We start from the raw sequence: 66,589 nt of genomic DNA, 5'->3' as shown, positions 1-66,589 counted from the left end.
GGAACTGTGGCTGTGAGGGGGAAGTAACTTGTCCAGGTCTCACAGCTTGACTTGAGGCTTCGATGCCAGGCCCCGCTAGGCTGGGTTGCCTCTTACCCCAGGGGTTCGAGTATCCCCTGGATGTGTGATGTGTCTTGGAGTATCAAGTTTATGCCAAGATTCTTCTTATTCTCGATAGTGTTGGTGGTGGGAAAGTGATGTCATTTAACCAGTAAGTAAAAATTGAAATCATCGTGTGCATATTAACAAAATGTATTATGAAGTAGAGCACAAAATTTGCATGAATCTTTGAAAGAAAACAAGAAATGCCTCATGATCTGCAATGGTGCTGGATGTTTGCATCTAGGCCTCCAGATCCTCAGGAATGTGTGCTCTGACAAGTATCTTTTAAAATTAATTTTTGTAACATAAACAAGGCATGAGTATACTTCACAATATCTTACATGCTCCCCAGTCCTGATTTCTTCTCTTCCTCCCTTTTCAGAAGTAATGCCTGTTGTTGATTTGGTAAGTAGTTTTCCAGGACTTTCTGGACATATATACGTCCCTTGGAAAGTATATAATATTGTGTTTTCCTTTCACATGAGTATGATATATTCTGTGTGCTGGTTTGAATGTATTCTGTCCCCCAAAATGCCATTATCTTTGATGCAGTCTTGTGTGGGCAGATGTATTAGTGTTGATCAGATTGTAATTCTTTGAGTGTTTCCATGGAGATGTGACCCACCCAACTGTAGGTAATAACTCTGATTAGATAATTTGCATGGAGGCGTGGCCTCGCCCATTCAGCATGGGCCTTGATTAGTTTACTGGAGCACTATATAAGCTCAGACAGAAGGAGCAACCTTGCTACAGCCAAGAGGGACACTTTGAAGAATGCACAGGAGCTGAGTGAGGAGCTGCAGTTTACGGAGACATTTTGGAGACAGCCTTTGAGAGCAGTCTTTTGCTCCTGAGAAGCTAAGAAAGGACAAATGCCCCAAGAGCAACTGAGAGTGACATTTTGAAGAGGAGATTCTGCCTAGAGAGGAACGTCCTGGGAGAAAGCCATTTTGAAACCAGAACTCTGGAGCAGATGCTACCCACATGCCTTCCCAGCTAACAGAGATCTTCTGGATGCCATTGGCCATCCTCCAGTGAAGGTACCCGATTGTTGATGCATTACCTTAGACACTTTATGGCCTTAAGACTGTAACTGTGTAACCAAATAACCCCCCTTTACAAAAGCCAATCCATTTCTGGTATTTTGCAACCCAGCAGCATTAGCAAACTGGAATATTCTGCAACTTGCTTTTTCTCATTCAGCCATACATTCAGGAGATCTGTCTATTTTTGTACAGAGTCTACCTGTTCCTTTTAAACTTGCAGCATAGGTTTCCACTGTATGGATGTGCCATTGCTTATTTAATCATTTCCCAATTAATTAGCATTTGCTTCTGGTTTTTGTTATTACGAACAGTACTACAATGAACACCCCCCATGTGCTTCTGTGTGGGTAGCACTGAGTGTTGGAGTGTGTGTCCTGAGGCATGTGCCTTCAAATTTTTAATGGTGTTACCAGCTCCTTAAAGTGGCTGGATTTGAAAGCTTACATCTTTTATCACTGATTTCAACCAGGCTCTGGAGAATCACATAGCTTTTCATGTCATTTTCAGTTATAAGACCGGTGTCATTTTCAGGTATCAAAAAGTCCAATCCAGCATAATTCAGAATGTCCACGTTTCATCCAATTTAAAGCATCCTGAAGTGCAGAAGGAAGAGCTGGCCTTTCACTCTCCTCTCTTGCTCCACCTTCTACCTGAACCCTCCCCACCCCTGCTCTGCTGGCTCCCTCAGGGTTAAGGTGATTTAGAGGAAAAGGGGCAGAGTGACACGTGTGGCTGTTGTCTGGGCCCCCTGTCATGACAGGCATCTGAATACTGCTACTTTCGGGGAGGCGATGTTGAGTTCTTCAGAGATGACGTAGGCAGACACTCTCAGGTTGCCTTCTTGTCGGCTCCTACCCCACCCTACCCCGGGACACCCCTCCCTCCTTACTACAATGCCTTGAGTCCAGCTCCCTTTGGTGGCATTCACTTGGCCTCGGGGTTCTCATATGTCCTTGCCCAGCCGAAAGGACACACTCTTTTCTCTCTCCTTGCTCGGCATCTTGGGCTGCTCTGGGAAGTCTCTGTCCCTCCTCCAGCATCCTCCCGTTGGGAAGCCACCATGAGCTTCCATGTTCATATGGGTCTCCAAACCCTTGAGAACATGTGTCAAATTCTCTTAAGAACATTCTCTTCAGCCTCCATCCGGGTTTTCCAGTTCCTGCGGTCTAGCAAGTCTCCGGCCAGGCCAGCAGAGGCACCTCCATTCTCCAGGAGGGGTTCTTTTGTTGCAACTCCTCACCTGTCTCGAGGTGGGAGGAGCCCCCTGTGATGGATGGGAAGGGGAAAACCGTAACTCTCTAATCCGTGGAGATGGGTGATGAGGGTGGAAATCTGCAGGACCAGGCCTGCTCCCTCACTAGGAGATACTGCAGGCTGTGTCTGTGCTCTCGTTAGAATGTGGGGCATCGTATCTATCATCTGTTGTCCTCAACTCTGGGGCTTTAAACAAAAATTCTATCACTTTCCACTTCAAGCAGCGGTGGGACAGGACTTCTGACTCCTGAGCACAGGCAGTTTGTATCAACACTCCTACTGCTCCACCTGGCAGGAAAATTCCTAGTCCCTAAAATATTTCTGACTGGAGCTTGAAACTAGAACCCCAGCTTGTTTAGAATATCCGAATTCCTACATCCTATATAGGTAGAGTGTTAGGAGATGACACAGTGCTTTCAAATCCACAACATCTTTTGATCCTTTTGGGAAGGGTCGGAACCATGTCTCCATTTTCCTAAAGAAAGCTAAGGCTCTCACCAGTTCCCCAACAGCAACTGTGTGTTGGTGCCAGGCCTGGAGTCCAGGTCCACAACTCTATCTCATACTATTTGGTTCACAAATAGTCTGTCCCTTTCCAAATCCTGGCCTCTCCTGGTGTGATCTTTCACACAGTCATTATTTAATCCTTATCCTAAAAGAATTCAGAAGAATTTGCTAGGGGGATGTGACAGAAGAAAGGCTTGTGTTAGTAAAATTGAAGGCAAGTTTAGCCAGTCTAAGTTGTTGTTACGTTTTTTTTTTTTTTTCTGGTTTTTGCCCTGGAGTAGAGAGTGAACAGAGAATTTAGCAAGGCTGGGGTGGAGTTGGAAGTTTTAGGAAATCGAGAACCAAGAAACGCCTCCTGTTCTATTGCACAAGGCTGGGCTGAATGCGTAGGAGCAGCTCCTGCCACAGAAATGTCTTTCCTTTTCCTTTAAAATTACAAAACCTGTGAACCAAATAGTATGAGATGTAGTTGTTGACGAATTTGTAATGAAATAGGAAGCGCTAAAGATGAGAGAAACCACAAACAATCGGATCAAACGATATCCCCGCCATGATAGCAAGGATGAGAAAAACATTCTCTGAAAAAAAGACAAAAGAAATGTCAAAACGTGCCACCTGTGGGATTGCTGGCGATTTAACTTTTCTTCTTCATATTTCTCTGCAGTCTCCCCAATTTTTGGTAGTGAGTTGGTAGTGTCTGAATGGCCAGGGGATGGGGGAAAGAGCACTCAGAGGGAGAGTCCCCATGGACTGCACTTTTCAAAGCCCTGTTAAGCAGGGATTATCAGTGATGTTTTATTTTTTCAAAACAAATGAGGATACTGCTGCTCAGAGAGAGTAACACAGCTAGGAAGTGGCAACGCTGATTCTATCTAACTGAAAACTAGATTACAGCTCAGGGCCACGAGGTGAATTCTGTCTCTGGATGAGTTGTTCTACCAGTGATGAGTTGATGGTTTCACTTAGGCTTTCATCAGTGACTCGCACCTGAGGATGTTACTCTCTTTTCAGAGCTCCATTAACCCTTCCGATTCAGTCCATGAGGAAGTCTGTTTGAGACTCTTGAGTCCTTAGCACCACTCTGACACTTACTACTCATTTTAACAGAGAAAGAGCAAATCTCAGGCTCAGAGTCTTTGGCAGGCAAAGGCTTCTAGGAATAATTTAATTGTGTTTGTATTCATTATATTTATTTGCACTATCACCTTCTACTTACAGCAAGTGATCCTGGTATTGCCATAACATTAACTTATAATAATTATTTTATTTGTATTAGAGAAGTTGTAGGTTTACAGAAATATCACACCTAAAATACAGAGTTCCCATATGCCATCCAACTATTCACACCTTGCCTTAGTGTGGTACATTTGCTACAATTGATGAATGAACATTTTTATAATTGTACTATTATCTATAGTCCATGGTTTACTTTAGAGTTCACTGTTTGGGTTGTATAGTCCTATGGATATATTTTAAAAATTTTTTATTCTAGTATTATATACAATCTAAAATTTCCCCTTTTAACCACATTCAAATACATATTCCAGTGCTGTTAATTATGTTCACAATGTTGTGCTACCATCACCACCATCTGTTACCAAACTTTTCCATCACCTCTTGCTCTGTACAATTTAAGCATTAAGTCCCCATTTCCTACCCACTCCCTGGCCACTGGTAACCTGTATTCTCATTTCTGACTCTATGAATTTGCTTATTCTAGTTATTTCTTATCAGTAAGACAATACAATATTTCTCCTTTTGTGTCTGGCTTATTTCATTCAAAATGGTGATTTCTAGGTTCATCCATGTTGTTGTATGTATCAGAATAGTATTCCATTGCATGTGTATACCACATTTTGTCCATTCATTGATTCATGGATACTAGGGTTGCTTCCATCGTTGGCAATTGTGAATATAATGCCATTATGAACATCAGTGTGTAAATATCTGTTTGAGTCTCTGCTTTCAGTTTTTTAGGGTATATACCTAGAAGTGGGATTGCCATGTCATATGGTAGTTCTATGTTTAACTTTCTGAGCAACCACCAAGCTGTCTTCCACAGTGGCTGCACCATTTTACATTGTCACCAATAGTGAATGAGTGTTCCTATTTCTCCACATCCTCTCCAATACTTGTATTTTCCATTAAAAAAACCAGCAGTCATACTAGGTGTGGGTGTGAAATGGTTTTGATTTGCATTTCCCTATTGGCTAATGATGTTGAACATCTTTTCATGTGCTCTTTGGTCATTTGTACATCTTCTTTGGAGAAATGTTTATTCAAGTCTTTTGCCCATTTTGAAATTGGGTTGTTTGTCTTTTTGTTGTTGAGTTATAGGATTTCTTTATATGCTCTGGATATTAAACCCTGATTGGATATGTGGTTTCTAAATATTTTCTCCCATTGTGTAGGCTGTAATTTTATTTTCATGATAAAGTCCTGTGGTGCACAAAAGTTTTCAATTTTTATGAAGACCCTTTTATCTATTTTTTCTTTTGTTGTTTGTGCATTGTGTGCAAAGTCTAAGAAACCATTGCCTAACACAAGTTTCTAAAGATGCTTCCCTACATTTTCTTCTAGGAGTTTTATAGTTCTGGTTCTTATAGTTAGGTGTATGATCCATTTTGAGTTAATTTTGCATATGGTATGAAGTAGGCGTCCACCTTCATTATTTAGCATTTGGATATCCAGTTTTCCTAGAAACATTTGTTGAAGAGAGTATTCTTTCTCAGTTGAGTAGACTTGGCACCCTTGTCAAAAATCAGTTGACCATAAATATGAGGGTTGATTTCTGAACTTTTAGTTCAATTCCATTTGTCTATATGTCTGTCCTTGTGCCATGCTAGTACCATGATGTTTTGATTACTATGGCTTTGTAATAAATTTTAAGATTGGGAAGTGTGAGTTCTCAAACTTCATTCTTCTTCAAGATGGCTTTGGCTATTCAGGGCCCCTTACTCTTCCATATACTTTTTTCTTTAATCTTCAAAGATGGCTTTATTTATAAAGGCTAACCGCTTTGGAATTTATATGAAATTTTAATAAAATAAATTCACAAAATTTCTAGAAAATAGTATCAAATATGTCAAAATTGATAAAATCTATAGATATCTTGTTTTAAATTGCTGATTAGAGCATCTCCATTGGCTTCGATATAAAAGAATCATGAGAAGTCAGCATTGCATATCTCTATTGTCGCAGGTTTGTCTCTTTACATATCAAACCTGTGATCTCTGTTAGAAAAGGCCTGAGCCTTATCAGGTCATGGTTCAGTCGGTTTGGGCTTCATTCAAGCAACTTCCACTCAAATAAGAATATAGGGACAGACAATAGTTTAAAAAGAAAGAGCACTCAAGACAAGAATCCAAATTCAACACATATTTACTAAATGAGCACACAAGGTTCAAAGAACAAGTTTACAAGTTTAAAGGAACAAGTTTACAGTATAAAAATAAATTGATACATTACCAAGCCTGGGGATGCAACTGGATACAAGGCCAGAAGCCCCCTCCTGTCTAAATTACAGGTATTTATAGAACCTTTGATTTAGGATACATTCAATCAAATCATATTCTATTTTTATGTTTGAACCACAAGTGATGAACTACACAGGTGGTGAACCACTGGTGAGTCAAAAACAAAGCATTAGCAGAGGTTCAAACTTAACCTTGAGTGGTTGCAAAACCTTACTGAAAATATTTCTACTAATTAAGCTATGACTTCTGTAAGAGCAATATAACACACCTTTACTTATATAAAAACTAAAAATCAGAAGAGAGATTACTATTGTGTCTAACTTTTTAGTATAGTTTTCTTTTTTCATTCTATAATTAGTCTAGTCATTACATTGTTTTCCCCACTTCCTCCTTTTCTACTCTCCCTCAGTACAATCTTCTAATACAGGACTTAAAGGATATGAATCATCTGTCCCAGTTATTATAGTAAGCCTTTCCACTTTCTATCATTTGGAAATTGTACTTGACTATTTTTGGGTAAAGTTTCTGTTAAATAGGCTTTTATATCAGAAGGAATAACTGGGTCTTCACTATCAGAACAGAAGGCATCAGGTGGTATACGAGAGCAGCAAGGCTCCACAGCTATCTGATCCTTACATAGAGGGAAGGAGTCAGTGTCTTCATTTTCAGATTCCTCAGTAGAGATATTATCCTGCGACACTCCTTCCCAAGTTCACTTGAAATTACCATTAGGTAATTCTAAATGTTTGCAATGTCATTTGAGTCTATCCAGGGAAAGACCGGTATGGGAACCATTACGACCAAGCTAGGATATCTATTTTGGTATGCCTAAGGGAAAAGCAAGAGAGAAGGCCCTGGTGTCTGGGTCAAAAGAAGAGATGCTTCCCTTTTCTGCCTTACACACAAGATGGATTAATTTTATGCTAATCCAAGGAACTACAGAAAACAGGATGTTAGGGAAAAAAATAATAAGGCAAAAATCTTAAGTAAAATTTTTGCTGTTTTATTCTCTAGTAAAATTTATTTTCTAAATATATTGAATCAAATGGAGCTACATGGAAACACCATATATGACAGATTTTTTTTTTCAGTTTTATCTTATTTAACCTTATTTAAAAATTTATCTTTGAAATGTTTAGTTTCTCTGCTGATTTAAAATAAATGAATTTTAAGAACTCTAAAATTCAAGGCAAATATGTTTAGAAATATTGTTAGAAATATTTTCTAATTTAATCATTTTTATTTAGAAATTTCAACTGCATAAGTATCTTTATATGACAAAATAATCTTTTAAAACAATAATTTGCTGCACTAAATTATCCCAGTCAGCTGGAAATTTAACCTTCCTTATAAATTTGATGATTGGCTTTTCCATTTCTGATAAAAAGGCTGTTAGAGAATATATTTCCATTTATTTAGGTCTTCTTTGGTTTCTTTTAACAATGTTTTATAGTTTTCTGTGAACAAGTCCTTTACTTCCTTGGTTAGATTTATTCCTAGATATTTGATTCTTTTAGTTGCTGTTGTAAATGGATTTTTTTTTCTTGATTTCTTCTTCAGATTGTTCATTACTAGTATATAGAAACAACACTGAGTTTGGGGTGTTGATCTTGTACCCCACCACTTTGCTGAGTCATTTATTTCCTCTAGTTGCTTTGTTGTGGATTTTTCAAGATTTTCTGTATATAGGATCACGTCATCTGCAAATTGGGAAAGTTTTACTTCTTCTTTTCCAATTTAGATGCACTTTATTCCCTTTTCTTGCCTAATTGCTCTGGCTAGAACTTCCAGTATGATGTTGAGTAACAATGGTGACAGTGGGGATCCTTGTCTTATTCCTGATCTTAGAGGGAAAACTCAGTCTTTCACCATTAAGTATGATGTTAGCTGTGGGTTTTCATATATTCCCTTTATTATGTTGAGGAAGTTTCCTTCTATTCCTGGTTTTCTAAGTGTTTTTATCAAGAAGAGGTGGATTTTGCCAAATTGATGCCTTTTCTGCATCAATTGAGGTGATCATGTGGGTTTTTTTCCTTCATTCTGTTAATGTTATTATTACAAGAATTGATTTTCTTATGTTGAACTACCCTCACATACCTGGGATAAATCCCACTTGATCATGGTGTATAATTCTTGCAATGTGCTGTTGAATTTGGTTTGCTGGTATTTTGTTTAGGATTTCTGCATCTATGTTCATAAGATATATTGGTCCGTAATTTTCTTTTCTTGTGGTATCTTTACCTGGCTTTGGTAGGAGGGTGATACTGGCCTCATAGGATGAGTTAGGTAACATTCCCTCTTCTTTAATTTTTTGAAAGAGTTTGAGCTGGATTGGTGTGAATTCTTCTTGGAATGTTTGGTAAAATCCCCCCTATGATGCCATCTGGTCTTGGGCTTTTCTTTTTGAAAGGTTTTTGGTTACTGAATTAATTTCTTTACTGGTTATTGGTTTGTTGAAATCTCCTATTTCTTCCTGAGTCAGTGTAGGTAGTTTGTGCATTTCTAGGAATTTGTCCATTCCATCTAGGTTAATTAAGTTGTTGGCTGCAGTTGTTTATAGGTAGCCTCTTACAGTCCTTTTCATTTTAGTGGGATTAGGAGTAATATCCTCACTTTCAATTCTGATTTTAGTTATTTATGTCCTCTCTCTTTTTCTTTGTCACTCTGGCTAAAGTTTTGTCCATTTTATTGATCTTTTCAAAGAACCAACTTTTGGTTTTGTTGATTCTGTTTTTAATTTTTTTATTCTCTTTAATTTATCTCCACTCTAATTTTTGTTATTTCCTTCTGATCACTTTGGGTTTATTTTGCTCTTCTTCTAGATCATCCAGTTTTGAGATTAGGTTTATGATTTGAGATCTTTCTTCTTTTCCAATGTAAGCATTTAGAGCTATAAATTTCCTTCTCAGCACCATTTTGCTGCACCCCATAAGTTTTGGAATGTTGTGTTTTCATTTTCATTCACCTCAATATATTTTCTAATTTTCCTGTGATTTCTTCTTTGACCTACTGATTATTTAAGAGTACATTGTTTAATTTCCACATTGTTCTGGTTTAATGCTAATGCTGCCATTATGCAAAATACCAGAAATGGATTGGCTTTTATAAAGGGGGTTTATTTGGTTACAAAGTTACAGTCTGGCACACATATATTTGTGAATTTTCTATTTCTTCCTCTGCTACTGATTTCTAGTTTCATTCCATTGTGGTAGGAGAAGACACATTGTATGATTTCAACCTTTTTGAATTTATTGAGACTTGTTTTGTGACCTAACTTATGGTCTATCCTGGAGAATGATCCTTGTGCACTAGAGAAGAAATTGTATTCTGCTACCATTGGGTGAAGTGTTCTACATATGTCTGTTAGGTCTAGTTTGTTAATTGTATTATTCAAGTGTTCTATTTCCTTATTGATCGTCTGTCCAAATTGTCTACCCATTATTGAAAGTGGTGTACTAAATCTCCTACTCTTAATATAAAACTGTCTATTTCTCCCTTCAAATTTGTCCATATTTGCTTCATCTATTTTGGGGTTCTGCTCTAAGGTGCATACAGATGTATAATTGTTATTCTTCTTGTTGAATTGACCCCTTTATCAGTATATAATGACCTGCTTTTAAGTTGCTTTTTTCTTGATTTGGCTCTTGCCCTGTTACTACAGTCCTTTACCTGTTTTCTGGTGCTCTGAGAAAGATGTTTATACCAGTTCTTGCTGGTTGCTGAAAGCTTCCATGGGAAGACAGATTCCTAAAATTTCTCACTCTGCTATCTGGATCAGGGTGGGCTCTGGGGAATTCATGTGCCCTAATTTAGACAAGTTCTTAATCTTAATCTGTGTCCTTATAGGTGTGAATACATTGTAAATGGGACCTTATGAAGATGTTCTTTTTAGTTAAAGTGCGGCCAACTGAAGCAGGATGGGCCTTAATCCACTCTCCTGGACACCTTATAAAGAGAAAAGACTGGTAGCCCAGGTTAGAGAAGGCCACAGGGAGAAGCTGGAAGTCAGTGGGGGGGGGGGGTGGTGGAAAGGAGAAGACATCACCATGTGATGGGAAAGCCAAGGAACTCCAATGATTGCTGGCAGCCAGCCCCAGAACACTACAGTCTTTGCAGAGAAAGCAAGCCTTGCAGATATCTAGATTTTGGACTTTACCTAGCTTCAAAATTGCAAGCCAATGAATTCCTGTTGATTAAGCCAGAACCAGTTTGTGATATTTGTGATAGCAGCTCAGGCAAATTAAGACATATGTCATGTGTTTCTTTCTCTTTTTTCTTTTCCTGGAATATTTTAAAGAAATTCTGTCATTTCACTTGTGTGTACTTCAGTACTCAAATCTAATAACTATTGATATTTTCTTACATAACCATAATAGCATTTTTACACCTAACAAAATCAAGAATAATTCTTCAGCACTATCCAATATCAGGAACCTACTAATTTGGCTTAACATTATGTTACTAAGATTCAACCATAGTAAATGTATAATAATCTGTATGTTATACAGGTTATTATACAGATTATTATATAATACATAGATTATTATGAACTGTATAATCACTGGCTGTATAATAATCTCTTTACCCATTGTCTCCGACCACTCTCTTGTCAATGGGCATTTGGGTTGTTTCCAGTTTTCTGCCAATGTGGACAGTGTAGCTTTGTCTCCTGGTGCATATGTGCTGACATTTATTTTGGGCCATGGATTATGCAATGTTCAAATCTCTGGTTTGAAAAGTGGTTCTATCAATTTTTATACTAACCAGTAAGGTATTAGAGATCCCATTGATTCACATCTTTTCTCATACTTGGATGTGTGTACTGGCTTCTAAAGTAAAAAAAAAAAAAATTTCCTGTAGTTACATTCAGGAAAATTTGAAGAAAGTTGGTTTGAAGAGTCACATCATTATACAAGGTTTGCTACAAAACCCAGCAGTCCCTGTGGTCTTCCTCATTCCCCACTTCCCAGAGGCAATCACTGGGCATTAGTGTTAATTTTGTATTAAATTGGCTGTTTATTTTGTATTTTTTGCCATTATTTAAATAGTGCAGTTATAATGCTCCTTAATTTTTTGGTTTTAGACATCGTTTATTATGCCTTCCTGCTGTGGAAGATGGGCATTTTTCTCTTGTTTCACCATTCCCTCTCCCTTTCCTCCAATCTCCCAATATGGTTACATCTTTATTTTTACTAAATTGGTGTTCTGGTTTTACAGGACTATGACTACATAATGCTATTCACAGCTGAACCATGTAATATATTCTGATTCCTTTTTCTTCCCTACGTACATTTTTGTTTTTTCTATAGTTAATAATTGTCTTATCTTGTTTGTTTAGTTATCTTAGTAATTATCATTAATTCAGTTGCAAAACTCTCTCCCAGTTGTCTAAATCTCCTCTCAATATGTCTAGACACATCAGGTCCTCCATGCAGTGGGGTGTCCATCCATTTCATCTGGTCTCCCCGTCTTCCATGGCCCCTGCCCCTAAGGCCATTCATCACCCCTCCTGCTCTCTGAGGCAGAGATCACATCTATTTACTCTTCTAGCCACTGCTGTCTGGTTTCCATGAGCACCACAGCCCTTGAAACTGCCTTTTCCAAGGTCACTTTTGTGTTGCTAAATGTGACGGACACTTTTCTGATCTCATCTTAACATCTCAGCAGCAATTGTCGCAGCTGAGCTCTGGCTTCCTTGAAGCGGTGTCCTCACTCTGGCTTATCATCTGTCCTCTGTCTTGGTTTGGGCTCTCCCAGAGGCAGCTCCTGAGACAAGGATTTGAGTTCAAGCCGTTTATTTGGGAGGTGTAGGGTAGGAGGAGCAAGGAAATGATGCAGGAAGGGAAGGCAGCCAATACCAGGGTGCTGTCGGGGATTGAGTCACGTCCCCTGTAAAGACATGTTCAAGCCCTGATCACTGGTCCTGTGGGTATGAACCCATTTGTAAACAGGACCTTTGAAGACGTTTTCATCAGTTAAAATGTGGTCTCATTTGTGAGTAGGATCTTTGAAGATCCTAGTTAGATGAGGCCAAATTGAATCAGGGTGGGCTTTGGCTTTAATCCCTACGAGTGGAGCCCTTATACGCAGAGGGAATTCAGAAGAAGGCAGTTGGCAGAAGCCAGGAGTCAGGGGAAACCAGAGGAGCAGACCCAAGGAGAAAGAGATCACCCTGTGATGGAGGATTCCCAGAAGGCTACAGACTCCTGGGGAAAGCGTGGTCTGCTGATCCTTTGATGCTGGACTTCTAGTCTCCCAATCCATGAGCCAATAAATTCCTTTTGTTTACTCCAATCAGTTTGTGGTGTTTGTCATAGCAGCCCTGGCAAACTAAGACAGACGCATGATTAAGTTAGCTGCTGCAGTAGGTGACTGGACCTTAATCCCGAGGGGAGGCTCTGGGAAATGATGTAAAACTCACATCCCTAAGGTATGAGGGAGATGGGGTATTTATATAACAATTTCTTTTTTTGACCATTCATTCATTCATTTATTCTTTCAACCAACCAATCAACTTTTGAGAGTCTGTAATAGGCCAGACAGCCTAGGAAATTTTACATAAGCCTCTCCTACATCTGTTTTTCGCCTCCCTCATTTTTTCCCAGTTTGCCTCAGACAGTAGGGACTACAGGCAACTGGGGGCAATTTTGTTGCCCCCTGCTCCTGGGGACATATGGCAATGTCTGGAGACACTTTTGGTTCTCATAACTAGGGGCAGGGGAGGAAATACTAATGGCATCTAGTGGGTAGAGGCCAAGGAAGCTGCTTGACCGCCCGCAACGCACAGGATATCCCCCAGCTCGAAGAGTTATCCGGCCAAGATTGCAATAGTGCTGAGATGGAGAGACCCTGATTCCAGCCCAGCTTCTTTTTCTCTCTGCCTGGTGGAACCTGGCATCATGGCTTGGACAGTGAGCTCCATGAGGGCAGGCGCTTGTATCTGTCCTGCTCACGGCAGAGAACACAGGCCTGTGACGGTGTTCATTGAGCTACTGTGACTCTGGAGCCAGGAAGGCAGGTAAATCCTTCACTTTCTCTGAGCTTCCTATTCCTCCCTCAGTGGGGACACCCAGCCCTGAAGGTTTACAGCTGCCTCTTCCTGACCTTGGCACGTCGTCTGCGGGGTCCCTCACCTGTTTCCCATCACCTCGGCTTGGCCTCACATGTTTCTGTGGAAGGAAGTTTTGGGGGAGGTCACCACTTACTGTTGATGGACTTGAGGTTCCGGAGGATGATGCGTACGGGGGCATCACTGTGTAGGTAAATCATGCCCCGGGCCACCTGCACAGCCCAGTTGACCAGCACATGAGGGGACACCCAGCGACCGGCCAGCACCCAACTCAGGATGCCTCCCCTGGCATACTCCATGACCAGGCAGAGGTGTGGGGGACTGAGGCAGGTGCCCCAAGGGCTATGATGTTGGGGTGCTGCAGGGCTCCACAGAGCAGGGCCTCCTGGCACACCTGCTCTGCTGTCACTGCCGGGTCCCGCTCAGGGCCCAGCCTTGCTGCCTTCCTAGCCACCTTCACAAGACACCACAGGGCTGGGGAGACCTTGCCAATGATCTCCAGCTGCAGCTTGTGGAAAAGGATCTCGCTGGGGGCAGCTGGAGGCCCGCGGGTGTGTTGGGAGCCCCAGGGGCCCTGTAGCTGCTGGGGAAGTCGCCCGCACGGCTGCTGGGCAGTTGCCTTGTCCACCAGCCCTTGTCGCGGGACACGGTACAGTCTTTGGAAAGCACCTGGCCGCGGTCTCGCCTCCGCAGGATCAGCTCTTCCTGGCCAGCCACCAGCCACTCCTTGGCCGCACCCTCCTCTTCCTCCTCCACAGGGGAGAGGCCGGGGCCTGCAGGAGGCCGCTTTACACAGGCTGCCGGGGGGATGCGGAGGGCGGCCTCGGTGGCCGGGTTTGGGGGCAGTCCCAGTGGGTTCAGGGGGGCTCCTGGGAGCCATGGCTGGAGCAAGAAAAAGCCTCTGATCCAGCTGCCCAGGCAGGCGGAGTGGGGGTGCGGCAGTGGGTTCACCTGTTTTCCCCAAATGTCAGGGTGCTAAGAGAGCCTGGCCACATGGCTCCTGAATTTCCGCTGGGACCGGCCCTTTCCCCGCGCCGCTCACCCCGCTCAGCTCCAGCGGCGGCCCCCGGCTCCGCATCCCGGGCCACGGTCGCCGGCAGGGCGGGGGGTGGCGGGGCCCGGGGGTGCCCGCTCCGGGGTGGGGTGGCGCGCCCCTTGGCTTCTTCACACTCTGGGCGTCCGGGCGGCCCCCATCCTCAGCACCGGCCTCCCTCTGTACCAACGTCTGAAAGTACTTGGTTGAGAGTCGCTCAGGGAGCTGATCGGTGGGGTCCGAGGCTGTTAGCATGTGAAGAATTGAGAGTTGGGGCGCTGACAGCATCTGTTACACTCCCCAAATAGAATTGTCAGTTCTATGAGGGCAGGGACCTTGTGTGCTTTGTTTACTTCTAGGTCACCAATGCCTGGACACATAGTAGTTGCTTAATATATATTATTTTAATGAATGAATGAGTGAATTCATTAATTCAATTGCAAGGGTCCAGCAAAAGGCTGAACAAACTGCAATGGTAAATACCGGGGAAGCTAAACACTTGGGCTAAGGGAGCCTCACTTTTGGAGAAAGTGAAGCATGGGGAAACTTATAGTAGAAAAGAGGAGCTTAACAACAGTTCAACTCAGCCCAACCCTGGAATTAAAATGAAATGTGATGCAACCACTGGGTCCTTAATCTGAGCTACTTAGCTGCGGAATGGACCACTTCTGGTCTTGTTCTGTGATGTGACACATTTGCTATTGTTTGAGTTGGGTTCTCTATTATTTGCAGCCCAAAGCATCCCAAAGACACAAGCCCTATTGTAAACACTTGGTATATAATTGCATAACTTCTATGTGCCTCAGTTTCTTCAACTGCAAAATGGGATAAATATGTTTTTCATAGGATTTCTTTGAAGATTTGAGTTAACACATGCAAAGCACTTAGAACAGAGTAAATGCTCAATCAGTGACAGCTGTTATTAGTGCTTTATTTTTATTATTTTAAAATGCAGTATGTTATACTATGCATTAACTATTCTAAAATTCCTTAAAAATGTTAATTAAAAAATTAGGCATTTTTAGTTGTATTTGCAATGTTATTTTCTATTTTTACCTTAATAAACCATGGTCGGAGAATGTGGCATGTATCGTTTCTGCCCTTCGGTGGCATGAAAGTGGAACAATTTTTGTAATATGCGTGTTAGTGCTTAAAGAGTTATATTCTATTTCTGAAATTAATCTTCAACATACATCTATGAATATTAACTTATTAGTAGTGCTGTCTGGATCAACAAGTTAATTCCCGTATCTATAACTAAATCTGAATTTGTCCTCCCATTTTCTACTTTCTAAATCCAAGATCCATTTCTCCTTCCTATGTTCTATCTGGGCTCCATTCCAACCTCTTCTCAAATCCCAATTTGTCTCTAGACTCAGTGCCTCACCTCTGAGACTGTCCTGTTCCGTATCACTAAAACAACTTTCATTATCAAGATTCTGTAAAAAGATCCCTAGCTCATGGCTCTCCTAGTTCTACTGGTGGGCCCCTTATTAAAACACATTTCCTATTACTCTGTCTGTGAGCAGGAAATGTCATAACCAGAAGTTCCTCTTTTCTAGACACTGTCAAGATCAACCTTCCCGCCATGGTCCTGGCACACAGCTTTGGGCCCCATTATTGCTCTAGTTCTCTGTTGCAATAGTTCTTATACTTTTATATCCACAGATTATTATTATTATTATTATTATTATTATTTTGAGGGCAAAACTCACTATGGAGCCATACTATGGAGCTTACCTAGGGTTTGCTGGCAATGACTGGGATAAGAGTTTCAAACATTTAATAAGATCAGAGTGTAAGGGGCATGAACTCTGCTGATTGGCTTAGCTTAGTTCACATGTTTCTGCTTTGAAACTGGTGCTCCAAATGGAAATTGAGATTCCTGGAAAGGGGGAAATTGGATGCTGGGGAGACATGAGCTAGGGGAGACAACCATAAGTGTCCAACACAAAATTAAAGCTGTGATGTGGTTCATCTAACCAACATTTACTGAGCCCCAAGCCAAATATCATGGTGGGTCCTGGGACAGTGTCCCTGCTCTCAAGGAAGGCATAGCACACTATCCCTGGAGAACAAGCTTCCTGAGGGTAGGGATATTTCCTGTCTTCTTCACATCTGTATCTTCAGAGCCTGGAACAGTACCTAGAACGTCATGGGCACTCAGTAAAATATTTATTGAATGAATAGCCTGGAGGAAAGACAGCCATGTACACCACACCATGAGGTTGACTTCTGGCTCCAGGGCCTTTGAGGGGATGGAGGTGTGACCTGCCTGTTCACTTTTCCTCCTTCTTCTCCCTCCTCTTCTGAGTCTAGCTTCTCTAGGGTGAGAGACTGGGAGAAAAAAATTGGAGAGATGGCAAAGAGTTCCTCACATCCTGGCTGCCTGTCTGCTGTGACTCTAGCAGAGCCTGGGTTCTTCCCTTGCTCATGACCTGCAGCAGTGGAGGCGCAAGGGGTTCCTGGGGGTGGTATTTAGCTCTATCATGACCCCCTCCTCTGCTGAGGAGCCTCTTGGAGCAGAGGATGCCTATATTCCTTGGCCTCTTCAGGGGGTCTCCACTCCAGTCCTTTCTCTAATCTCTGTGTTCCTTCATGGGGAGTCATGAACCCCTCCCATCTTCCTCAGTTTCTTGATCTTATTTAAGCCACATAAAACTTTTCCAGAAGAAAGCCCTTATACATGCAGCCCTTCCCCCAATCCCAAGCCCTATAAAATCCTGGATGGGAAGGCACCTGAAACTGAATATGACCATTATAATACAGGATCCGGTCAAGAACTCCAAAGGGTCATGGGTACCTTGTTAATTTTTTCCAGATGTTTCACCTGGAGGGTTTAGAGTAATGATAATGATAATGTGGCAGAGAGAGCTAGTTGTCCCTCAGTATCTGTTCTCGTTTTCTTTAGTAATATAACCCCAAATTTTGGCTAGGCACATGACTGCCTAGAATAAAGACTACATTTCCCATCCTCCGCTGTGGCTGCATGTGGCCATATGATTAAGTTCTGGCCAATCAGATGAGACAGGAAATAACGTGGGCACCCTTGAGGCCCCACCCTTAAAGGAAAGAGGCATTCATACCCCTTCCTGTCTTTACTCTTCCAGTCACTGGCATGGGGACATGGTTGTGGGCCATCTTTGACCAAGTGGGTGAGGACAAAATTCTTGGGATTGAGGCAGGATAGAATAGGGCATCAAGACTGTGGTCCCTGGTCTTCTATTCAACTTTGAAAGATGTAATGCAGATCTGCAAGCTTCAACTGGAGACTTCATTGAGCCAAAATTTTCCCTAAAGTCTGAAGCCTTCCCAAACCATAAAAGCTTATAAAATCATGGGCCCAAAGTAAACTCTTAGTTAATGACAGAAAGCATGGGATTATAAAAATTATTAAACATCTGCCATAGACAAATTTTGGGTACATGACGGCAAGCCACAAGTCCTGATAGCTATCTCCTTCTAGAGCAAAGATATCCAGTTAATGCCAATCATGGTTAATACAAATCTTGTAAGTTCCCAGTGTTCAAAGGTTACTATGGAAACCTGACACCAGCAAAACTTCCCTTTATAACAAGCCAACCCACTCCCACTCAGTGCATGCTTCTCTCTGGAACATGCCCCCTTTATCTCAATGTATCCTCTCTCTCTCTCTTTCTTTAATATACTTTACTACTTATTCCACTGGCCCCTCTCATTTCTGAATTCTTTCTGTGGTGAGAGTCCCTAACCTGGAACGGGGTTCTGCTTGGTACTGTTGCCAGCAGGGTACCAGTTACAGGATGACAGAGTAACTGACTAGAAGGAGTCTGGGTCTCCAATGCTGTAGCATCCCTATACCCTCCTTTGGCTACTTATGCTTGTCTGCTTACAAGGCAGTCCGGCTTAAATCTCTGCTCTTTTGGGTCCTATTACACAGTTGAACCTCAATCTCGACCAACAAAAATTACCACTTGTTGGGTACATCCTATATGCAGGTACTGTGCTAAGCTTTTCACACATATTATTTCATTTAATCACCACAAAAACTTTGGTGCATTATTTTGGGCCTTTTTGGCGAAACCAGCAGAAACAGACTCTCAGTAACAAGTTAAAGGAATTTACTGGAAGGAAATGGGATGACTCATGGACTGGAAGGGAAAGTTGAAGAATCAGACTCGGAGAAGAAAGAAACAATGACTTTGGATGTCCCACCCTTAGGGAACTGGCAGTCTCTTTGGGATACTACCTTGGGGAAGAAAGAAACCAAATGTTAATTTTCTGTCCTTGTATCACTGTGCTCAAATCCAAATCAACGAGTTCAGAGTCTACTTCGCCTAGCTTGGGTCAAGAGGCTGCCTATTTAGTTAAGGAAGCCAATTTACTTGGACTTCCTGTCTTATCCAGACTGTATACAATGATGGAGAAGTAACTGTCCAAAAGAAAATTGTGTGCTGTGATGGTTAAATTCATGTGTCAACTTAGCTAGGTTATATTTCCAGTTGTTTGGTCAAGCAAGCACTGGCTTGATTGTTACTGGGAGGATTTAAATCATTTGTCATTGTACCTATGGCTGATCGCATCTGCAACCCACAAAGGAGACTGTCTTCAGCAATGGGAGAAGTCTCATTCAATCCATTGAAGGCTTAAAGGGAAAACTGATGATTTCAGGAGTCAGAAAGAATTATTCCTATCTCTACCTCAGCCAGCCAGCTTCTCCTGGGGAATTAATCGAAACCTTTATGGGAGTTCCCAACTTGTGGCCTGCCCTATGGAATTCAGACTTGCCCATCCCCTCGGTTGTGTGAGTCAATTTCTATAATAAATTTCTGAATATTTACGTTTATATGGAATCCTAATACAGGTACTATTAGCAAAAGAATGGAGGAATGGATGCCGGGTGGCTTAAAAACAACAAAATATACTTTCTGAGTCTGCTTCTTCAACCATCCCTTCTGGTCTGTGAGTCATTCCATTTCCTTCTAGTAAATTCTTTTTTTTTAAAAAAACTTGTTACCGAGAGTCTGTTTCTGCTGGTTTTGCCCCAAAGGACCTAACTGATGCACTATGTACCAAAGCTTTTGTGATGATTAAATGAAAAGTAATATGGTCTCCAATTATATGATAAGGAAAATGAAGTTCATGGAGTTGAGTTAACTTGACCAAAATCACAAAGCAGCTAGTAGAAGGCAGAGCCAGTCATTGAACCATGGTCCACTGTCATGTCCTTTTTTTGTTTGTTTGTTTACTTTGGGGTTCTGGTTTCTAAGATAGGACTTAGTTTCACTTTCTATTGTAGCCTCTTGGGAAATAAATTAGAAGGGAGAAAGATGCAGCTGATAAAGAAATTACTGTTTTGCTTATTCGAATTAGTGTACCCTTAACAGAGACCCAAGGAAGAAGGGAGTGGGGTTGGGGCGGGGGAGGCTCAAATCCTGTTCTTGGCTGTGAAACAGTCATCTCCTCTTTTCGTAGCCAGGACTCACCCCCCGAATAGGGCAACAGGACTGACTTGGCAATTTTGGCTGCAGCATGTTCTCAGGGCCAAGGGCTCCTTGGTTCTCTCCCTTAATTCCCAGCTCAGTCACAACCTCCCCTCTCCCCCACCCCCAAGGAATTCAAGAGGAAGGGCAGGGTCTACGTCGTGGACACTGCTGCTTGTTCGGTGAAGCTGGTCAGGTTTATGCCCTGTTCTGAAAGGCCTGTGGACTCCTGGCTGCCGAGGGTGATACGGACATTGCTGTACATGTTAAACCATTCAGGATGGTGGTCAGTTTCTAGCCTGCTTGGCCACTCGTCATGAAATCAAAAGCCCTATTGAAGTATTTGAAATGGTTCTGCTTGCAGAGGGCTTCGTGGCCTTCCAGCTCATTCCACCCCACAGCCCTCAGGTTTGGCAGCAGTTTGTCCCTCTCCCATGTGTGTGCTTTGCCAGCCATGTCCGAGTGAGGTGTGGATGCAGGCTCAGTGCCATGCCTGAAACCATTACTCTGTATGGCTTCTGGTGCCTAACTCAGACCGGACACAGTTGGCAGTTTGCGCCCAGGTGACTTTCCACTGAAGGCTACTGCTTCTAAGACGGTAACAAGATGGATCTAACAGGAGTCCTTTTTCCTGTTGAATCTTGGCCTTAACTGGCCACATATTAGGGGCATCCAATGACAACAGAACAGAATATTTGAAGTTTGGATTGTTGGAAAAGCAGAGAAGTTTGGCTGCTTCAGAGTACAAGTGGTTTAGACAGTGACAAAAGATGTCTCTTGTGTGAACACCTTCCTCTCCTCAAAAGGCATGGACGGAACAAAACCTTGAATTTCCCCTTGATGCTCTGAGTTCACTGAAATGAAGTAGAAATTGCAGAACAGCTGTGACCCTTGCAGGCTTGCCTGTCTTCCAGGAATAGATACCCACCCTAGTTTCTGCAAGAAACAGGTGTGAGCATACGTGGGAACCCGACAAAAACTGGAAATCACCCCCAGAGCACAGGCTACTCCAGGCTCACTCTCCACCTCCCTAATGGTATCTGTGCTCCTCTCTGTGAATCAGCTCCATTCTCTTCCTCTTACCTCTGCTACCTCATAATTTAGTTTGCTGATGCTCCAGACTTTACTTCCACATTCTAGGCAAGAAGTGCAGGGAGGGTGCAGCATGCTGACTGTCAGGAAGGCCAGTGTTTTCCAAGAAGCCCTCCCAGGCTTTCCTTATGTCCCGTTGGCCACACCGAGCTGCAAGGCAGGCTGGGAAAGATGTATAGAGTTTTTACAGTCTCTATTGGAGAGGGACACAGGAGGGAGGTTGGGTTAACCCTGCTAAAGCATCTGCCCCAAGAGGTGAAAATCAACCATCCTGTCAGGGTGGTTCATAGGGAATATATGAAATGGTTTGAAACTTTAATGTACTTTAAAAAGGTTGGTTAAAAATTGGATATATGCCTTAACCCATTTAGAAAGTCTTTGGGCAATGAGTATGGAGGGTCCCAAAATGTGCATCTAATTTGTCCTTGTCATTTCATCTTAAAAAAATAGCATCTGGAGGAAAGAATTCCAAAGAAGCAAAAATGCTGTATCTAGAGAATAATTCAATATAATATTGCCTAAATTAGAAAACCGCTAAAATCCCCCTACTTAATGGAAAATTACATAACCACTAAAATTATGAGTCCTTGAAGCTATATGAAAATCTTTGTGCTAAAATGTTATTTGATATATCTATGATATGGAATGAAACCTACCTCATCACGACAGGTTGGTAAACAATATCTGTACAGAAATGAGGCCTGAGAGGGAGTGCAGAAAAACTGATAAATTATGGTGGTAAGACAGTGTGTTGTGTTTTCTTTACTATTGTTAAAACACTGTTTGTATAGTTAACACAATTGGGAGAAAAATACACAAGTACACTAGCTTCCTAGGCCTGGCAATCTCTCTCAGGTTCAGTGGGGTCAGATATCTTAGGCTGTACCTGATGCACTTTCCAGAAATGACCTGACTCATGGAGCTGGGGAGAGATTGCTGTCCTTTGACATTTACCTCCATATCTAGAACTAAAAGCATCCACATAGACAAGTTTGTGGTTCTCCTCCCCCAGCCAGTGCAACTTCCTTCCTGTATCTCTCTGGGAGTGAGTAGTTTTCTCCCTTGTCCTGCCCATGTCATGCCCTGAGCTACTTCTGCTTTCAAGGGGATGAAGCAGGAGGAACTATTTTCAGGGGCATGGCTGACCCTGCCCTGCAAATAAACTCTGGCCAATCATATCCTCAGTGTGATGTTGGTAGGAACACCCGTGACTCTGGCAGGGCAGTTTCTCTAACCTGCCTGCATTTGACCCCCTGCTTGGACAACTGAGGAAGGAGGGTGGAACAGTCTAGAATACTTCAACTGAGCAACAGTGAGGCAACTTTGAGGTCAACATACTCTATGTGTCACTGGAGCTGTGCTAACCACATCATTGGCCAACCTAAGACACAGTAGGTAGAAAAATTATAGCAAATACACTTTAACATCTATTATCTAATTGCATTGTCACAACAACCCCGAGAGGTGGGTACTATTATTACATGAATTTTTCAGGTGAGGACTATGAGGCTCGTAGAGTGACTTGCCCAAGGTCACACATTTATTGATCCAGGATTTTAACCTCTTTGTCTGACCACAGACCTCAAAGACTTTAGCCAGTTTGCTGTAGTTGACATTCAAGTGAAGCCTTTCTTGGTAACGTGGTGCAATGGAAACAAATATTTTATTACTTGCACTTCCCAGAGCCTTCTCAGGAGGGTGGATCCTGTGTGGCCAGTTCCTATGAATGTGATTGATTAAGCAAATTGGAGGGGTTTAGCTTAATTTAGCCTAAATGTTTGTGCAGCCAAGGAGAGAGATTTGCAGGGGTGGGTATGGGGGATTGTAATGAGACAGAGAGGAGCCACGATCCTGGGTGAGATGTGGGGCAGCAGGAGATGAGGGAGACCCAACCACCCCCATTCCTTGGAGATCACACTGAATTACTGAGTAATCTGAGGGAGAACCAATATCTTTATCATATTAAATCTTGTCATCCATGAATACGGTCTACTTCACTATCTTTTTTGCTTTTCAGGAAAATCTAACAGTTAAAAAAATACAATTAAATACAGTTCTTCCGTATTTCTTGTTAGATTCATGCCTAGGTATCTTGTAGCTCACTTTGGTGTTACAAGTGGTGTTTTTCCTATTATATTTTCTAATTAGATCAGAAATAAGGATGGCAAATAAGAAATGGATTAGATTTTTATCTGTTGATCTCAATGAACAAGATTAGTTGTAACAAGCTGTCAGTTAACAATCTTGGATTTTCAAGGTAGGTGATCATACCATCTGCAAATAATGACATTTTGTCCACTGAACCTGCCTCAAGGAGGAAATAATGTTATGATTGGATGTTACTGCTCCCCATCATGTTTGCTCTTGGGAGAGCAAGAAAAGGGGTCAGAATAATTCTTTCTCTTGAAGCAGCTTCCTTACTGTGCCTACAGAGTTAGGCAGTGGGTTGTGGGCATCCATGTTTGCTCAGACTCAAAAGGCAAAGTATTTATTTGTATGCGCAAAAATGAAATTAGACTCCCTACTTCACACCACACTTAGTCTTAGCCAAAAGGCCAAGAAGTGATCACACCATACAAAAACATCAACTCTACAGCAAATAAGACTTAAATAATGGAAGTAAAACAAGTATTTGAGAGGAATATATTGGTAAAAATTTTTCTTCTAACCTCAGAGATTTCTTAAGCAAGTCAGAGAAAAGGCTAATAAATCTGGCTACGTTAAACGTAAGAACTGCCCTAAAGAAATGAAAATAATAACTAATAATAACATTTGACTCACAGTTAAGCATGAGTGTCAGAAGAGATGATGTCTGGAAAAGTGACTTGTAAACACTAGGAAAATGGTGGTTATTTTTACCTTTGAATTTCCCATCAAGGTGCCTTATGTTCTTTCTAAGTTGATCTGATTTTAGGAACACTGGTTCACTCATATTATTTAAAGTTTTGGAGAGTTTATAGTTAGGATTCCATGATAGGCTTTACCACTGATGGCTAATATTTCCCTCTGCTTCCAGGCACAGGAGACAATTGCTCTTTCCTGCTTCCTGAAGTTGGGCATGGATATGTGGCTTCTCTGGCCAATGAAATGCAAGCAGATTTGTGTTACTTCCGGGTAGAAGCATGTGAGAGCCTGTGCACAGTCCTCCATGCTTTTCCTTCTTCTCCTTTGGCAATCATGGAGGGCACATGTTGATGTGGAACTTTGATGAGATCAAAGTAGACTGGGATTCTGAGGTAACACATAGAGCATAGCTGCCCAGGAGAATTTCTCAGACCTACAGTGAATTTTGGATGAATGAGAAAGAAACTTTTACTGTATTGAGACTGAGATTTTGGTATTGCTTGTCATTGTAGCATAACCTAGCCTATCATTACTAATCCAGAAATCCACTGTCTAGGTTGAAAATCCATCTGAATCAGAGGCAACTGTGAACACTTTTCTCTTTTCTTTCTTCTGGGAATCACACGGTCTTTCACTCAGCGTGTCTCTACGTCTCTCAGCAAGTTGACTCTGGTCTCCTCTTACCAACGACCAGCTTCTCCTGCTTACTTTTTTTTTCAATTTACAACTTTATTTCATTTTAGCTTCCACTGTTTTTTTCCTGTCTCTTTTTGTTTAAGATTCAGTTTTATTGGGATATATTCACACACCATACAGTCATCCATGGTGTACAATCAGCTGTTCATAGTACCATCATATAGTCATGCATTTATCACCCCAAACTATTTTTGAACATTTTCCTTACACCAGAAAGAATCAGAATAAGAATAAAAAAATAAAAATAAAAAAGAACACCCAAATCACCCCCCTCATCCCACCCTATTTTTCATTTAGGTTTTGTCCCCATTCCTCCACTCATCCATACACTAGATAAAGGGGGTGTGATCCACAGGGTTTTCACAATCACACTGTCACCCCTTGTAAGCTGCACTGTTTTACAATCATCAAGAGTCAAGGCTACTGGGTTGGAGTTTGGTAGTTTCAGGTATTTACTTCTAGCTATTCCAATATATTAAAACCTAAAAATTGTTATCTATACAGTGCGTAAGAACGTCCACCCAGAGTGACCTCTTGACTCCATTTGATTCTGCTTACTTTTTTTTTTATTAAATTCAGTTTTATTGAAATACATTCACACACCATACAATCATCCATGATATACAATCCACTGTCCACAGTATGATAACATAGTTATGCATTCATCACCACAATCTATCTCTGAACATTTTCCTTACATCAGAAAGAACCAGAACAAGAATAAAAAATAAAAGTGAAAAAAGAGCACCCAAATCATCCCCCCATCCCACCCCATTTGTCCTTTAGTTTTTATCCCCATTTCTCCACTCATCCATACACTAGATAAAGGAGGTGTGATCCACAAGGTCTTCACAATCATACTGTCACCCCCTATAATCTACATTATTATATAATTGTCTTCAGGAGTCCAGACTGCTGGGTTGGAGTTTGGTAGTTTCAGGTATTTACTTCTAGCTATTCCAATACATTAAAGCCTAAGAGGTGTTATCTATATAGTGCATAAGAATGTCCACCAGAGTGACCTCTCGACTCCGTTTGGAATCTCTCAGCCACTGAAACTATTTTGTCTCATTTTGCATCCCCCTTTTGGTCAAGAAGATACTCTCAGTCCCACGATGCCGGGTCCACATTCATCCTCGGGAGTCATACTCTGCGTTGCCAGGGAGATTTACACCCGTGGGAATCAGGTCCCACGTAGGGGGGAGGGCAGCGAGTTCACCTTTCGAGATGGCTCAGTTAGAGAGAGAGAGGGCCATATCTGAGCAACAAAGAGGTACTCAGGGGGAGACTCTTAGGCACCATTACATACAAGTTTAGACTCTCCTTTGTGGTAATGAGCTTCATAAGGGCAAGTCCCATGCTTGAAGGCTCAGCACATCAAACCGCCAGTCCCAATGTTTGTGACAACATCAACACCAGTCCAGGTGAGGGTGTCCAACACATCTGCACCTTCCCCCAGATCCTCGGGGCTGGGGAGGGGGAGGCTGTAAATATATTTTTTATTATCTATTCTGCTTACTTTCAACTTCAGCTTATTCAGCTTCTCCAACTTGAGATTTCATGGAGCATCCTGAAATTTCAGCCTCAGCTCCCATGGCTAACTGGGTCTTTTCCTCAGTAGGTCTTAGTTTTTAGTCCAATTCATTTTCCCATTTCATTTCACCTCATTCATTAATTCAATTAATTTTCATTATAAGCCAGGTGTTGTTCTGTGCACTGGAGATAGAGCAGTGAGCAAGACAGACAAGAATCTCTGCTCTTATGGAGCTTATATACTCTAGTAGGGAAATCAGACAATAGACAACTAAATTAATATATAACATACTTTCAGGTAATAATAAGTGCTATGAATAAATATCAAGTATTTGCAGTAGATGCTGTAGTGGCTGCATCCATGTCCCATCAGCATTTAACAGTCTCATGGTAGCTGGCTGGATTTCCATCTGCTAACATCTGCACTGCTTACCTGTGGGCTCTCTCTGGCTGTTGGTGCCTCCTCTCCCTAGGGCTTCCCCAGAGAGCAGCCTTCAACCAATAGCTAATGCAAGTTGTGGAAAAAAATCTATTTCCTTTGCTTCTCAGGTGGGGTGACTCTGAGGCATGCTCCACCTTGGCCTCCAGAATTCTATAGTGGACTGAGTTTCAGTTGCCCACATGGGTAACTAGCTTCCTAACCCATCTTTTGTGGGCTCCTTCCCTTCCCCACTCCTTGCCAGTATTTCCTGGATCACCTCCCAAATAAATTGCTTGCATTTGAAACCTTGTCTCAGGATTCACTTATGGGTACCCAAGCTAAGACTTTATCAGGTGTGGGGTGGGGGCCAGGAAGGAGGGAATGACTGGCCGTCTAAAGGTGGGCTGGCCTGGTGTCAGGTGCCCACCCACTGGGGGGGTCACCGAGAAAGGATATGAGGGTCCGACAGCCATTCTGAGACTTTGTATCTTCAGAGAGTGGGCTCTTGGCTGCTGTTCAGGGCAAGGAGGGGCCGCCGTGTCTGAGCTAGAGCAGCCCCCTGTGGTAGTCAAAGTGTGAAAGCTTTTGCCAAAACCAACACAGCTTATCACTTAGACTACTCGGTGCCACACATTGGTGTTGTATTTTCTTCTCATCCTGAGCCTAGAATGTTCCTGTGTCTTCAGCTCCTTTACCTCCTAATACGTATACGCATTTTATTGTTTTAAATTATCTACTGGTAGGCTGTTTTTTAATTTTTTTTTCTGATTATAAAAGGCATTCATTTTTTAAAAAAAAACGTGTGTGTGTGTGTGTGTGTGTGGACATACACACACACACATATAGAAGAAAATTAAAATCAAATCTTGTGATAGATTAGAGATGGCCACAAATCCTTTGACTTTCAGTGAGAACCACCCGGCTGAGGCCAGTCAACCCAGAAAACTGGGCGAGTTAATATTAAATTGTTATACTAAGCCACTAAGTGGTGGGTGGTTTGTTATGCTGCGAACACACTCATGGTGTTGTCATCCCCAGGTAACCGCTATTAGCATTTTGGTTTTCTGTGCACATATATTTTCAAACAGTTGATTTTAAAACGCAAGGCACAGTTTTTTGTTTTTTATTATTAGAGAAGTTGTGGGTTTATGGAACAATCATGCATAAAATACAGAATTCCCACACACCACCCCACCAACACCACATTGCATTGGAGTGAAAAGTTTGTTACAACTGATGATAGAACATTTTTATAATTTTATTATTAATTAAAGTCTATGGTTTAATTTAGGGTCCCTTGTTCACGAGGTGTAGTTTCGTGGATTTTTTAAACATCTTTTATTCAGTTGCCATATATACAATCTAACATTTCCCCTTTTAATCATATTCAGACATATATTTCAGTGCTGTTAATTGCATTCACAATGTTGTGCTACCATCGCCACCATCCACTACTAAAGCATTTTCATTATTCCAAATAAGAACCCTGTACATTTTTTTTTATTAAATTCAGTTTTATTCGAGCCGAGAGATCACTCTGGTGGGCACTCTTACGCACACTTTAGACAACCTTTTTTAGGTTCTAAAGAATTGGGGTAGCTGGTGGTGGATACCTGAAACTATTAAACTACAACCCAGAACCCATGAATCTCGAAGACAGTTGTATAAAAATGTAGCTTATGAGGGGTGACAGTGGGATTGGGAATGCCATAAGGACCAAACTCCACTTTGTCTAGTTTATGGATGGATGTGTAGAAAAGTAGGGGAAGCAAACAAACAGACAAAGGTACCTAGTGTTCTTTTTTACTTCAATTGCTCTTTTTCACTCTAATTATTATTCTTGTTATTTTTGTGTGTGTGCTAATGAAGGTGTCAGGGATTGATTTAGGTGATGAATGTACAACTATGTAATGGTACTGTAAACAATCGAAAGTACAATTTGTTTTGTATGACTGCGTGGTATGTGAATATATCTCAATAAAATGATGATTAAAAAAAAATTCAGTTTTATTGAAATACATTCACACACCATACAATCATCCATGGTGTACAATCCACTGTCCACAGTATGATCACATAGTTATGCTTTCATCACCACAATCTATCTCTGAACATTTTCCTTACATCAGAAAGAACCAGAACAAGAATAAAAAATAAAAGTGAAAAAAGAACACCCCAATCATCCCCCCCATCCCACCCCATTTGTCCTTTAGTTTTTATCCCCATTTTTCTACTCATCCATACACTAGATAAAGGGGGTGTGATCCACAAGGTCTTCATAATCACACTGTCACCCCTTGTAATCTACATTATTATATAATTTTCTTCAGGAGTCCAGACTGCTGGGTTGGAGTTTGGTAGTTTCAGGTACTTACTTCTAGCTATTCCAATACATTAAAACCTAAGAGGCGTTATCTATATAGTGCATAAGAATGTCCACCAGAGTGACCTCTCGACTCCATTTGAAATCTCTCAGCCAGTGAAACTATTTCGTCTCATTTTGCATCCCCCTTTTGGTCAAGAAGATACTCTCAGTCCCATGATGCTGGGTTCACATTTATCTCTGGGAGTCATATTCTGCATTTCCAGGGAGATTTACAACCCTGGGAGTCGGGTCCCCCGTAGTGGGGAGGGCAGCGAGTTCACCTGTCGAGGTGGCTCAGTTAGAGAGAGAGAGGGCCACACCTGAGCAACAAACAGGTACTCAGGGGGAGACTCTTAGGCACAATTACATGCAAGTTCAGCCTCTCCTTTGCAGTAACGAGCTTCCTAAGGGCAAGTGCCATGCTCGAGGGCTCAGCACATCAAATCGCCAGTCCCAATGTTTGTGACAACATCAACACCAGCCCAGGTGAGGATGTCCAACACATCCGCACCTTCCCCCAGATCCTTGGGGCTGGGTAGGGGGAGGCTGTAAATATATCTTTTATTATCTGCCCAAATTACTCTGGGATGTGTCACTATTTCACTCCAGCCTATACTAACCTACCGTATCTCACTGCCTATTCAAAGTTCCATGCAATTGTGGTGTTTGAACAAATCGACTGTAGAGTTGTACCGTTTAGAAAATTTAGATCCTGTACCAAATAGGTATTTCTTCCCTTGGTCTCATATGGAAGTTGAAGTTTTAAACACAGTCAGTTTCAACCTTTACCCTTTGGCCTGGCTTGCCCTGGTCTTAACCAGACCTGCTTCATTCATATCACTAATTGAAGTCTGGGCTCTTTTTCAGCTTTTTTTTTTTTCTGACAGTGGCTGTATGCACTAATACTGACATTCATATCTGCCGAGCTCTAGCTCTGAGTTTCAGGTGTCTCAGAGATATGCATTGTAGAAACCTGTACATTTTAAGCCATAACTTCCCATTCCCTTTCCCCAACCCATCCCCTGGTGATCTAAACTCTAGATTCTGACTGTGTAAGTTTGCTTACTCTAATAGTTTCAATTCAGTGAGATCATGTACTGTTTGTCCTTTTGTGTCTTGCTTATTTGATCCATGTTGTCGCATGTATCAGTACTTCATTCCTTTTACTTCTGAATAATATTTCATTGTATGTATATCCCACATTTTATTTAACCATAATCCACAGAATATTTATGGACTTTTTTTTCTATCAGCAAACATTTGCTTCCACTTGAGTATTGGGAAAGTAGAACTAGAGACAAAAGAAAAGATATGAGAGAAAGAATGGAAAAGTTATCTGCTTGAGAATCACACATATTCACACACAAGATATGGTTTGGTGTTCTATCGATTTCATGTAATCTGATGTTGCAACTATCTTCCTGTGCCTTTGAAAACAGATTTAGAAGTGACTACACTCCATGGAATGGGACACCCAACAGATGGGGCATCCTTTAACCATTCCCCTGTTGTTGGATATTTAGGTTGTTCTAGTTTTTCACTGTAATAAACAATGTTGCCACACCCAAATATGTACATATGTCTTGGCCTGCATTTCTTAGTTACTCCTTAGGATAAATACTTGGAAGGGAAAATTCTTGGGCAAAGGGTTTGCACATTTTAAAGCTTTTTTTTTCTTAAAGCAAAATATTCAAAAGGCACTGGATTTTTCTGCTCCTGAGTTATTCTTGTTGATGGCTCCAGAGGAGGACAACTCCTGGCTGAAGGGTGCCCCCGTTTCCATGGCTGGAGGAGGGATATTTTGCAAAGTTTGTTTTAACTGTTTACAACACACATTCCAGGGGGCAGCCTCCAAGTCTATCCAGCTTGCCTTCCATAATGCTTTGGCCAATCCCAGAAACAGGTGGGTGACGCACGACACCTTCTTGATGGTGACTTTGATGGTTTTGGCCAGAAAACTGGGCAGGGAGGGAGGAGAGGCTGCGTGCAGTCCCAGGGGAAGGTCAGACAGGGCTGTGTGTTTACTGAGTCCCGCCCTCTTCCTTTGGTCTCTAATCAGACTTCTGTCTTCTGCTTCTCTCTTTCTGCCGTTCCTGACTTTGGTGGCTTCCCTGAGATAGCTCAGTGGTACCTGGAGCCCGGCGGTTCCTGCTCCTTCCAGCAATGACTCGAAGAGTCCTTCTGTTGACAGGTGACTGAGGGGGCCGATGGGAGGCCCTCGGGGGTGGGGCGGGGGTGGGGAGGGTGACTTTTGGGTCTGTGAGTGGAGAGAGAGAGCATAGAGTATCTCGGGTTTAGATTGGGGTTGGGAACAAATGGAATTTGGGGAAAGATAAAGGATTTAAGAAGCAGAGTGGCACCAGTTGAAGATGAGATGGCCGGAGAAGCACAGACAGATGACTAAATCCGTAGCCTGGGCAAGGAGGTTTGGTGGTTTCCTTCACTTTCAGGTTGAGGAAACTGAGGCCCAGAGAGGTGAAGTGACTTGCCCAAGTGTGCACAGCTGGTATGGGACTCCTCTCCCAGAGCATTTCCTCTTGGACTCCACCTTCCTTCCCTATTTCACCGCCAGTACTATTTTCCAAGGACCTAGGTGTAAATGTTTGAGGTGTAAACATTTGACTGACTGATCAAAGCAATTCAAATTTGTTTCCTTTTATGTCTGTTTTGTGGAGAATGGGCCAAAGAAGGGAAGAAAATTCTTGAGAGTTATGTAGGAAGGAAATTACCTAACAGAGAGTTTATAGGAACTTCATGGTTGGGCAAATTGTCAAGGTGAGAAGGGGTGGTCTGTGAGCTCAGCAAGGCAGGGTGGGAGCTCAGCGAGGGGCTCATTGTGCCCCACGATGGTGACACAAGTAGACCTCAGGCCAGGAGTTGGCAAACTGTGCTTGTACAATCTGTGAGCCAAGACTGGCTTTTACAGATGAACATTTGTAATCAATTTGATGGTAGGGAACACTAACTTTGAATTCCAATTAAGCCAAATGTTATCCCCCAGAAGAATTCCATTTGTTTCATTAGTAGACATGTGTGGCCAAAAAAAAAAAAAAAAAAAAGTACTAAATTATTACTATGATATTTTCAATCTCCTCAATTAAAAATTTTGTGGAAATGGATTTTCTCCCTTGTATTTAAGTATCTATGTAATATACTCTATTTTGCCTCTTAGCTCTCAAAGGCTAAAATATTTACTATCTGGTTCTTTATAGAAAAAGTGTACCCACTCCTGCCTCAGGCCATCAGTGCTGGACCTTGAAGGCAAGACAGTTGAATTAGGGGCAACCTGAAGGAAGATGCTTGGAGGAGGAGGGGACATTGCTTGCTTAGCTGTTTCCTTGCCTCCTACTGACACTCATCTCCTTGATCTCTCTACAGTGCTGACCTTGTGTCATGGGTTCAACCTGGACACTGAAAGCTCAGTGATCTTCCAAGTCAACGCAAAGGGCTTTGGGCAAAGTGTGGTCCAATTTGAGGGATCCCGGTAAGAGCCTCAGGTGGAGTTTCCTGCTGCTCGTGCTTTCCCTCCAAATACCTGAAAAAAAAAAAAAAAAAAAGCAATTTCCTTGATATGATTTTTGAACTCTAAGTTGCAGGTTCTGAATTCAAAAGATGAAAAGGTATAACGGTTAAAAGTCTCTTCCTCATTCCTTTCACCCAGTTCCCTTCCTAGGAAGGAACCACACGATAAAGGGTTTCGTGTGTGCTCTACCAGAGAGATGCTGAGCTTTTATGGACACATATATCCTGCCCCCACCCCACACACAGCGTAGAGCACACGTTATGCTGTATACCAGAGACTGGCCAAACAACAACCTGTGGTCCACTGCCTGGTTGTAAGTTTTATTGAACCAAGACTGCATGGCCTGCAAGTGTAAAATATTTACTATCTAGCTCTTTGCGTTTGCTGACCACTGCTCTATACTGTCCCTTTTTTCTTCCTTTTTTTGGTCTGTCTTAATATAGCATGTTGATTTAACCAAATAAGTTCACAAAGAGCCTCATTCTTTCTTATGCTTGTGTTGTATTTTATGACATATAGATACTGTGATTTACATTTATATTATATTAAATCCCTTCTTATTGGACATTTAGATTGTTTCCAAACTTTTGCTATACAAACAATGCTGTCATTTTGCCTTGAGGAGGGGATTGCTGGATCTAAGAGTACACGTGCATGCTTTACATAACTTTAATAGATTTTTCCAGATTAGGCTCCATAGAGGTGAACTCAATTTACACTAACAGCAGAAATGTATGAAAACACCTAATTCCCTACCCACTTAGCAGACCAATGTGTTATCATCTTACTGACTTTTTCAAAATGGAGGTGAGAAATGGTATCCTAATTAGTTTTAAATTGCATTTCTCTTTTTAAGAGTGATAATATTGTCTTTCCTTTTCTGTGAATACGGTTTTCTCATCTGCTGCCCATTTTTCTATTGGACTATTTTTTTTTGTTTTTCTTATTGGTTTCTAAGAGCTTTAGCTATATTGAGGAAAGTGGTCTGTGCATGAATTGCTAATCTCCCTCCCCCACCTTATCATTTGTCTTTTGATTTTGCTTATGGTTTATCACATGCAGAGATTTACTTAAAATGTTTATGTGGTTGAATTTATCCATCTTTAATGACTTCTGGGTTTTGTGTCATTCTTAGACAGGACTTTCCCACTCTGAGATTTAGAATTTTCCCGTTTTTTTTTTTTCTTTCCCTTCTCTGATTCTTTCTCCTATTTCTGGGATTTGGGGGATCCATGTGAGGGTCAGCTCCCCCACTTTCTTCTGGTGTAGAACTTCTCCCATGGTCCCATCTTGCCAGACATGTGTGATTCTCTCTTGTCCCTGTGGTGATCTGTTCCCACATCTCCCTGCAGGGTGGTGGTTGGAGCCCCCCAGGAGATCAAGGCTGCCAACCAATCGGGGGGCCTCTACCAGTGCGACTACAGCACGGGCACCTGTGAGCCCATCCCCCTGCAGGGTGAGTCCCAGGGTCCCCTCCAGGACCCAGTCGAGGGGCCCACCTTTGTGCACACCTGGACTCGACTTCCTGCTCAATCCTGGGCTGTTTGGGGGGTGGTGGTGTCCCTGGTGACAGGGGACTAGGAGTCCTGCTCCCCAGCCTCTGCCCTGTCTGCAGGCTCCACCCAGACCCTCTCAAGAGCCCCTCCATGTTGCTTTCCCATGACCTACGTGACTCCTTGACCGGTTGGACCTCAGGGTCTCCCAGGGCTGAAGGTGGCCTCAGCCCAGCCCTCCACAACACTTTGGGCCCCAAAGCTGCCCTCTTCTGTCCCCCTGACATGACCTCGTGTACATGTCTGTCCCCTCAGTGCCCCCAGAGGCTGTGAACATGTCCCTGGGCCTGTCTCTGGCAGCTGCTGCCAAACCCTCCCGGCTGCTGGTAAGTTGTCCTTGGTCATGGGAAAGTCCTGAGGCAACAACTCGGGGGCCCACAGGCGCTGGAGCCAGGGGTCTTGGGGAGGCTGAAAATGCTGGGAGGAGAGGACAGGAAACCAGGGCAGCCCCTCCCATTGGCACCCTGCTCCCCCAGGCCTGTGGCCCCACTGTGCATCAGATGTGCAAGGAGAACATCTACGCCAAAGGCTTCTGCTTCATGTTTGGATCCAATCTCCTGCAACAACCCCAGAGGTTCCCAGAGAGCCTTAAAGGTAGGTTGCCTTTGGCAGAAGGCACAGAAAGGCAGCATGGACTCAGAGGGCTGGGGGCGGGCAGGGCTGGCTTGGGGACTGTTTGTGGTCTGTGTGTTGACTTAGAAGTCTAGGCTCAAAGGGATTGAGGGAACTGGGTTCCAATGGAAAGAAAGTCTGCACCACACAAAAGTTCTGATGTAACCACTCACCTTTGTGAGAGAAGGGGACTGAGCCACTTGGTATCGCAACATCCCAACTACTGTTCTCAGAGTAAGTGCCTGAGTCTCCAGACTACGGCCTTGGAGGCTCCACAAGGCCTGGTCCTTGCCCACCTCTCCAGCTTCTTTCCAATCTCTTCCAGTTCAGTCACTGTGCTCCAGCCACATGGCTGTCCTTTTCCAAGAACTTTACTGAGCTTGTCCCTGATTCAGAGCCTTTGAACTTACTGTTCCTTCAGCCAGGCATGCTCATCCCCCGGATCTTATGGCTGATTGTCATCTCAGCTTAAATGTCAACCCTTCAAAGAGGCCTTCTCTGACCAGCCTTTCTGATCTGTCCCACCCATCCACTGTCCCTTGCTACCACATTGCCCTATTTCACCATCAATATATCCAAATATTCATATTTGACTTGTTTCTTATCTGTCCTGCCTTTCACGTAGAGTCCATGAAAACAGGGAGCTTGTCTATCTTATTCACTGCTCTATGCCCTTCTATTGGTTATCTATTACTGCTTAACAAATTATCTCCCAATTTAGCAGCTTAAAACAACAATCCATTATCTCACAGTGTATGTGAGTCAGGAATCTGTGTATGGCTTAGCTGGAGATGTCTGCCTCAGGGTCTCCAAAGGCTTGACTGGGGAAGGTCTGCTTCTCAACTCACTCTTGCGGTTGGGCAGGATTCAGTTCAGTATGAGCTGTTGAACTGAGGTCCTCAACTATTCAGAGGCTATTGGCTGGAAGCTCAGCTCTTTGCCATAGGGGTCTTTCTATACAGCAGCTCACAACATAGCAGCCACCAGCTTCCCTCAACAAGAGAGTAAGACAGAGAGTAAGCACCCAAGACAGAAGTCAATAGTCTTTTATAATCTAGTTTCAGAAGTAACATCTCATTATTTCTGCCATATTCTATTCTTAAAAGTGAATCAAAAAGTCCAACTCATAATCAAAGGGGACGGGGCTAAGCAAGGGTGTGACTACCAGGACGTGGGAATTGGGAACCATCTGGGTGGCTGCCTAAGGCACCCCTGTTCCACAAACATCTGTTGATTGGCAGAGTGAGTGAAAGAATGAATCAGAGTCACATTGACTTCTTCCACTGCGTTTTTCAACTGCTTGGCCATCATTTTGCTTGCCTCCAAGCTGATCCTCAAACCCAGGGCAGATATTTCTCCTCTTACAGTTTTTCTTTCTCAAGCCCTGCTCATCTGCATTTCAGTCTCAGCAGACAACCTTCCATCTTTCTCTCCCCTGGTCTCCTCCCCATCTTCTGCCACCTCTTGTTCCCTTTACCACCAAACTTCTTGAAAGATTGTCCTTGCTTTCCACTGTTCTCCATCCCCTGACGACTGGCTTCTTTCTGCCATTGCACTTGTGAACACCACCTGTGACCCTAAATGCCATCTGTTTTTCTGTCCTCCTCTTCACCGACACATAGATTACCTCTTTCTCTACCTGGGATGGTTTCTTCTCAGCTCCATCCCCAAGGCTGTCTGCCTCTGCCTTCCCTGTCTGCCAAGAGGAGCTGCGGTTACAGCATCTCTTCTGGCCCACTCGCCCACACGCTCTTCCTGCGTGATCTCATCCTGTAGCTTTGACTACCACCCCCACAGCTCTCTCTTTAGTCTTCACTCTCATGAATTCAAGATTGTTTCTTTTAAAACACTTTTTCATTTATTTAAAAATAGACAGTACGTGCTCTCGGTTCAAAATTCAGAAAGTGCTAAGGGATATACTGGAAACCACCCCCTGCCTGGTCCCCCAGCTCCCTTTCCTTGTGTCCAAAGAAACTTGCAACCAGTTTCTTGTGTCTTCTGGAGAAAGCTTCATGTATTTGCAAACATATATGTATCTATACTCTTCACATGTGTGCTACAAATGGTAGCATGTTCTGTGCCTTGCGTCTTTTCACTTAACAAGGTAACTTAGAGATCCTTGAAAACTTCCTAGCTAATCTAATATTTTCCATATGAAAATGGTTGAATCTGCTGTCTGGGTATGAAAAAAAAGTCAGAGCTTTTATGGGGGTAATTTTATTTTTTTCAATTATCATGTGGTAAAACTGACTCTTTTAGCATACAATTCCATGAATTTTAATATATGTCTAGATTTGTGTGCTCACCACCACAATGAGGATACAAAACAGTTCTATTACCCCCCAAAATTCCTTTGTGCTATCCCTTTATAGTCATCTCCTTCACCTGTCCTTAACCACTGGCAAACCCTGATCTGTTCTCCATCACTGTAGTTTGTCCTTTCAAGAATGTCTTAGAGCTGGAATTGTAGCCTTTTGAGATTGGTTTCTTTCACTTTGCTTAATGCACTTGAGACTCATCAATATTTTTGCTTAGATAAGTAGTGCATTCCTTTTTTTTTTTTTTTTTTGGCTGACTAATGTTCCATTGCATGGATTTACCACAAGACCATTCACCAGTTCAACCATTCACCCAGGGAAGAATGTTCCAATGTTTGGCAATCATTGAATAGAACTGCTATGAACTTCTCCTTGCTATCACAATCTTCTAAAATAAAAAAGCAAATCATCTCTTTTCCTTTTCTAAGAAACTTCAGTGGCTCTTAGTGGCTTAAGAGATAAAGTCAAACTTCTTACTGGGGTATAGAGGCCCATCCCAGTCTGGTTTCTGCTTCACGTTATAGCCTTGTCTCTAACCCATCAATACATTTACCCTTGTAGTGCCACTTCTAGTCTTTAATTCTGCCAGAATTCTCTTAGGCCCCTATCCCCTTTGAATCAATCAGGGGCTCAACTGAAATAGATGACATACTCCAATTACGATAATTTGAGATATGAGGAGGTTTTATTTACAAAGGTGTGGGTAGGGTCTAGGCGACTATAAAGGATGGTCCAGGAACCCATGTGAGTAGCAGCCGAGCTGTTACCATCCCTAGGTTGATGGGCTGAGGAGGACGGCTACCAAAACCTGGAGGGAGAGAGAGCTGGGAGGAGCAGGTCTCCTTGGGGGGAGCCAGGGTGTTCTGTTGGAGATCTAAGCAGGTCCAAAGCAACATCACAGGGAGGGGGCCAAGGGGAGAATATCTGACCTCACTCTCCTCTCTCCCTCTGGTCTCCTGGCTGGGACTCTCAATTGGCCAGACCCAACCAGGATCCACTGGGCAAGGAATCCTGTTGATGTGGTCCTTGTAGGTTGGTGTCGTGGGCCATGGAGCAGGGTGGATAATGGTAGAAAGTGGATTTAGGGATGGAGGCAGAGGGCAGGAAGACATCCAGCACAACTTGGTATGCACTATTCTCTTTGTAACTTATTTCTCCCTTTGTATTCCTGGCAAATTATTGTTCTTTGTGACCCAGTTTAAATATCCCTGCTTTCCCTGGCTCCCTTGGACAGAATTAACCAAATACTTCTTTTATTTTAATTCAATTTTATTGAGATATATTCACATACCATGCAGTCATACAAAGTGTACAATCAATTGTTCACAGTACTACCATATTGTTGTGCATCTATCACCAGAATTAATTTTTGAACATTTTCATTACCACACACACAAAAGTAATAAGAATAAAAATTAAAGTGAAAAAGAACAATTAAAGTAAAAAAGAACACTGGGTGCTTTTTTTTTTGCCCCCGTTTTTCTGCTCATCCATCCATACACTGGGCAAAGGGGAGTGTGATCCAAATGTCTTTCCCAATCACATTGTCACCCCTCTTAAACTACATTTTTATACAATTGTCTTCAAGATTCAAGGGTTCTGGGTGGTACTTTGATAGTTTCAGGTATTCACTGCTAGCTATTCCAATTCATTAGAACCTAAAAATGATTATCTATATCGTGCGTAAGAGTGCCCACCAGAGTGACCTCTCGGCTCCTTTTGGAATCTCTCAGACACTGAAACTTATTTCATTTCATTTCACATACCCCTTTTGGTCAAGAAGCTGTTCTCCATCCCATGATGCCAGGTCCAGATTCCTCCCTGGGAGTCATATTCCATGTTGCCAAGGGTTTTTACACCCCTGGGTGTCAGATCCCACATAGGGGGGAGGGCAGTGATTTCATCTGCCAAGTTTAACCGAATAGCTCTATACTACTTTGCTCATGTTTTAACTTAGCTTGAAGCATGGGTTGTGTCTTGTTTACCCTCTCATCCTCAGTGCTCAGCAGAGAGCTGACATGCAAAAAACAAACACGGAGCCTCCAAATGCTTAATTAAGCAATTCCTATTCTTTCCCAGAGTGTCCTCAGCAGGACAGCGACATAGCCTTCTTGATTGACGGCTCTGGTAGCATCGACGAAAGGGACTTTCAGCGTATGAAGAATTTTGTCTCAACTGTGATGGACCAACTCACAAAGTCCACAACCTTGGTGAGGGCCAATGGGAAATTTAGGGTATGGCTCATATAAGGCTGCCAAATACAAACCAGGCTGCCACTTTCCCTTCCCACTCTGATTGTAGACATTGCCAGTTACTGGTGGTTTTCTTTCACGCTTCTCTTTCTCACTTTGTTGGGATGCAGCCTCAGCGTTCTTCTCAGCCCTGTATAAAGGCATCCTATAAAGGCAGTTGAAGGGGTTGGCTTGGGAGATGAAACACAAGGGTCATCTCTGGCTAAGTTCTAGTGCTGAGAAGGAGTGGGAGCTGGATGGCAGATCTCTGTCCTGGTGAAGATGAGGAGGTTGGGGGGCAGTGAAGAGAAGGAATTTGGAGGCTGGGTGTTTTAAGATTTATGTAGGACTTGCTGGGGTAAACAAGACACTTTCTTGGGGGTGGGGTCACTTTCTCCAACATAACACTGGGTGCTCTTTTCCAGTTCTCTTTGATGCAGTACTCTAACAACTTCAAGACTCATTTCACCTTCAATGGTTTCAAAAAAGACCCTAACCCGGGACTTCTGGTGGGGCCAATAGAACAGCTAAACGGTTGGACATACACCGCCACGGCAATCCGCAAAGTAGTGTAAGCTCTCGTCCCCTCTGCTCCGGATGCAAGAGGGAGGTGGCATTCCTAGCTGGGCTTTGAAGGATGAGGGGAGTTGATCAGACGGGGATGGGGACGTACTGTGCGTGGAATGTTCATGAACAAACAAGGTGCGAATAAAGGGAGACCGCGTGGGAAGTGTGGCTAGAAAGGTGGGTTGAGGTTAGGTCATGAAAGACAATTAAGGAGTTTGGATTTTATCTCTTACTCGGTGGGGGGGTCCATTGAAGATTTTAAGCATTGGAGGAATATCACCACATCTGTATTTTGGAAAGTGCACTCTGATTTCAGTGCATGCATGCGTGTGGGTGTGTATAGGTGTGTGTGTGTGTGTGTGTGTGTGTGTGTGTGTGTGGAGGCAAGGGTGGGGGTTGGGACAAAAGTGCAGGAAGATGAGCTAGAGAGCTGCTGAAGTGTTCCAGGAGAGGTTTGGTGATGGCCCAATAAAGCTTATTTCTTTTTAAATTTAAAAGTAATAATAGTTTTAAAAAAATCAAGCTCTGCAAAAGTATATAAGGTAGTGAAGGCCTCCTTTCCAGGCCCCTTTGCCCCCACCCTTCTCTGCTCCCTTGCTGTCTTTCCAGGTGTTGGAACAGCCACATCTCAGCGTTAGTCTCATGGAAGACTGAGTCCCTTCCAGACAGAGCCCAGCGGCCTCTGTGTCTGTGACTCTGCTGATAATTCCTCTCTAGCATTAATAGCATTTCTGTCGACCTGCATTTGACTTTGTCTCTCCTCTTCCCTGGACAGACAAGAACTTTTTCACAGCACAAATGGAGCCCGGAAGAATGCCCTTAAGATTCTAGTTGTCATCACAGATGGAGAAAAGTATGGTGATCCCTTGAAGTATGAAGATGTCATCCCTGAGGCAGACAGAGAAGGAATCATCCGCTATGTCATTGGGGTAGGAGATGTGGCTCTTGGGCCTGATGCTTCTGTGGAGGATTTCTGTTTGGATACACCTTCCCTTCAATTTGCAAATAGTAATAAAATCCAAGTGGGGCCAGGGTCGTTGCTAGCCCATAAGCACCTGTTTCAGTTGTCTATAGTGACAATAATGCTATGTAACAAATCATCCTCAAATTCGGTGGCTTAAAACAATCAGTAAGTCTGTGGGTTTTCTCATCTCCGCTGGGTTCACCCATGCATCTGGAGTGAGCTCTGCTGATTTTGGCTGGGCTCTCTCGCCTGTCTGTGGGTCGCCAGGTCTGTCTGTCTTGCCTTGTCTAGCACGGCCTTGGCAAGGACAACTGGTTCTGCTCCCTGTGGCTTGTCCTCCAGGGGGCCAGCTTGCGCATGTCTTCATGGTGAAGGCAGTGGAACGAGAGAGCCACTGGAAATGCACAGGTGCTTTTTCAAGCCTCTGCTTGCATCCTGTGTGATGACATTCAGTGGTCAAAGCAATTAGGCACATTGCTGAGCCCAGAGACACAGTAGGGCAGATTTTCCTGCCCAGAGTAGCAAGTACAGAAAAGTTTTGGGGAAAGGGCTGGACTTGGATACAGGAAGGGGTAAAGAGTTGAGATCATCAGTGTGATCAGACTACCACAGCACCTTGTGTGAATGAGAAAAAGGCATCATCCTGGGTGCATGGATTGGCAAGCAGGAAACAGTTTCACGTGAAGAAAAAAGCTCCCTTCCTCGGGGTGGGCTGGGGAGGTCGGCCCCACACCATGGTGCATGGCACAATAAATGAACCAAAGGCTGGATTTCAGCCCCAAGTTATTCCCTTGGCAGGGTGACCTTGTGCAGCATACGACCTGCCCAACTGTTCTTGGCAGCCCTATTCCAGGGGTCTTCTGTTACATTCCCTCATTTGACAAATAATATTTCAGATTCTTTTCCTGAAGAATTGTCTTTGCTGGATGAGACTGCTGCCCCCAGAAAGTGTCTAATTTGGCCTCTGTTCTTTGGTAACAGGTGGGGCATGCCTTCAACAAGCCAAAATCCCGCAAAGAGCTTGATACCATTGCATCCAAGCCACCTCGTGACCATGTGTTTCAGGTGAATAACTTTGAGGCTCTGAAGACCATTCAGAATCAACTGCAGGAAAAGATCTTTGCCATTGAGGGTGAGTCAGGGTTCTGAGTTCCCAGGACAGCTCCAGAGGTAGCCTTCTGTCCCCAAACACTCATTCCCTTCCCTAGAACATCCCAATCCTTGGCATCCTGACTCAGCATCCAGCTCTCTCTCTCTCTCTCTCTCTCTCTCTCTCTCTCTCTGCCAGCTCCCAGCTACCTTTTGCAAGTCTTGACTACAAGCTGAAAATTGATAGTGGGGAGAACCAAATCCCACACAGTATTTTTCCAGAAATTTGGATGTGTTGCCAACATTTGTCTGTTTGGTTCGCTGCTATATCCAATGCCTAGGATAGTGCCGGGCACACAGAAGTTGTTCAATAAATGTCTGTTGAATTAAAGGAATTTAAAAATTGAGAAACTTCATCTATAATCTTAGTTTTTGGCTTCTCTTGAAATGTTGGAAGATTAGGCACCTTAAGGGCCACATTCCCACTTGGAAAAGGCAACAGGAGCTGAATAGCTGTCACCTCTTTAAGAGGCATCTTCTTTCCAGTCAACACAATTCATGGCTGAATCTCCTTTTGTCTGGCCACCAGAGACGTTTGAGTTTCCAGCCCCTGTTTTTGGCTTGGCTCTTCTGCTTTCTCTAATGCAGAAAGTTCTCCTCCTCACAGGCACTCAGACAGGAAGTACCAGCTCTTTTGAATATGAGATGTCCCAGGAGGGCTTCAGTGCTGCCATCACCTCTGTAAGTGGCCCTCCATTAAACGGCAGGGATGAGAAGGGAGAGTAGAGGCTCCAGGGTTTGGGGATGTTTCTCTGTGATGGCTACTTGTTAGGGTTGATAGGCAGCAGTAATCAATCCTCATCTCCCCTCCCTTCTCCCAGAATGGTCCCTTGCTGGGCACTGTGGGAAGCTTTGACTGGGCTGGTGGAGCTTTTCTGCATACTTCAAACAAGAAAGTCATCTTCCTCAATACAACCAGGGTGGATTCAGACATGAACGATGCTTACTTGGGTAAGCGGGGAGAGCCGGGCTGCTCTAAGAAGGAGGCAAGATGTGACGGAACTCAACCTGTGCAGACGTCATTGCATCTTCCCTAGGTCCTTGGGATAGCTTTAATTTCAAGATTTAATTTTCACTATGTCTACAGAGAGGAATATAAAGCAGGGTCCGGTGGCCCCAAACTGCCAAGCATGGGGCTGCCCCATTGTCCCTACCCAAGGGAAAGCGCTTCTCCCCTTAGACCACTGTCTTCAGGTTACGCTGCTGAAGGCTTCATGTGGAACCGGATGCAGAGCGTGGTTCTGGGTGCACCTCGACATCAGCACACAGGCCTGGTGGTGATGTTCATACAGAATGCTGGCACCTGGGAGCTCAAAACTTTTGTCACAGGGAGCCAGGTGAGTGCAGGGCGTGCGTTGCTTAAATGTGCAGACACCCTGCAGGGGATGAGGGATGCTAGGAGGGGAAAGAAACCTTCAGAGGGCTTTGAGCCGAAGTCCCAGAATCAGTGTTGCATTTGAGAATGTTGTGTCCTCAGCTTTACTAACAACAACGGATGACAATGCTCGACCTGTACGGAGCTCTCTGAAAGTTTACCTAGATCCAGAGCTGACATTCCATTGGAACATAACCTGTGTGGCCACATGAGTTATTAAAATACTGAGACAATTCTATACATGTTGATAAACAGCTGTTGCCCCGACATACACGCACTCTGGTGTCTTCCCCAAGCTCCTCTGGGCTTCCCCAGGACCCAGCTACTATGAGGTCAGGCTGAGCACCTGACCTCATTTAAAAAAGTGCCAAGGATTTGAATAGACATTTCTCCAAAGAAGATATCCAAATGACCAAATAAGCATATGAAAAGATGAGCAACATGATTAGCCAATAAAGAAATGGAAATTAAGACCTCAGGGGGGCTTAAGACCCTGCTCCAGTCAGACCACTCCTATGCAGTCCTAGCCATTCAATATTTTGAGTAAATATCACTCTTGCATAAGTGGTGTGGTTGTATGCTATGTGGGGGCTGGTGTGTGAGGCAAACATCTCGAGTAAAATCATCCTCACAAATATCTGAAAAAGGACTGCACCTACAATATTCGTACACATAGTTCTGTCTGTTCCTTTAATTTTTAAAAAACAGATTTATTGAGATGTAATTTGCTTACCATGCAATTCAACCAATTAAAGCGTACAATTCAATGTTTTTAGTATATTTACAGAATCGTGCAATCATCACCACAAGCAATTCTAGAACATTTTCAATGCCACCAAAAGAAACATTGCACCCCTTAGCCTTCATCCTCACCAAATTCCTTATCCTCTCTGCCCTGTTCAACACTAATCTGCTTTTTATCACCATGGATTTGCCTATTCTGGACATTTCATATAATATTTGTCCTATTGTGACTGGCTTATTTCACTCAGCATAATGTCTTCAAGGTTCATGCTTGTCGTAGCATGCACCAGCCCTTCATTTCTTTTTATTGCAGAATAATATTCCATCATGTGAGTGTACCATGCTTTGTTTATCCTTTCATTTGTTGATGACACTTGGGTTGCTTCCACCTTCTGGCTATTGTGAATAATGCTGATATGAATGTTGGTGTACAACTATCTGTCCAACTCCTTGCTTTCAGTTCTTTGGGGTATATACCTAGGCCTGGAATTTCTGGGTCCTATGGTAATTCTCTGTTTAACTTTCTGAGCAACCACCTGTTTTTCGCAGTGGCTGTGCCATTTTACATTTCCATCAACAGTGTTCCTATTTCTCCACATCCTTGTCAACACTTGTAATTTTCCTTTTTTTTTAAAAAAATAGTAGCCATCCTAGTGAGTGTGAAGAGGCATCTCATTGTAATTTAGTTTCCATTTCTTTATTGGCTAATCATGTTGTGCATCTTTTCATATTCTTATTGGTCATTTGGATATCTTCTTTGGAGAAATGTCTATTCAAATCCTTGGCACATTTTTAAAAAATTAGGTTGTCTTTATATTGTTGAGTAGTAGGAGTTATTTATATATTATAGCGATTCAGGTTTAGATGTTCTACCACTTATTGAAAGTGGTGTGTTGCAGTCTCCAGCCATTATTGTAAAACTGTCTATTTCTTCCTTTTGTTCTGTTAATTTTTGCTTCATATTTTTGGGGCTCTGTTGTGAGGTGTATTATATTTATAATCATTGTATCTTATTGCTGGATTGAAACTTTTATCAATATATAATATCTTTCTTTGTCTCTTGTAATCTTTTTTGACTTCAAGTCAATTTTTTAATATTTTTATTGTGAACTTTAACATGTATACATAACAGTGATAACTTTCAAAGTATGAGTTAACAAGTAGTTAGAGAGCAAATTTCAAAGAATATCATGGGTCACAGTTCCACAACTTCAGCTATTTCCATTATTGTAAAATATAACATGCATACAGAAAGATGTTAACTTTCAATATACAGCTCAACAAGCAGTTACATAGGTAATTTCAAAAATTGTTATGGTTTACAGTTCCACAGTTTCAATTCTTTCCTTATTATGCAATATAAGGTGTATACAGAAAGGTGAAGACTTTCAAAGCACAATTCAATGAATAGCTATAGAGCAAATTTCAAAGAATGTTATAGGTTACAGTTCTACCAGGTCATTTACCTCCTTCCAGCTATTCCAATACCCCAGCATCTAAAAATAAACACATATTTATATAAAGTTTTAGTATTTATAGACCTTAAGGTCAATTTTATCTGACAAAAATATATCCATTCTGCCTCTCTTTTGAGTACTGTTTGCATGGGATATCTTTTTTCACCCCTTTACTTTCAACCTCTTTGTGTCTTTGTACCTAAAGTGAGTTTTTTATGGATCATGCTTTTTCATCCAATCTGCCAAGCTCTGCCTTTTATTAAAGGAGTTTAATCCATTGACATTTAAGGTAATAACTGAGAAGGAAGGATTTACTTTTGCCATTTAGCTATTTTTTTTACACATTTTCCTGTTACGTCAATAATGAGGAAAAAGCACTTACAAACCAAAAGTACAATAAGACAGGATTTTATACTTACCTGTATAGTCACCCTTACCAGTGTTCTTTATTTCTTCTTGTGGCTTTGAGTTACTGTCTAGTGTCCTTTATTTCAGCCTGAAGGACTCCATTTAGTTCTCCATTTATTGTATAACAGGTCTTCTGATAATGAACTTTTTCAACTTTTGTTTATCTGTAAATGTCTTAATTTCTCATTCAGTTTTGAAAGATAATTTTTCCAGATATAGAATTCTTGGTTGACAGTTTTTTTCTTAATGACTTCATGTATGTCATCCCACTGTCTCCTGGCTTCCATGGTTTCTGATGAGAAATCCACTGTTAATCTTATTGAGTATCCCCTGTATGTGACAAGTTGCTTCTCTCTTGCTGCTTTCAAAATCCTCTCTTTGTCTTTGGATTTTGACAATTTTGCTATAATATGCTTTGATATAGCTCTCTTAGAGTCTATCCTGCTTGAAGTTAATTGAGCTTTCAGTATATTTGTCTTTCATCAGATTTGGGAAGTTTTTGGCCATTATTTCTCAAATACTTTTTCTGCCCCTTTCTTTCTTTCTCTTGTCTTTCTGGGACTCCAGTGATGCATATGTTGATATGCTGGATGGTGTCCCACGGGTTCCTCAGGCTCTCTTCATTTTTCTTCATTATTTTTCCTTTCTGCTTGTCACACTGAATAATTTCAGTTGTCTTCAAGTTTGCTGTTATTTTCTTCTGACTGTTCAAATCAGCTGTTGAATCCATTTAGTGAGTTTTTCATCTTAAATTACTGTACTTTGTAGCTCCAAAATTTGTTTGGTTCCTTTTCATAATTTCCATCTCTTTATTTTGTTCAGACAATGTTTTACTGACTTCTTAGTTCTTTGTACATGAATTCCTTTAGCTCATTGAACATATTTCAGACAGTTGATTTAAAGTCTTTGACTAATATTTCCAGTGTATGAGGTTGCCCAGGGATGGTTTCCAGAAAATTCTATTTTTCCTGTGAATGGGCCGTATTTTCCTGTTTCTTTGTCTATTTTGTAATTTTTTGTTGGGAACTGGACATTCAGATCGTTAACTTGTTATAACTCTGGAAATCTAGTTCCCCCTGTCCTTTGGGATTGCTAGTTGTTGTTGTTGAGGGACGGAGCTGTCAATTTGTGACTTTCGCAAATTATTTTTCTCCCAAACAGAGAATGGAAGGAGAAAAGAGAAAAAAAAAATTGGTACTGCCCTTTTTAGACTCCTTTGCCACTTTTCTCTGATGGGGGGTTGAAACAATGGCCATCCTCAAAAGTGGCTCCTCAGTGATCTGAAGTAGCTGATCAAAAGCTCTGATCAGCAATCAGACCACATTCCTTGAGATTTTGAAGGACTGGGTTCTTATAGTTTGTCCTGGCACCAGCAAGTTGCACCAGGAGCCTGAACTGCAGTCCCCACTGCTGCCTCCCAAGCAGTTGCCTGGAGGATGAAATTCACCTATATTAATTGCAATTTACCAGCCTCTTCCTCCATCTTTTCCCTTAAAGCTGCCCAGTCTTCCATTAGATGCCAGAGTTCCAAAATAGTTGATTCAGGCAGTTCTTGCCAGTTTAGTATACTTGTCTTGATGGAGGAACTGATCCCTGGAGCTTCCTACTCTTCAATCTTCCCCCAATTCTCTCCCTGTTCCTTTAATTTTTCATCAGTGGTTCACTTTGCCCTCCAATTAATGCATCATATGTGGATGAAGCCAGTTTGCCCTTCCTGAACAGCTTGTCCTACTTCTTTGCTGATAATGAAATTCTTCACATGATCTTTCTATAGGTTTCACCAATACATATTGATTTTTTAAAAACACTTTACATGCATTCTTTTATTGAAGATGTATTATTATTATCCCAATTTTACCGAGGAAGAAATTGAAGCACAAAAGGTTAAGTACCTTGCTCAAGGTGACACAGCCAGTAAATGGGAAAGCCAGATTTTTTTTTCAATTTTTTTTTCTTAAATTTATTGAGGCTTGTTTTATGTCCCAGCATATAGTCTATTCTGGAGAAAGTTCCATGATCTCTAGAGAAGAATGTGTATCCTGGTGATTTGGGATGTAATGGTCTACATATGTCTGTTAACTCAAATTCATTTATCTGATTATGTAGGTTTTCAATTTCCTTATTGGTCTTCTGTCTGGTTGATCTATTTATAGGAGAGTGATGTGTTGAAGTCTCCCACAATTATTTTGGAACTATCCATTGCTTCCTTTAGTTTTGCCTGTGTTTGTCTCATGTATTTTGTGGCACCATGATTGGGTGCATAAACATTTATGATTGTTATTTCTTCTTGCTGAATTGCCCTTTTTATTACTATGTAGTGGCCTTTGTCTCTCATGACATCCTTGCATTTAAAGTTTATTTTATCTGAGATTAATATTGCTACTCCTGCTTTCTTTTGGCTGTAGCTTGCATGAAATATTTTTTCCATCCTTTCACTTTCAATTTCTTTGTGTCCTTGTGTCTAAGATGAGTCTCTTGTATGCAACATATTGATGGTTCATATTTTTTGATCCATTCTGCCAACCTATATGTTTTAATAGGGGAGTTTAATCCATTTACATTCAACATTATTACTGTGAAGGCATTTCTTGAATCAGCCGTCCTATCCTTTGGCTTATGTTTGTCAGATATATTTTTTCCCTCTCTCACTTATTGTCCTTTAATGAACCAATATTGAGTCTCTTTAGTACGGAACCTTTCTCTATATCTCTCTCTCCTTTCTTTGTTTCTCTGTCGGTAGGGCTCCCTTTAGTATCTGAGGTAGGGTAAGTCTTTTATTAGCAAAATCTCTCAGCATTTGTTTGTGAGAAATTTAAGCTCTCCCTCAAATTTGAAGGAGAGCTTTGCTGGATAAAGTATTCTTGGTTGGATTTTTCTCTCTCAGAATGTTAAATATGTCACACCACTGCCTTCTCGCCTCCATGGTGGCTGCTGAGTAGTCACTACTTAGTCTTATGTTGTTTCCTTTGAATGTGGTGAATTGCTTTTCTCTTGCTGCTTTCAGAACTTGCTCCTTCTCTTCAGTATTTGAGAGTCTGATCAGAATATGTCTTGGAGTGGGTTTATTTGGATTTATTCTATTTGGAGTTTGCTGGGCATTTATGCCTTGTGTATTTATATTGTGTAGAAGGTTTGGGAAGTTTTCCACAACAATTTCTTTGAATACTCTTTCTAGACCTTTACCCTTCTCTTCCCCTTCTGGGACACCAATAAGTCTTATATTTGGATGTTTTCTTTTATCTATCATATCCCCGAGATCCATTTCGATTTTTTTTTTTATTTTTTCCCCATTCTTTCTTTTGTTCTTTCGTTTTCCATTCTGTAGCCCTTGAGGTCACTGATTCATTGTTCAGCTTCCTCTAGTCTCGTACTATGAGTATCCAGAATCTTTTTAATTTGGTTCACAGTTTCTGTTATTTCCATAAGATCATCTATTTTTTTTATTTACTCTTACAATTTCTTCTTTATGCTCTCTAGGGTCTTCTTCATGTCCTTTGTATCCTGTGCCATGCTCTCATTGTTTGTCTTTAGTTCTTTGAGTAATTGCTCCAAGTACTGTGTCTCCTCTGATCTTTTGATTTGGGTGTTTGGGTTTGGGTTATCCATATCATCTGTTTTTTTCATATGCTTTAAAAATTTTCTGTTGTTTTTGGCCTCTTCACATTTGCTTTACTTGATAGTGTTCTTTTAGGATATGTAGGATTATTCAAAGTCTAATCTCTAATTTGTCAGATCTACAGCTTGGTGGAGTACACTTTCTCTAACTAACCAGCAGATGGCGTCTGCAAGTCACCTATTCTCCTCAAGTCAGTTCTCCCCAACTTTGTCTTTGTGGTGTGTGGGGATCTGATTCTTGTGGGGTCAACTAGTGCACCAAGTTTGGGTGTGTTGTTGGTGCTGTCCGCCCTGAATGTGGGGCATGTGTCTGAGCAGTTAGGGAGGGAGGGCAGCTTTAATAATCAAACCTCCCAGGTGTTTCTGGAGATTTAAGGCTGTTGCAAGAGTCTAAACCTTCATTTTGGTCTTGCCACAGATTGTCTCTGGTGCTGACCCACAAGTCCTTGATATTGGCGTATGGTCCCTGGGATTTCCGAGTGGGTCCCTCTTCCAAGCCGTGCCCTTCTAGGGCCTCTGCTGAGGGAAGGTTGTGCTACGTCACAAGTGTGTGCCATCCCTCAAGGGATGTTCTGGGCTGCCGGGCTGTGTAGGGGCGTTCCCAGCCTGCTGTAAGGATAGCTGTATGGGGTGCATTAATTTCCCCCTTTTTGCACAGCTCTGCCTTCCCAGCTCTGGGACAATTAGCTGTGGGTATGCAAAAGGCTATTGTCCATGCCCGATATTGTAGTGTGTGCACGTGATGCTGGAAACACTTCCAATCACACTGGGTTTTTTGGCGCAGCTCTGGGCTGTGGCTCTGGTGCTAGGCAGGAGCATTCCCAGCCCACCGGGAAGATGGCTGGCAAGGGGTATGGTTATTTTCCCCTTTTGGCTCTCCTCTGCTTGCCTCTCTCTGAGGCAATTAGCAGCAGGTGTGCGAAAGGCTATCTTCCACATCAGATATTGAGGCGTTTGCATAGCCAGCTCCTGCCACGCTTCACTCTGCGGTTCTTGCTTCCATACATATCTGCAGCCGCTTTGGGGTTTTTTAAAAAAGAACTAGTCCACCTCCAAATGCTAACCCATGGTTTCTCCACACTGCAGCATGGCTGCCGGACATTCAGCAGGCTCACTCACTCATTTCAGAATGCAGACTCTCAGTTTCACCAAGTGCACGGTCCCTGTGGATTTAGCAGACCTTGTCCAGCTGGTGCATCGCTGGAACTGGTGTTCTGGGTCACTTTCTGGCCTCTATCTAGTATTTTTCACGGAGGTGTTTTATTGCCCTGTGTCACCTAGCCGCCGTCTTAGGTTCCCATATTGATTTTTGTTGGAGTCAGTGCCTGGTCCATATAGGGAAGAGGAGGAGGAAAATATGTAGGGGGATTCCAGGAAGTTACTTGTAGGTGTGATGTTGCTTCTTTGTTTTGTGTGTGTGGTTCAAGATCACATGAGGAAGGTTGACTGGTCAACTCCTCCCCCATCCCACAAGTAATCACTCAAGCAAATTATTATCAAGGGTGATAAGTGCTTGAACAGGGACAGTCTCAGTGCTACGGGAACAAATTGAAGGGGCACCCATGCAAGGATATCAGGGAAGGATTTCTGGCAGAAGTGACAGTTAAATCAAGACATGAAATAGAGAAACTAAAGTGGTGAAGGTTGGGGGGCTGTCAAAAGGGCCAGAGGAGACTGAACGTATAGGATAGATAGAGCTCAGTAAGGCTGGATCTCAGTGTATGTGTGTGTGTGTGTGTGTGTGTGTGTGTGTGTGTGTGTGTGCAGGCGTGCAGGGGTGGGGGAAGTGGTAGGAGAATCACTGGGAAGGAGGGTAGGAAGTGGACACTTCTCAGATTTGTCCATTCCCTCCCTTTGGCTACCATCAGCCTGGTCCAGGCCATTTTCATCTCTTCTGTGGACCTAGCTACAGTCTCCTAACTTGTCTCCCAAAGTCCAGCATTGTCTCCCTCTAATTCACAGAAGGAGGGTGAACTTTCTAAGTGAGAAACCATTTGTATCAGTCTTCAAAATAAGACCCTTTGTTCACTCCAGACCAATGTCCTTCATAAGTAAGGAAGTAAAAATCCTCAACAAGTTGAACCCACCAATATATAAAAAGGATAAAATGTCATGACCAAGTGGAGTTTATCCCAGGGAGGCAGGGATTGCTCAACACTAAAAAATCAACTAACATTGCAGAAATGAACAAGCTGATTCCAAAGTTCAAATGGAAATGCAAGGGACCCAGAATAGCCAAACAATCTTGAAAAAGAAGAACAAAGCTGGAGGATTCACACTTCCTGATTTCAAAACTTATTACGAAGCTACACTAATCAAGGCAGTGTGGTACAACACAAGGATAGACATATAGATTAAAGGGATAGACTTGAGACTCTAGTAATAAACCCATACATCTATGGTCAGTTGATTTTCCACAAAGGATGCTGTTCCGATTTGCTAATGCTGCCTTTTTGCAAAATACTAGAAATGGATTGGCTTTTATAAAGGGGGTTTATTTGGTTACAAAGTTACAGTCTTAAGGCCATAAAGTGTCCAAGGTAAGGCATCAATGATAGGGTACCTTCAATGGAGAAAGGCCATTGGCATCTGGAAACTTCTGTTAGCTGGGAAGGCACGTGGCTGGCGTCTGCTTGCTCCCAGATTGTGTTTCAAAATGGCATTCTCCAAAGTGTCAGCTTTCAACAGCCGCCTTCAAAATGTCTCTGTAAGCTGCAGCTTCTCCAAAATGACACTCTTAGCTGCTCTGAGATCCTTCTGTCTGTGAACTCCTTTATACGACTCCAGTGATCCAATTAACACCTACCCTGAATGGGTGGGGTAACACCTCCATGGAAGTTATCCAATCAAACATTTCACTCACAGTTGATTGAGTCACATCTCCTTGGAAACACTCAATCAAAAGATTCCAGTCTAATCAACACTAATATGTCTTTCTCCACAAGATTGCATCAAAGATAGTGGCGTTTTGGGGCCATCATACATCCAAACCAGCATAGATGCCAAGACCACCCAATGGGGAAAGAATAGTCTCTTCAACAAAAGGTGCTAGTACAACTGGATATCCACATGCAAAAAAAAAAAAAAAAAAAGAAAAAGAATGAAATTGGACTCCAACTTCACACCAGACATAAAAACCCAAAATGGATCAAAGACCTAAATGAAAGACCTAAAGCTATAAAACTCTTGCAAGAAAATACAGGGGTACATTTTCATGGCCTTGGATTTGGCAGTGGTTTCTGAGATATGACACCAAAAGCATGAGCAATCAAAGAAAAAATTGGACCTCATTAAAAAAATTAAAAACATTTGCATGTCAAAAGATACCATCAACAAAGTGAAAAGACAACCCAAAGAATGGGAGAAAATATTTGCAAATTATGAATGTGATAGGGGAATTGTATCCAGAATATATGAACTTACAACTCAAAAGGACAAATACCCCAATTAAAAAAATGGGCAAAACATCTGAATAGACATTTCTCCAGGGAAGATATGCAAATGGCCAAAAAGCACATGAAAAGATGTTCAATATCATTAGTCATCAAGGAAATATAAATCAAAACCATAATGAATGAGATACTACATACCCACTAGGATAGCTATAATAATGATAATAGTAATAATAATAATGACAACATAATAATAATAACAATCACAATGTGTTGGTGAGGATATGGAAAAATTGAACCCTCATACGTTGCTGATGGGAACGTAAAATGGTGCAGCACCTTTGAAAAACAGTTTAGCAATTCCTGAAAGTTGACAGATGACCCAGTGATTCAACTCCTACGAATATACCCAAGAAAAATGAAAACTTATGTTCATACAAAAACATATATATGAATGTTCATAGCAGAATTATTCATAAGAACCAAAAGGTAGAAAAAAATTCAGATGTGCATCAACTGATGAATGGATAAGTAAAATGTGCTATATTCACACAATGGAATATTATTCAGCCAGAAAAAGAATGAAGTGCTGATACATGCTACAACATGGATGAAACTTAATCATGCTAAGTGAAAGAAGACAGTCACAAAATCCACGTATTGTATGATTCCATTTATATGCAAAGTTCAGAATAGACAAAGCCATAGGGATAGAAAGTAGATTTGTGGTTTCTGGGGAATGTGGGGTGGGGGAAATTGATAGTGACTGCTAACTGATGCAGGATTTCTTTTTGTGGTAATGGAAAAGTACTGGGATTAAATAGTGGTGATGACATGCACACTATGACTATACTAAAAACCACTGAACTGCATACTTTAGAATGTGACTATTATGTTATGTGAATTTTATCTCAATGTAAAATTTTTCCTGAAAAATATCAATGTAATTCACCATAACAACAGACTAGAGAAGAAAAGAACTTATATCGTCTTAATAGACACAGGAAAATAATTTGACAACATACAACATCCTTTGATAATAAAAATTCCTAGCAAACTAGGAACTGAAAGGAACTTAACCTGAAAAAGAACATTTAAAAAACCAACAGCTAACGTCATACTAATAGTGAAAGAGAATTGTTTTCTCCTAAAATAGGAAGACTTAGCCAGTGCTATAAGGCAAGGAAAAAAAAACAAAAAACAAAAAACAGAAACAAAACAGCCATAAAGAGTGGAAATAAATAAATAAAACTGTCTCTATTTGCAAACATGATAGTCTGCATGGAAAGTCCCCAAGAAGCTATAAAAAAGCTACTATAACTAATAAATTATTTTAGTAAGTCTGAGGGATACAAGATTAATATGTAAAAATCAGTTGTATTTCTATACTAGCCACGAACAATTGGAAATTTATATTTAAAAACCACTACGTACAATAGCACTGAAAACCATGAATTAGGTATAAATCTAAAAAAAATGTAAAATATTTGTATGCTGAAAACTACAAAACACTGATGAGAGAATTCAAAGACCTATATAAAATGGAGAGATATATACTGTGTTCATGAATTGGAAGACTTAAAATTGTTAAGAAGTTGATTCTCTCCAAATTGATGTATGTATTCAACACAATCTCAGTCAAAATCTTAGAAGGATATTGATAATTGAGAAGTTGATTCTGAAATTTATACAGAAGATCAAAGGAAGTAGAATATCCAAAGCTGTTTTGAAAAAGAACTTAGATAAATATCTTTTAGATATTTAGTGGAGGATGCACACAATATCTGATTTCAAGACTTATTACAAAGGTAAGGTAATCAAGACAGTGTGGCATTGGCAAGAGGTTAGACACATAGAGCAGTGGGATGGAATGGAGACTCCTGAAATAAATCCTAGTGACTATATCCTCACCCACTGCCCATCCACTCTATAATATGCTCCTCTAGCTGGAAACACATTCAAATGAAAACCCAACATGTATCTATAAAGATCACATCTGCTCCAAAGGGCTTTCCCCAGGAGGCTTGATTTTTGCTTCCCAGGGAGAAACTCCCCCTGCCCCTCCTGTGCTTTCAGTGATGTATGTGATCCTGTCCCATCTCTTTCAGATCGGCTCCTACTTCGGGGCCTCCCTCTGCTCCGTGGATGTGAACAAAGATGGCAACACGAACCTAATCCTCATCGGGGCTCCCCATTACTACGATCAGACCCGGGGGGGCCAGGTGTCCATCTGTCCCTTGCCCCGGGGGGTGAGTGGCTGACAGGGCCTGGGCTGGGATGGTGGTCTGGGTGTGGGGTGGAGGGGTGGCCCACCTTGGCACCTGACACTGGTTTTGTTCTGCAGCGTGCTAAGTGGCAGTGTGAGGCCATTCTCCGCGGGGAGCAGGGCCATCCCTGGGGCCGCTTTGGGGCGGCCCTGACAGTGGTGGGGGACGTGAATGGAGACAAGCTGATGGACGTGGCCATCGGGGCCCCGGGGGAGCAGGAGAACCAGGGTGCTGTCTACCTGTTTCATGGAACCTCGGGACTGGGCATCAGCCCCTCCCACAGTCAGGTGAGGCTTGGTTCTTATCACGACAGTGGTTTCTTTGCAGATCTGTCCCCTTCTCCAGCAATGTTCCCATAGCTGCCAGATCAGTTTTCCCAAACTTCCCTTGGAGAACCTTCAAAAATAATAACACACATTACAGAAACCTCAAAGTGTCTTCTAGATTAATCCCCACCACAATTATAAGAGGTGCATGGGGGTGACCATTACCTCTACTTTACAAAAGAGATGATCAAGGTCCAGAGATGACAAATGGCAAGCTGCAGGGGTTGGGGTGTAGGCATTCCTGTCCTCTGAATCACAGTCTGGGAGGGGTGACCACCCATCCTGGTTTGTCCAGGTTTTTAGCACTGAAAGTCCCACATCCTAGAAAGCAAACACGGTTGGCACCCTACCAGGACCGCAAGCTTCATGGCTGTGACTTGGGCAGTTGCATAGGATCTGCTCGCAGAAGAACCCTGCATGTGGTCTAATGCTCTGCTGTCGCCATCTTGAAATTCTTCAATTTTGAATAAGGGATCCTGTATTTTTGCACGGGGTCTTGCAAATTATGTAGCTTATCCTGACGGTTGGTCACCCTCAACCCTGGCCTCTCCACAACTGTTTTGCTCTCTGTGCTCTATTCTCTTGCACTGCAGCCAAGAAAGCCAAGGCTTTCTCTGTCTTCTGGCCTCCAGGCTCCGGCTCTTCACTAAGAGGGGCTCTGACTTAACTGGAGTGAGGTTGGGGCCCCAGGCTTCAATAGGTGTCTTCCATATTTTGTTTAGAAAAAATTCAAATATACAGCAAAGTTGTAAGAATTATACAATGAATACGCAAATATTTATCACCAAGAATCCACAATGAACATTCTATTATATTTACTTTATCACATATCCATCCTTTTTTCTGTACCTCCATCAGTCCATCTTACCTCTTTTTTTTGCAGCATTTCAAAGTAAGTTGAAATATCACTCTACTTCTCCCAAATGCTTCAGCACTTATATCGTTAGCTACATTTTAGTATTTGTTTACAGCTCTCCTTTAGGTAAAATTTACAGATGATGAAATGCATAAATCTTTAGTGTCTTTACACATTCAAGAAGTTTTTTAATGGAACTTTTTCAAACTTACAGGACAAAACCCAAGCAGAGAACTCCAACATCCCCCTTCCCCCAGATACCCAGATCCACAAACTTCTAACATTTTCCCACATTTGCCAGATCATTCTATCTATCTATTGTCCATCCATCCGTTTACCTATCATTCAATGAGTTTCACAATTGCATGTATCTGTGTAACCCACACCCTATCAAGATACCAAACATGACCTTTGTCACCTCAGAAAGTTCCTTCCTGCCCCTTTCCAGCCAATTCCTGTTCCCAACCCCATCCCAGAGGCAACCATGGTTTTGATTATTTTCTACCACAAATTAGTTCTGCTCCTGGAACATTATATAAATGAAATAATATAGTACGTAGAGCCCAGAATTTTTTACAATCTTTTTAGATGCAGCCAGGGCTGAGAACTGCTGCCTTACTTACTTCTGTCTGCACGGTAGAGCCTCTCTTCACAATTGCATGACTATTCGAATTATGTTTCTTTTCACTGGTGCCTATTGTCTCACTGTGTAAATGGGGTTTGAGGACTCTGGTTTTATTTTATTTTTATTACAAAAGCTTTTCATGCTTGTTGCATAAATGTACACTCTAGTTCCCTCATCCCCACCATAAATCACCCTCCAAAGGAGGACAAGACTAAGAGTAGAGTACTTCATAAGCCCATATGGGTACACACACACACACACACACACACACACACACTTTGAAATTAAAAACAAATATAAAAAGGATCATGCTATCCTACTGTTTGCATTTTTCACTTACTTTTTTCCTCTGGTTGTGGCTGGGCGTGGGGATGTCAGTGTTTGGACAAGCAAGCATGCTGTGAATCTCTAAACCACTACAATTTATGTACTTTCAAAAAAAAAAAAAACTTCCTCCCAACAGAGCACAATAACTTTTTCTTTAAAAATTTTCAAGTTCTAACATACATGCACAAAGTACACAAATTAATTTGTATGTATGTCTAAACCCAGGTAACCATCATCTAGATTAAGATACAGCACATTTCCAGCATTCTGTGTTTCCCTGTGCTTCCTTCCAGTTGACAAAGTCACTTTAAAAATTTCTTAATTTATTATTTGGCTGTTATTTTTCTATGTTACTTTTGCACATAGTCTAAAGAGTCAAATAGTTCTAAAAGGTTCATTATGAAAAAATAACTTCCACACATACTGTGAGTTCCTCTTCAGCTCCTCTTCCCCCGAGGAAACCACTTTCAGGTCTTTCACTGAATCTCCTACACTTCCAAATAACAAGTTTATTTTGCTACTCTTTGATTTTTGCTTTAGCATTGACTTCGCACTCTGGGAAGTAAAGTTGAGCTCTCTTTCAGTTCTTCTCTTACCGCACATCAACACACCTTCCATTCCCCACTCCCATGTCCCATTCACTTCTTGTACTTATATGATAATTTTGTTTACATCGATATGCAGTGTTTTCATTATTCTGACTGTGTAAATGAGATTCAGCTGAGCCAAAGGGTATACTATGCTACTTCTCCTTTCCTGTAAAACTTTTTGTTTTTCCTGCAAAATGCAGGTAATTGATAGAAACTTTGGGTATCATCTCAAGGTTGTGGTCTAAAGATGAATAGTCCTCTTAGTTCCTTGAAAAGTTGTGGGATATGAGTCTTAAGTGGAGCCCAGAGAACTTCTACCTGGGTCACTCTGGGGTGACTGAGTCACACACTTTCCTATTCTTTTCTTTTCCACTTGCTTTCTCCTCTCTTCTTTTCTGCCCTCAGAGGATTGCAGCCTCCCAGATCTCCCCCAGGCTCCAGTATTTTGGTCAGTCGCTGAGTGGAGGCCAAGACCTCACAATGGATGGACTGGTAGATCTGGCCATAGGGGCCCAGGGACACATGTTGCTGCTCAGGTGAGAATCCCTTTCAGAGCACATCAGTTGTCCTACCCTGAAGGGACCTCTCTGCTATTTGAAGGCAACTGATAGGCTTCTGGTTTCCCTGTAGATCACAGCCAGTGCTGAGAGTTGATGTGACTATGGAGTTCACACCCAGGGAAGTGGCAAGGAATGTGTCTGAGTGTCGTGAAGAGGTGGTGAAAAATCAGAATGCTGGAGCGGTCAGAGTCTGCCTCCGTGTCCGCAAGAACACAGGGGACAGGCTGAGAGAAGGTGAGGCTTGGTGGGTAAGTCTAAGAGGTTAAATGATGGGGGATATTGGTGGGTGGCCCCACCGTGTCTGCCCAGCCTTCCGACAGTCCAGAGCTCAGTTTTCAAAGGATCTGACAAGCCTTCTCCGAGCTTGGCTGGAGTAAGCAGGCTAGTCTCGTGCCAGGTGGGGAGGCCCAGGAAACTCCACCGAAAGAGTGAGCGTGTGATCCTCCCCACTCTGTCAGTTCTCCAGAGAACCCAGGGTCCCACACCTAACCAGGGTTTTCTACCTGAGAGAGAACTCGTTTGGAAAGGAGGTTGAGTTGAAGCTAAACACAAATTCACAAAGCATTCAGGCATGCATTTTATCACAACCAACTTCCTCCTTTGCTTTGTACCTTTTCCCAAACAATGGCACTGTGCTTGGGGTGGGGAAATAGTAATGGTGGTACTAGAAAGAAATAGGGGGAGTAGAGGGAGATAAAATTAGGTTTTCAGCAGAAGTCTTTCTGGGCTGAGGAAACAGCAGTCAGTGTTTAGGGCAAAGAGCATGGGTGGAAATTGAGGGGCTAAGTCCTGGAGAGTAGAGAGGATGCCCCAAAATCTACATAGAGATTTCTCTCAAGTCATTGGCTGATTTGCATGCCCAGGCCAATACTCTAAAAACCCTGTAGAAAACAGCAGCTGGAAAGCTAAAAAACTGAGCAGAGAATTCAGAAGCTTCCAGTGCTAGAAGACAGAAATTTGAGAAGGGCCTTCATAAACACCTTATTCTTTCCATTGAGACAACTGGCCAGCAATTAAAAGAAACAATAGGCAATAGAAATAGACTGACAGGTGATTCAGAGATTAGAATTATCATATAGGGATTTAAATAACTAAAATTAATATCTTCAACAAAATAGAAAGGATGAAGAGTTTTAGCAAATGTCTGGAATCTGTAGCAAAACTGACTAGCAGCAAAGAAAAACAATAGACAATAGAAACAGAGCCACATTTGATTCATAAATTAGAATTAACAGATAAGAAATTTTAAATAACTACAATTAATATCTTCTAGAAAATAGAGGACAGTATAGAAAATTAACAAAGACCCATAGTGCATGAAAAAGTATCAAAGATGAACTCTAGAATGAAAAACATAATGACTGACATTAAGACTTCAATAAATAAATTCAATAGCAGATTAGAAGCAGAACAGAGGATTAGTGAACTGGAAGACAGGTCAATTGAAAGTATTCAGAGCAATACAGATAGAGGAAAAATACAGAAAAAAGCATACAAGATGCTTGGAACATGGTGAAAGATCTAGCGAACATGGAATCCGAGAAGAAGAGGAGAGAGTGAATAGAAAAGAAGCAATAGTTAGAGAAATCATGGTTAAGAATTTTCCACAACTGATGAAGGACATCAAGATTCTCTACAAAATCAAAGCATGATGAATATAAAGAAGACTCTGTCAAGGTGCTTTATAGTCAAACTGCTGAAAAGCAAAGACAAAGAGAAAACAATCTTAAAAGCAGCCAGAAAAAGACAATTCACTTTCTGGTATGTAATAGAATAGCTACCTTTTATTGGGCACTGACTATATGGCAGGTACTGTACTAAATGCTTGATAGGCATTATTTCATTTAATCTTCATCACTGGGAAGCTACAGTTATTATCCTCACTTTGAAGTTAAGGAATTGAGATTCAGAGAGATCAGATAACACGGCCAAAGTCATACAGCTGGGGAGCACTGGAGTTGGGCCTCAAACCCCTATGTGTCCGAATTCAAAGCCTGGGCTCCTCAACACCATGCTACTCTGCCCCTGCAGATGAAATCCAGAGCATCATCACTTACGACCTGGCTCTGGACCCCAGCCGCCCAAATCCCCGTGCCATCTTTGACGAGACAAAGAACAGCACACGCACGCAGACTCAGACCTTGTCGCTGACAACGAAATGTGAGGTTCTGAAGCTACAGTTACCGGTGAGCAGGCGGGTGGCCAGACTCCTGAGCATAGGGTGGGCTTGGGAAGCTGAGGAGAGCAGACTCTCAAACAACCCATTGTCTCTCAGGATTGTGTAGAGGATTCAGTGACCCCCATCGCCCTGCGCCTCAACTTCACTCTGGAGGGGAAGCCCTTGTCCCTCCTTTGGGAATCTCCGGCCGGGTGTTGGGCTGTGGATGCTAAGAGACTCTTCACAGCCATGGTGAGTCCTGGAGTTGGGACTCGGTGGGGGCATGGAAGAGGTCAGAGGCCGAGATGGTTGGAGCTTATGTTATCTCACCAAATTTTACTTTAATATTTCATTTCATTGTTTCATTTCACATCATTTCACTATTTTCTTTCATTTCATTTTGCAGTTCCCCTTTGAGAAGAATTGTGGCAATGACAGCATCTGCCAGGACGAGCTCAGCATCATCTTCAATTTCATGAAGTGATTTTCTTTTCCTCCTTGCCTCCTCCAGAACTCCATGACCAGTTCTTCTGTTCTTCTCCTGGTCCTGGAGGGAGGCTGGCACGGAGCAGCTCCTTGGGTGCTATTTCTGTGCCATGGGTCTCCTGGTGGCTGCCCAGTTACTGTCTTCTCCACTCCACCCAAGAAGACTGGCCCCAGGGAAGCCCTCGTTGCCTCATGGTTTCTTCTTTCCCTCCCACAGCCTGGACACTCTGGTGGTGGGTGGTTCCCGGGACCTCAATGTGACGGTCACTGTGAGAAACCAGGGCGAGGACTCCTACAGGACTCAGGCCGCCTTCTTCTACCCACCGGGCTTGTCCTATCGGAGGGTGTCAGGGGCCCAGGTAGCTGAATCTGTCTCGGGCTCTTGCTACCTTCACTGTCCCCTTCTCTGTGGCTGGTGGTTGGCCTCACTGGTCACTTCCGCCTCCCTCACCTTCCAGAACCAGCGCTCTTGGCGATCCTGGCGACTGATCTGTGAGTCCAGCTCCTCCACTGAAGGGTCTGGGACCCTGAAGAGCAGCATCTGCTACATAAACCACCCCATCTTCCCTGACGACTCGGAGGTCAGAACTGCTGGCTCTCCTCCCTTCTTCCATTGTCTTCTCCTGGAATTTCTTCTCTTCTCTTTTTTTTCCCAGTAGGCAATTCCTTTTTTTAAAAAAGAGCCAATCCACCCATTAAAAATGTACAATTCCGTAATTTTAATATATTCACAGGGTTCTGCATCCACCAGCACAATTTCAGAACATTTTCATTATCCCAAAAAGAGACCCCTCGCTCCTTAGCCATCACCCCCCAGTCCTCCCAGCTGTGGGCGACTACTAATCTAATTTCTGTCTCTATAGATTTGCTTTTCTGGATATCTCATATAAGCGGAATCATGCAATGCATGGTCCTTGCAACTGTGTTCTTTCACTTAACGTAATGTTTTCAAGGTTCGTCTGTGTTGTAGCATGTGTCAGATCTTCTTTCCTTTCTATGGCTCAATAATATTCCATTGAATGGAAAGACCACATTTTATTTCATCAGTCAATGGATATTTGGGCTGTTCCTTGTCTTCTATCCTTGTCACTGTTTCTTCTTTCTCCAACCCCAGGTCATCTTCAATATCACGTTTGATGTGGACCCTCAGGCTTCCCTTGGAAACAAACTATTCCTCAAGGCCAATGTGACCAGGTGCGCTGTGCCCAGCCTCCGACAGTGTCCTTCCCACCACCCCTTGAGGCCCCAGCCCCTTGCCCAGGGTGGGTGGGCCTTTGCCCTCTTCCCACTGGGTCTCCTTAAGCTTGTTCATTTATTCAACAAACATCGGTTGAGCACCCAGCACGTGCCAGGCACTGTGCTCTGAGCTGGTGAGCTAGATGTGGTTCCTGCCCTCCCAGAGCTTATGATTTAGTGGCAAAGATCAACAAATACATCAGCGCTTACAATACAGTATGAAATGAGTGATTATGTGGGGCATGGACAGTGTTCTTGTGAGCTTGGTGTTTACAGAAGATTCCTGCAGGAGCTATATTTGCGCTGAGAGTTAGCCACTCAAAGGCATGAGCCAGAGGTGAGCGTGAAGGCAGAAAGAAGGCAGGAAAGCCTGGGCTGTGTTTAAGGAGTGGACGCCCAGTCTGGCCCCAGCACACAGGCAGGATTAGGCAGTTGGTGGAGGTGAGATCAGGGCTGGAGAGGCGGGCTGTGGCCAAGTCATAGAAGGACTGACAGGTGTTTGGGAATTTGCAGTTTATCCCCTGGGAGTGATGAGAACAGATTTGCATTTTAGAAAGATCACTCCCTGCAGGGCAGGGGATTGGAGTGGGAGCAGTTTTGAATGCAGGGGCACCAGTTATTTGCCGGCTGTGGTAGACAGCCAAGGAAGTGGGCCTGGCCAGGTAGGGGCAGGGAGCTAGCTGCTGAGAAGGCAGGGATGGTGGGGCTTGGTGATTGATCTCAGGTGAGGAAGAGGGCGAAGGAAAGGCTGAGTCTCAGCTGGCAAGAGCTGGCCAGAGCTCTCTCTTTTCCTTCAGTGAGAACAACATGCCTAGGACCAGCAAAACCGAATTCCAGTTGGAGCTGCCTGTGAAATATGCTGTCTATGTGGTGGTATCCAGGTGAGAAATTCCAGGGCCTAGTTCAGCCTTCACCTCTGGGTCAGACTCGGGTGTCGTGCAGCTGTGTGCATGAACCTGTGAGCAGGTGTGCGTGTGCGTACGCACGTGTGGTTATGTGCTCCTGTGTGTGTCTGTTTAGGAGGATGTGTGTGCATGCATGTGTGTGTGTGTGCATGGGGATGTATTTATACAAGTGTACATGTCTATATACATGCATCCTTATGTGCGTGTGTGTGTCCCTCACACCATCCCTCGGGGCCTCATTGCACATGTGCCCTTCCCCGCCTTACACACTTAGCCCTAGAGCCTGTCCCAGGGCATCCCTGATGCTCTGTCACCTCCTGCCCCTTTTCGTTCTTTCAGCCAGGAGAACTCAACCAAGTATATTAACTTCACAGCCTCAGAGAAAAGCAGCCGTGTGCTGGAGCATCACTATCAGGTGGGACATCTGGGCCCTGAGTAGGAGGCTGGGGGTGGTGGAGCATTGGTGTGATGGGAATGCATGCATAAGTTGCCTACTGTGTGCTGGGCACTGCCCCAAGCCCCTCTCTATCCACATTCCTGCCCGCATGGATGTATTTGTACACTCATGTATATAATTAAGTACCTTCATGGCAACCCTATGAGGTAGATGCTGTTGTCATCCCCAGTTTACAGATGAATCAACTGGGGATCAGAGAGGCTAAAAAAAAAAAAAACATGCCCAAGGCTGCTCAAGGGTGGGGACCTGGGCCACCTGCTGGGCCTGGCATGTGTGTGTTTCACCTGCTCCATTGCCTCCCGGAAAGCATCGAGGGTGCAGGCTTCTGGGCATGAGGGGGATTCCAGGGGCTGGCGGGGAGGACAGACCCAGAGCTCTGACACCCCCAAACCCCCTCCCCACCTGTGCAGTTCAACAACCTGGGGCAGAGGAGCCTCCCCATCAGTGTAGTCTTCTGGGTCCCCAGCCAGCTGAGCCAGGAGGCCGTGTGGACTCACCCCCAGGTTAACTTCTCCCAGGTAAGCGCCTCCCTGCACAGCCCGGGCGTTGCCTAAAATCGCCGTCTGTTTCCCCTCTTGGAATCTGGAGCATGCCGGGCCTCTCTCCTAGACCCAGGCAGCCTCGACCCCGTGGGGGGTGGACCCAGGAGCCTTTCCTCCTCCCTCTTCTCACCATGCCCTGCCGCTCTCTCCTTAGAATGTCCACAATTCCTGCCGCACCGAGCAAAGAGCCCCCTCTCGCTCTGACTTCCTGGCTGTGATTAAGAAGACCCCAGTGCTGGTGAGGATGGGCGCGGAATCTGCGGCCACGTGGTTTGCACCCCGGCTTCCTCGGTCAGCTCCCCCCTCTCTCCCTGCCCCAGAACTGCTCTGTCGCGGTCTGCCAGAGAATCCAGTGTGACATCCCGGCCTTCGGCATCCAGGAAGAATTCAACGTCACCCTCAAAGGCAACCTCTCATTTGACTGGTTTAGCAAGGTACGAGGGGTCCCGGGGCTGGGTGGGGTGCAGATCTGGCACTTCAGGGGGCCCCGCGGCTCCAGCCTGCACCCCGTTCCCTCCCGCAGACTTCCCAGGACTCCATCCTGCTTGTGAGCACTGCCGAGATCCTGATTAACGAGTCAGTGTATGCTCTGCTTCCAGGACAGGGGGCATTCGTGAGGGCCCAGGTATCTGTTTAGAGGCAGATAGGGGGTGCAGGGGCCTGGGGAGGGCTTAGTCATGGGGCTCAGTCTGATTGGGGAAAGCCCCATAAATCCAGAGTCTTATCTCCCCTGATGCTCCTCCTTCCTCTCTCCCTCCTCCAGACAGAGACCAAAGTGGAGCCGAACCGAGTTCAAAACCCTGTACCTCTCCTGGTGGGCAGCTCCATCGGGGGGCTGGTGCTGCTGGCCCTTATCACGGCCGGACTGTACAAGGTACCTCCTGGTGGCCCCCCTACCCCTTACTGCTTCTCTGTCCTTCAACCCTGAAATCAGGTGCTCGGTTCCTGATTTGACTCCCAGCCTTGTGGCTACCTGTGTGACCTTGGGCAAGTCACAGAGTCTCTCTGTGCCTCAGTTGCTTCAGCTGTAAAATGGGAATATCGATGACCAATTCGTAGAATTGTTGTGAAGGGAATTGAGTCAATCTTTGTAGAGTACTTAGAAGCACCCCCGGCCCAGGGCGACCTCTATATCAGGAGGAGATGCTGTTATCCTTATTTATCATTGTTGTGTTAGTATATTTTTCCCTTCCCTTCCTGGCTCCCATGTCAATGCTGTTTCCCTCCCTGCCCCACTTTTCCCAGGTCCCTTCTCCTCTCTGCCATGTTATGCTTTGTCCCTCTTGGCCCTTCCATCTCCCCTCCTGGGCTGCATGGCCCCTGCCTGCTCCCCTGGCTTCCGCGGCTCTGACTCCCCTGTCCCCTTCCACCTCTGCCCCACAGCTCGGCTTCTTCAAACGGCAGTACAAGGACATGATGAGTGAAGCTGGCCCCCAGGCAGCCCCGACTGAGTAGTGACTCCCTCCCACCGAGCGGCCTCTCCTGCAGCAGGCAGGACGTCGGTCAGACCCCAGGCTGCGGGGCAGACACGTCCATTTGGAGACAGGAGTGAGATGTCTCACCCAGGAGAGAACTGCTTGGTTTTCCATTTGTGTGTGAGTGTGTGCATGTGTGCGTGAGGCTCAGCTGTCTCTTGCATGGAAGTAATGTCTTCCACACAAGCTCTTGGGCAGAAGGAGATTGCTTGGCTTCCTTGTGTGTGTGTGTGGGGTGAAGGTGCTGTTGGGTCTTCCTCTGGCACCGAGTTGATGGCAACTCCTGTGGGTGAAAAAAAAAAATGCAAAGGATCCTCTCCCCGCGGAAGGAAGTGCAGACTCGCAGGAGCCTGTGCTGCTGGGATTGAGACCACACAGAGAAGCCGGGGTCAACAGGAGCCCATCCAAACCCATTCCCCGTTAGAGCAGATGGGCCCAATAAATATCTCAAATGAGGAATGACCAACCTTCTTTTATCTGTTCATTTATTTATTATCTAGATGTTTCCTCTATATTTTGAATTGGTAAACCTGTGCATAGTATAAAAATCAAAAGGCATGGGCACTTGTGAAAAGTCTCCCTTCCTCCAGCCATTCAAGTCCCCTCCTTAAGGGCAGCCAATGTTATGCATTTTGGGGTGTCCTGCAAACAGACACAAACATACATCCATGCACACACACACACACACACACACGTAAGCTCTTTTACACAAATGGCAGCATACTTCATACTCTTCGGCATCTTGCTTTGTTCATTTATAGAACTCAGACATTGTATCTTATCAAGACATAGAATACTTTTTCATTCTTTTACACAGCTGCATGGTATTCAGTATGTGGGTGCACCATAACCATACTTAGCCCGTCCCCATTTGATACAGTATTTCCAATTGCTTGCTGTTACTAACGATGCTGAATGAATAAATTGGACATGACATTTTTGTATATGCATAAGGGTAGTTGATAGGCTAC

General features: G+C 43.0%; 1 protein-coding gene and 2 pseudogenes across 1 annotated transcript; 1 reads left to right on the top strand and 2 right to left on the bottom strand.

Moving 5' to 3' along the window:
• Positions 1–13,579: 13,579 nt before the first annotated feature.
• On the bottom strand, positions 13,580–14,742 carry LOC119517274 (annotated as a pseudogene).
• A 5,361-nt stretch (positions 14,743–20,103) lies between these two features.
• On the bottom strand, positions 20,104–20,405 carry LOC119518287 (annotated as a pseudogene).
• A 10,551-nt stretch (positions 20,406–30,956) lies between these two features.
• On the top strand, positions 30,957–66,080 carry ITGAM (integrin subunit alpha M). The gene is made up of 30 exons (XM_037814505.1): positions 30,957–31,091; positions 32,279–32,384; positions 33,776–33,879; positions 34,232–34,302; positions 34,453–34,570; positions 38,986–39,116; positions 39,563–39,708; positions 40,480–40,633; positions 41,650–41,800; positions 42,425–42,498; positions 42,639–42,768; positions 43,012–43,154; positions 54,917–55,057; positions 55,153–55,362; positions 58,205–58,335; positions 58,430–58,593; positions 60,391–60,545; positions 60,635–60,769; positions 60,924–60,997; positions 61,221–61,362; positions 61,462–61,584; positions 62,118–62,197; positions 63,037–63,120; positions 63,484–63,559; positions 64,012–64,119; positions 64,298–64,381; positions 64,464–64,577; positions 64,667–64,768; positions 64,907–65,017; positions 65,527–66,080. The coding sequence occupies exons 1-30, from the start codon at positions 31,064–31,066 to the stop codon at positions 65,596–65,598; spliced, it is 3,462 nt and encodes a 1,153-aa protein (XP_037670433.1). The 5' UTR covers positions 30,957–31,063; the 3' UTR covers positions 65,599–66,080.
• Positions 66,081–66,589: the final 509 nt, after the last annotated feature.

This window comes from Choloepus didactylus, chromosome 21 (assembly GCF_015220235.1).
Source record: "Choloepus didactylus isolate mChoDid1 chromosome 21, mChoDid1.pri, whole genome shotgun sequence".
In the NCBI taxonomy this organism is placed as follows: domain Eukaryota; kingdom Metazoa; phylum Chordata; class Mammalia; order Pilosa; family Megalonychidae; genus Choloepus; species Choloepus didactylus.
The sequence above is the reverse complement of the archived record's forward strand: the minus strand, read 5'-3'. Positions and strand labels throughout refer to the sequence as shown.

Bases quoted from the DNA above. Each gene is read 5' to 3' on its own strand.
- ITGAM (XM_037814505.1), top strand. From the start codon at position 31,064: ATGACTCGAAGAGTCCTTCTGTTGACAG. The intron at 41,801-42,424 runs GTGAGTCAGGGT...TCCTCCTCACAG, and splicing joins AAAGATCTTTGCCATTGAGG to GCACTCAGACAGGAAGTACC. The intron at 58,594-60,390 runs GTGAGGCTTGGT...CTGCCCCTGCAG, and splicing joins AGGGGACAGGCTGAGAGAAG to ATGAAATCCAGAGCATCATC.